The 72,089-nt window shown below is 44.4% G+C and overlaps 1 non-coding gene across 1 annotated transcript; it reads right to left on the bottom strand.

Annotated features, from left to right (window-relative positions):
- Positions 1-38,106: 38,106 nt before the first annotated feature.
- Positions 38,107-38,198, bottom strand: trnan-guu (transfer RNA asparagine (anticodon GUU)). Its single transcript is given in 2 exon segments — positions 38,107-38,142; positions 38,162-38,198. It is a non-coding gene; the product is annotated as a tRNA-Asn (tRNA).
- Between the last annotated feature and the right edge of the window lie 33,891 nt (positions 38,199-72,089).

Genomic DNA, 72,089 nt, shown 5'->3' with positions numbered 1-72,089 from the left:
CAAATTGGACAAGGGTGAGGTGATGCATTTGGGAGGTCAAAAAAGGCAAAGGAATACACAATTAATGGGAGAACACTGAACGGTGCAGAGGAAGTGAGAGACATTGAAGTGAATGTCCACAGATCCCTGAAGGTAGCAGGACAGGTCAATAAGGTGGTTCAGCAGGTATATGGAATCCTTTCCTTTATTAACTTAGGTATAGAATATAAGGGTGATCTGGGTGTCCATGTCAATAAGTCACTGACAGCTAACATGCAGGTGCAGCAAGCAATTAGGAAGGCTAATAGTATTTTAGCCTTTATCACAAGAGGATTTGAGTACAGGAGTAGTGAATTCTTGCTTCAATTGTATAGAACCTTGGTTCGACCGCACTTGGAGTACTGTGTACAGTTTTGGTCTCCTTACCTTCGGAAGGATATTATTGCCATGGAGGGAGTTCAACGAAGGTTCATCAGACTTGTTCCTGGGATGGTGGGACTGTTCTGTGAAGAGAGATTGGGAAACTGGGGCTGTATTCCCTAGAGTTTCAAAGAATGAGAGGTGATCTCATTGAAACCTACAAAATATTTAAAGGACAGTCAGGGTAGATGCAGCTAAGATGTTTCATCTGGATGGGGAGTCGAGAACCAGGGGCTCAATTTCAAAATAAGGGGGAAGCTCCTTAGGACAGAGATGAGGAGAAGTTTCTTTACTCGGAGGGTTGTGAATCTTTGGAATTCTGGACCCCAGAGGGCTGTGGAAGCTCAGTCGTTGAGTATGTTTAAAGCAGAGATTGACAGATTTCTAAATACAAATGACATAAGGGAATATGAGGAAAGTGTGGGGAAAAGGGCATTGAAGTGGATGATCAGCCATGATCATATTGAATGGCGGGGCAGTCTCGATGGGCTGAATAGCCGACTCCTGCTCCTATGTTCCTATGTTCCTAACTCCACATGATCGGCGAGACACAGCCTCAGTCCGACTTGGTGTGAGTCACCTTAAATCTATAACCTTCGGTTATTGAACTTTCAGCAGTTAGAAACAGTTCCTCAGTATTTACTCTACCTCAAACCTTCAAGGAAGCTCTGCAAAGTAACTGAAAATCAAGTTGTCAGAAGTGGGATTTAAACACATGCCTCCAGTGAAAGCTGCAACCTGAACACAGAAGCTGAAACCGCTCAGTCACCTCAACTGTTCAGTCCTTTTTGACCTCGTCCTCACTTCTGTACTTGGAAAGGTTCACTCAGTTCAGGAACTTGTTCAATGTTGCTGGAATGCTCAGTGACTGGGATATTAACTCCCCCGGGTTTTCCTGAGCTTGTTCTCGGTGTATGGGGATGTTTGTCCTGGGCCGTGGAATCTTGCATCCCTGTAATGGACATTAACCCACTGATTGAATCTGTATTCACTGCTTTCTGCTGGTGCTGGGTAATTGCAGAGCGTGGGGCTGGAATGTTGCTGCTTGTCCCGGCCTCACTCACTCTGGGAAAGAGTGAATAATTGATGCATCTGTTTCTGTATCTGAAATGTGACTTCGATCTGCTGTTATTAACCGAGGCAGCGCTGCAGCAGGATACGTTAATAATCTCTCACTAATCAACTGCAAACAGTCAGAATGTGTGACTTTGAGCAGCGCTTTCTGCACCGTCAGGGCTGGAAAGTTGAGGGAGGGAGAGACACTGTCAGTATCTGAGTGTGTACAGCACTGTACAGAGAAAGAGCCAATATACCGGGGCTGAGACACAGTGCATCTTTTCACATTTAATCACAATAATATCCACAGTCAGGAGCTGAAAATGATGAAAAACCGAATAGCAAGAGCAAAATTAAGAAATGTAAGTAATTATAGATTAGCTGATCAGCTTTCACTGTGTTACCTGGTGGTCTACTGTTTTATATTCAATGCTGTCTCCACTGTGGCCAGGGAATGATTTCTTCTCAAAGGCTGAACATTAACAAAACTGCTTGTAATTTAAAATCTTTTAAAAGTATTTCCATGGAGCGAATGGGTCAAAGTCAAATAACGGCATCAATTATAGGAGAGCTGGTTGGTGATGACGTGGATGTGTCTGCAGTGTGCAGGACCAGACTGTTTCTATCGATTCACAATGAATGTTCCATCTTTATTTATAACAGTAAAACTGATCGTGGACAATGGCTATTCTGGTTGCAGCAACCTGAAGCTTTAACTCATTAACATCCTACTTTAGGGTAATTTAGAAAGCACAACATGCAGCTCTGTCAGTTAGTGTGCTTGTTTGTTCACCCACAATTTGATGGTTCAAGCACATAAATGGATGAGGCTTTATTAACTTAAACTCTTCTACATCTGCTATATTACTCTTGCTGTTGATTTTTCAAAGATAAGGTTCATCAAGTCTTTCTTTATGAAATCCATGCTGACTGTGTTTTATTATTTTTCATTTCCATCTGTATTTTCTACTTTGGAGGATTACAGGATATTATCATTTTTTTTATTCATTCATGGGAGGTGGGTGTCGCTGGCTCGGGCAGCATTTATTATCCATCCCTAATTGCCTTGAGAAGGTGGTGCTGAGCTGCTTTCTTGAACCACTGCAGTCCATGTGCTGCTGTTATGAAGAGAGTTCCAGGATTTTGACCCAGCAACAGTGAAGGAACGGTGATACAGTTACAATTCAGGATGGTGTGTGGCTTGGAGGGGAACTTGCAGGTTGTGGTGTTCCCATGCATCTGCTGCCCTTGTCCTTCTAGGTGATAAAGGTCGCGGGTTTGGAAGGTGCTGTCTCAGGAGCCTTGGCACATTGCTGCAGTGCATCTTGTGGATGGTACACACTGCTGCCACTGTGTGCCAGTGATGGAGGGCATGAATGTTGTAAATGGGGTGCCAATCAAGCGGGCTGCTTTGTCCTGTTGAGTTTCTTGAGTATTGTTGGAGCTGCACCCAGCCAGACAAGTGGAGAGTATTCCATCATACCCCTGACTAATGTACAGGCTTTGGGGAGTCAGGAGGTGAGTTACTTGCCGCAGGATTCCTAGTCTCTGACCTGCTCTTGTAGCCATAATATTTATATGGTTACTGCATTTCAGTTTCTGTTCAATGGTAACCCCCAGGTTGTTGAGAGTGGGGGATTCAGCGATGGTAATGCCATTGAATGTCAAAGGGAGATGGTTAGATTCTCTCTTGTTTGGGATGGTCATTGTCTGGCAGTTGTGTGGTGAGAATCTTATACATCTTTATTGTAGGGAACTCTATTGTACTGTTGAGTGACTACACTTTAAAGTCCTTCCTTCATTGGCTGTAAAAGGGTTTGCAATGTCCTGTGGTCGTGAAATGCAAGTCTTGCTTTTTCCATTGTTATCAGTGTCATTGTGATCAAAAGATAGGATTCATGAGCACAAAGTTTAAATCAATTTTGATTAAAATAATGGAAAAGTATCTATATTTTTGCACTGTACTTAATAATCTCCATCTTCCTATCCTTACCATGTACAAAGTCTTTGACCCTGAAATTGATTCCACAATCGCAGTCCCTCAGACAATTTCAGCTCAGTTCTGATGAAAGGTCACAGATCTGAAATGTTAACTCTGTCTCTCTCTCCACAGATGCTGCCAGACCTGCTGAGTATTTCCAGCATTTTCTGTTTTTATTTCAGATTTCCAGTATCAGCAGTATTTTGCTTCTGTGTTACTTTGAAAGTTAAAACTGACCCACCTGTCTACAATTCACAGTGGGGTCTCCCATGAAATGATTCTGTATAATGTTGATGTAATGAATACAGACTCCGAGCACAGAACTTCCTGTGGGGAATTGGGGATATGAAAACCAGCAGACTTTGCAGGAATTTCCACTGGGAGCACAAATTCACAAAATCTACCTTTTATATATCGATTCATTTTGATTGTCCTTCTGGAAAATTATTTTGAAGCAATTTAAACATCAACCCACAGCTCCATGACTGGGTCAATTATGAGGTCATCCTCTGACAGGTCATGTGACAGCTGGAGCCACAAGACATCAGAACCAGATTTGTGACTGGATTAAAACCCGGAATCCTGTCATAATGGCTTTTCAAATAAAACTGTTGCTGTTTGAAAACACAGCAGTTAAACTTTCTGCCTGACCATGAGGGGAGCTGGGGAGAAATTTACAAAACTAAATCCTTTTACAAAATAGTTCAAAAACCATTCACTGAAAAATCATGTGAGGATTCATATGCAGTAGAGAAACAAGCAGAATACAGAAAGTACAGAGGAGAGCTGAAAAAGGAAATGAGATCAGCAAGAGAATGTATGAGAAAGGATTAGCAGGTCACATAACTGGGAACACTGAAGTCTTTTACCAACATATGGACCGTCAATGAAAGGGTGGGTCAATTAGGAGATCCTGTGGAGGCAGAGGGTGTGGCTGAGGTACCAATTAAGTACATTTCATCTGTCATCACAAAACAAACGTGTGCTGCAAATGTCACAGTAAAGGAGGAGGAAGTGGAGAATTTGGAGGGGATGAAAATAGATAAAGAGGAGACTATTACAAGGTTAGCAGTACTCACACCTGTCTACAGGTCACCCGGTCTGGATGGGCTGCATCCTGGGTTGCTGAGGGAATTCAGGGTGGAAATAGCAGAGACTCGAACCACAATCTTTCAATCCTCCTTGAATATGGGAATGATGCCAGAGGACTGGAGGATGGAGGTAAGCTTGGGTAGTTCGATCTCAGTTTAACTTGACCATTTTTATCATGTATCCATTGTCATAACTAACAACGTTAAGAAAGCCATTTTATAATGAACACATGACCAAAGGAACCATTTTGTGTTCAGTACTAACGTTTATATCCTGTATAATTAATGAGTAGCTACCCATCCTGAAACAGATGATTGTAAAAGTAACTAACCTTGATTGAGTTATAATTAAAGAATCAATAAACATTTTAGAGAGAATGGGTTTTCATTTAAAGTTAGTTCAATCTATTTACTGTGAGTTTCTGTGTCTGTGTGGGAAAGGACAGTTTCAGCTAAATGTATTTAAACAATGGACCTTTCTCGGACCCCTGATAAAACCCATGGTATGGTACATCGTGACCTTCAAGAGTCTGGATTTAATGAACAGGAAACTTGTTTCAGATCAGATTGGGAGACAGTGTGAAACCACTCCATTGTACTCATGTCTGAGATTCTGAGCACAGGTGGCTGTTAGTGGAAGACATTATTAAGAACAAATTAAATGTACCAAGCAACAGCTAGGACCAATTATTATTTTACATGGTGGTGTGATGGCCATCCAGGGGTTAAAAGTAGGGATCTTGCAAGGTTTCAGTGTGCAGGAACACGAGAAGGCCTCAGGGGTAAATGCTCAGATCATCGACCAATTTCTCCACCTGATGAGGGATCTAGACTGGACAAAGAGGACCGTGACACTCTGAGACCAAGCTCGACCAGTCCCCAGAGCTGTAAAGTTATCTTCCCCAAGTTTGTTAAGTATAATTTTACTTTCAATTATTAAGTACTATTTTACTCTCAATAAAAGTTCTGGACTTATTAATGAAGTATCCTGTTGCTTTAATTGGTTAAAGTCATTCCCAAAGTGATTGTCTGCAATAGACTTTCCAGAATTAAAGGATAAGTCTGCAAGGGTTGTGAATATTACAGCCCTGTTTAAAAAGAGAGATAAACCCAGGAACTACAGACCAATTAGTCTAATGTCGGTGGTGGGGAAACTTTTAGACACAATTATCCAATAGAAAATTAACTGTCACTTGGTGGAACATGGGCCTAATAAACGACAGCCAGTACAGATTGGTTAACAGAAGATTGTGTCTGAAATAATTAATGCATTAATTTCTTTGATGAGGTTTCAGAGAGAGTTGACGAGGGTGGTGAGGTTAATGGTGCGTGTCTGGACATCAGAATTGTGTTTGAAAAGATCCCATAAACTAGACTTGGGGCAGCACAATGGCACAGTGGTTGGCACTGCAACCTCACAGCTCTCGCAACCCAGGTTCAGTTCTGGGTAGTGCCTGTGCAGAGTTTGCAAGTTCTCCCTGTGACTGTGTGTGTTTCTGCTGGGTGCTCCGGTTTCCTCCCACACGCAAAGACTGCAGGTTGATAGGTAAATTGGCTGTTGCAAATTGCTCCTAGTGTAGGTAAGAGAATGGTGGGAATGTGGTAGGGAATATGGGATTATGGTGTAGGATTACTATAAATGGGTGGTGATTGGTCAGCACAGACTCAGTGGGCCGGATGGCCTGTTTCAGTTTTCCATCTCTCTCCGACTTGCTAACAAAATTCAAGCAGATGGGATTAAAGGGGCAGTGGCAGTGTGGATCCAAAATTGGCTGCAGGGTAAAAAGTAGGGTGAATGCTTGTTTTTCAGAATGGAGGGAGTAATACAGTAATGTCCTTGTTGCTGCAATATGTTCAATGTCAGACCCCGAGCTGTCCGAGGGATGGGGCAATTTGTGATGTTCCTGTGGTTGCAATCTTTGCAGTGTCTGACCTTGATCTGTCACAGGGACGTGGCATTTATGAGGTCCCTGTGGGGTGCTGTTTGTTTGGTGTATCACACTGACCTGTCCCAGAGAGCGGGAAGGTTGTGATGTCCTTGTGGGTTGCAATCTGTTCAGTGTCTGTCTCTGATCTGTACCAGAGATGGGGCAGTGTGTGATATCCTTGTGCATGTCATACAGGCCCACTGGTGTGTGGTTCCATCCTGATGCCAAGAAACAGAGCCCCATCTCTGGGCAAAAAGTCTCACTTCTCAAGGGGTGTCTCGAGAAGACACAGTGGCGCAGTGGTTAGCACTGCAGCCTCACACCTCGAGTGACCCGCGTTCGATTCTGGGTACTGCCTGTGTAGAGTTTACAAGTTCTCCATGTGACTGCGTGGGTTTCTGCCGGGTGCTCTGGTTTCCTCCCACAGCCAAAGACTTGCAGGTTGATAGGTAAATTGGCCATTGTAAATTGCCCCTAGTGTAGGTAGGTGGTAGGGGAATTGAGGGGATGTGGTAGGAATATGGGATTAATGTAGGATTAGTATAAATGGGTGGTTGATGGTCGGTACAGATTCGGTGGGCTGGAAGGACCTGTTTCTGTACTGTATCTCTAAATAAATAAATAAGAAGGCTGAGGCAGTAAACCTGGACAGTAAATCCGGAGTGGAGTCCTGGAGGCCGTTACCTGTAACTTATCAGGCAGTTTTCCAGCAACTCCTACAGCAGAACTGGTAACAAACAGTACTGGTTTTTCCTTTCCTTTGGACAAAACGAGCAATGCTGAGAGGGGGTCCTGATGCTCAGGGTCTCCATACTGCTTGCCCAGGCCTGTGCCCCAGAGAGGACACTCCAGCTTCGTGGTTAAACATGAGCACAACCCGGGAATAAACAGTTACTGATTATAAGCTCTCATTTAATTGGTGTAGAGTATGAGCGCCAGGGGTTACTTCGGACAGTGGGAGAGCTCTTAGTGTCTCATTGGATAGCTGCCAGTCACTCCAAGCTGGGCAGCCCCCAGTCAGTTAGGTGCTGTGAAGCCACGACCTGCTTGCTTCAATGGGTGCTTGGAGCTTAGAGAGTCATCTCTCAACAGGCGGATTGATAATCTATGCACCAAGAAAAACAAACTCAACAAAGAAGACACCAGTCCTTCGCATCACAAGCTGGAATGTGAGGAACATGTGTCCTGGCCTTACCGACAACCTTCTGCAGGTTGATGACACACACAAGATAGCTGTGATCGACAAGGAACTCACAATGCTCAATGTGGACATTGCTGTGCTGCAAGAAACTAGACTCGTTCAAAGTGGATCCCTCAAAGAGAAACACTATACCTTCTTCTGGCAGGGGAAAGCCCAAGAGGTAACTCGTGAGCATGGAGTGGGTTTCACAGTAAAATACACGCCACTTGAGATGAGTGAACCACCCACAGTAGGCTCAGACAGACTTCTTACTCTTCACTTGTCAACACGTGTGGGCCCAGTTAATCTCATGTGCATCTATGTCCCGACACTCACCTCCACCCCAGATGTCAAGGATCAATTCTATGTGACACTTGACACTGCCATCAGTAGAATTCCCAGCACTGAGGGACTGTACCTTCTAGGAGACTTCAACACAAGCTTGGGTACTGACTACACAGCTTTGCCAATGTGCATAGGGCACCAGGGGATTGGCAAGATGAATGAAAATGTACAGAGGTTGCTGGAGCTATGCTGTCACCATGGATTCTGTGTGATGAACAGCTACTTCCAGGTCAAGCTGTGCTACAAGGTGTCCTGGAGACATCCGAAATCATGCCATTGGCACCAGCTAGACCTTATCTGCACCAGACATAACACCCTCAGCAGTGTCCTCATCACTCGCAGCTATCACAGCGCTGACTGTGACACTGATCACTCCCTGGTGTGTAACAAGGTCAGGCTTCAGCCAAGGAAGCTTCATCCATCCATGATGAAAGCTCGTCTTCTGATCAACACTTGCCGAACCACTGATCCAGAAAGGACCCAGGAGTTCCTCAACATACTCGATCAGGCTCTTTCAGACAACAATGCTCAAGGCCTCAGTGCAGTGTCAAAGTGGAATCATCTGCACACCACCATCTATAACTCTGCACTCACTGTGTATAGGAAAAGAGATGGGAGGAATGCTGACTGGTTTGAGGCTTATTGGACTGAAATGGAGTCAGTTACTGTAACTAAGAGGAGAGCCCTCATGAACTACAAACAAGTCCCCAGCAAACAACATCTAAATGCTCTCAGAGCTGCCAGAAACAAGTCTCTGCAGACTGCTCGGCACTGCACCAATCAATACTGGTTAAAACTCTGCTGCTGAATCCGGGGATGCTGGAGGGATGTATGAAGGAATTAAGAAAGCAATGGGCCCAGTAGTAACTAAATCAGCACCTTTTGAAGACAAAGAGAGGGGTGATCATCACTGAACCTAACAAGCAGATGGAAAGGTGAGTGGAGCATTATCTTGAACTCTACATAACGGAGAACATTGTCATTGAAGTCGCTCTCAGTGCCATTCCAGACTTCCCTGTCATGGAGGAACTGGACAGTGAGCCCTCCATAGTCGAGCTCAACAAGGGCTCAAAACATGCGCGATGCAAACATTGTCACCTTGTACAAAATTAAGGGGGATCGCAGTGACTGCAGCAATTATCGGAGCCAGCTACTCAGTTCCACTCACCTGCTCGATCCCTTTCCTCCTGCAAGTTCCTTTGCTTCAAGAATCCATCCAATTTCCTTTTCAAATCATTGATTGTCTCTACTTCCACCACACTCGTGGGTCAGGACATTACTACTCACAGCATAAAAAAATTCCACCTCACCCAAGGATGGGAAATATTTATATCTTCTATATTTAGCTTATTCCCTATCTCTACGAGAATAGAATGGCAGTCAACATGAAAGGGAACCCAAAAATCTTCGAGCAGTATATAAATAATAAGCAGGTAGTCAGCGGTCAAGTGGGCCCCATTAGGGACAAAGAGGGTAATATATACTTAGAGCTGCAGGGCAATGTTAATCTAGTTAATAAGTACCTTCTATCAATGATCACTAAGGAAATGGAATTTCACAAAATATCAGTAGAAGTGGAGAGTGTAGAGGCAATGGAGAGGGTACAAATTGAGAGAGGGAGGTACTGAAAAGGCTGGTTATGCTTCAGGAAGATAAATTACCTGGTCCGGATGGCTTTCATCCCAGATTGCGAAAGGAAATGTGGATGCAGATAACAGAAAGGCTTTCTATAATCTTCCAATCTTCCCTGGATATGGGGGAGGTGTCAGAGGATTAAACAGTGGCAAATGTGACACCCTTATTCAAGAAAGGGTGTAAGGACAGTCCGGCTAACTACAGGCCAGTTAGATTAACAGCAGTGGTGGGTAAGGTTTCAGAAAGAACAATCAGGGAAAAAATCAACAGTCACTTGTAGAGGTTTGAGTTAATTCAGGAGCGTGAGCATGGATTTATAAATGGGAGTTCATGCTTGACTAATCTAACTGCATTTTTTGATGAACTAACAGAGAAGGTTTATGAAGGGCATGCAGTGGATGTTGTTTATGTGGATTTTAAGAAACGACACATAAAAGGGTGATTAACAACATTGAGGTTCATGGAATAGGAGGGTCAGTGTCCAATTGGATAGAAAATTGGCTTAAGGACAGAAAACAGCAAGTCGTAATAAATGATTCATTCTCAGACTGGAAGGTTGTCGACAGTGCTGTTCCCCAAGGGTCACTGCTGGAACCACTGCTTTTTACTTGCGACAGATAAATGACTTGGATCTTGGAATATAGAGTAGAATCTCAAAATATGCCGATAACACCAAACTTGGAGAAGTGGCAAACAGTGAGGATGAAATGAACCACCTGCAACAAGACAGTGATCGGCTAGCAGAATGGGCAGACAGGTGCAGATGGATTTTAATAGTGACTAGTGTGAGGTGATGCATTTTAGCAGAAGGAATAGGGAGAGGCAATATATACTTAATGGCACAGTTCGAAAGAGTGTGCAGGAATAGAGGGACCTGTTCACTGAACAATGAACAACGTGAACAATTACTTCTTGTTGTGTGCTCTCAGATTTGTCACCTTCACTGGACTGGAGTGAGGTGACATCTACTGGCAGGAAGCAAGAACTGCAATCAAGCAGCAGAAATTCCATCGTCTGTCAGGGTGAAAGAAACATTGCAATGTGAGGAAATAGTGAATGGGTTTGATTGGGTTGATGGAGACATGATTCCACTTGTGGTGGAGTCCAAAGCAAAGGCCAGAAATATAAAATTGTCATTATTAAAAGATATGAGGAATTCATGATAAATGTATTTAGGTAGTGTGTGGGTGGAATCTAGATAAAATAGAAAGTGAGATTGGGTGGACAGAAGCAGTGTGAAAGGATGGCTCAAACAAAAGGTAAACGCCCTGAAAGGTGAACTCTGTTTCTCTCTCCACAGATGCTGCCAGAGTTTCTGAACATTTCCAACACTTGCTGTTTTTATTTCAGAATTTGCAAGATGTTGCTTTGCTCTGAAAAAAAATTGGATGATCGGCTTTGACTGCCAGTGAAATTCCACAGGAGCTAAAAGGAAGTTCTGATATCAGTGGCATGTTGATCTAGGGGTTTGATTCTTGCTTAGGGTGAGTGATTAATTAATGTGTGAGAGATCCTGGGTTCAAATCCTGGACAAGCCCTTCTTCTTTGGCATTTTTAGTTTAAGGTCATTGATTGGTTTCAGCCTTGCAGAAGGCGGAATTGATTTCCATATGGAGCCTGCTTGAGGACCAGAGAGCTGGATTCAAAGAGCTTGATTAACTAAATGTACAGATAGCCAAGTGGGAATATAGAATTGTTGCAGTAATTGTGACCTGACTCCAAAAACAACAGGACTGGGTTCTGGACTGGAATGGAATGGAATTCTTCAGTGTTTCTGATGTTTGGCTTGCATTGACTCATCGATTTTCTTGTTTTTCACTTTGTCGATGCCTTTGAATAATTGTGGATCCTTCTTCAGATTGTCTTCTTTCACCAGGTAGTTCTGACCTCTGATGATGATGATCGTAATGAGCTTCAACTCACTGATAGTTTTGGAACTGAACAGATTTCCTTTGCTTGAGTCTACAACATGGAACTCAGTCTGACATGTGGACCCATGGGAGGATTTGAATGCCACCCCTGCGTTGAAGAATACAGTTGCATCCATCCAATAAGAGACCGAGTAGAAGTGACAGTTCAGTCAGTCAAACATTAAACTTTTAATTTCAGGGTGGTGAGTTTGAGTGCCATTTTGTTTTTCCCTTTTTTAAGGCTTCATTAGCAGAGAGTACAAGGAGTGTTTGAAATGAAATTCAGCAAAAGTATGAGAAAGTCTCACTTTGATTCGGGACTCATCTCTCTGCAGCATCTCGCTGTGAAAGATTGAACTTCATCTCATTTCATTCCCAGCTCGGGATCAGTGCGGCTCAGTGGGACTTCTGGCTGTCTCCTGCTTCACAATCCATCAGTGCTGAGAAAGCAATGGGGAATATTATTCATGGCTCAGTAACCTGAGGCCACCGTCTTAAGGTGAATGGCAAAAGAACCAAAGGCAACATGAGGAAAAACTTCTTTTGCACAGCGAGTGGTTAAGATCTGATATGCACTGCTTGAGAGTGTGATGGAGGCTGATTCAACCATGGCTTTCAAAATGGTATAAGATAATTATCTGAAGTGGAAAAATTGCATGTTTTCATGGAATACATGATTCTGTGGCGTGAGCTGAGTTGCTCGTGCATAGAAGCAGCACAAGCACAATGAGCTGAATGGCTTCCTTTTGTTCTGTAACTATTCTATGATCTATGATTCTTTTCAGAGTGAAATCAACACTCACATACAAGAAACTGACAGGTACAATGTAAACCCCACACTAACATACCAGCGAATGCTAGGGACAGAGTAAAACCAATCAGTCCTGGACTAGAAACTGACAGGTACACTGTGAACTTCGCATTACCAGGCAAGAAATTGACAGATACAGTGTGAAACCCACAGTCACGTAGCAGCAGTTGGCAGGTAACGTGTAAAAATCTTTCTTTCATATCCCAACTGCAAGGTACAAAGGAAATTAGGTACAAACCCAGGCTCACACTTCAAAGACTGAGAGATACAAAGCAAAACACATATTCACCTACAAGTACAGAGACGAAGAAACACTCAGAGGAGGTGCAGATTAAAGACACATGCATGTAACAGAAACTGATAGGGATAGAATCAAACCCTTTCTCACTTCTCAGAAACTGATAGATATAGACAAAAGCTGATGCTCACATACAAGTTGTTGAAAGATATGTGGTGAAACTCACAGAGCAATAGCAGAAACAAACAGGTACTGAATAATACCCACAGTCACAGACCAAAAACTGAAATATACTGAGTTAAACATCACTTTCTCACACCAGAAACTCATGGCTACAAAGTGAAGCTTACTCTATCCTCCCAGGCATTGACAGGTGCAAAAGAAAACACTCACGAAGATACCAGGTCATGAAATGTGCGTAATAAAACCTTTGAGCTGAAAGAATAGCATTCATGACAGGTGTGGTACCCAGAATGCTCAGCGGCCGAGAATCCGCCCAATCTGTGACAGGAGCGGGGCGCGCAGGCGCAGTAGAGACAGCTTTGTCAGCAGCTGGAGCTGCGGGTTCGGAGTTGGAGCGGGATATTCACAAAGTGCGAGAAGACTTTGCGGGCTCACACAGCTGGAGCAGGGCCTCAGGGCCACAATAACATGGAACAATCCCATCTGTGTCCCTGCGGATGGCGGTGGTGAAGCTTTTCCCGGTGAAGCTTCCCGAAACCGCGTCTATAAATGGATAAGAATTGGGGACTGGGCAGGGAGCGTCTCTAAATGAATAAAATTTGGGTACTGGTCAGGGAGCGTCTGTAAATGGATAAGAATTGGGGACTGGGCAGGGAGCGTCTATAATTGAATAAGAGTTGGAGACTGGGCAGGAAGTGTTTCTAAATGAATAAGATTTGGGGACTGGGCAGGGAGCGTCGATAAATGCTTAAGAATTGGGGACTGGTTCGGGAGCGTTTTTTTATTCGTTCGTGGGATGTGGGCGTCGCTGGCTCGATCTCAGCTCGAGTAATGTGTCCAGTTCTGGGCACCAGGCTTTAGAAAGGACATCAAAGCTTCTGATACAGTTCAGAGGAGATTTACTAGAATGATCCCAGAGATGCGGGGTGTCAGTTCTCTGGACAGGCTGGTGAAGCTGGGATTGTTCTCCTCAGAGTAGAGAATGTTAAGGGAAGATTTAATAGAGATGTTCAGAATCATGAAGGATTTTCATAGGGTAGAGAGGGAGAAACTGTTTCCACTGTCCTGGGGGTCAGGAACCAGAGGACACAGATTTAAAATAATTGGCCAAAAATGTCAAGGGGAGGTGAGGAGAGATCTTTTTACCCAGTAACTGATTCGGATTTGGAATGAATTGTCTGACAGGGTGGTGGAAACAGATTCAATTATAACTTTAAAAGGAATTGGACAAATATTTCAAAGTGAAATTCTCCAGGATTATGGGGAAATAGGCAGGGGGTTGGACTAATTGCATCTTTTTGTCAGAGAGTCAGCAGAGGCACAATGGGGCCGAATGGCCTCCTTCTGTGCTGTATGATTCTATGAACATAAGAACGAGGAGCCGGAGTCGGCAAGTCAGCCACTCGAGCCTGCTCTGCCATTCAATACAATCATGGCTGATCTCATCACGGCAGTTCTTGTTTCTTGCCAGTAGATGTCACTTCACTCCAATGCAGTGAAGTTTACAAATCTGAGAGAGAAACAACAGGAAAGAATTGTTCCCATGATAGTGAATGTGTTGGATTTAGAAATACTAGGAGTGGAGACGAGTTATTACTTGTCTGCTCGATCCCCATAGCCCAGTAAAATTATTTCCTTCAAGTGCCCATTCAAATTCCTTTTGTAATTCTCGATTGTCTCCATTTCCACCGCCCTCGTGGGCAGCGAGTTACAGATCATCACCAATCAGTGTAAAAAATGTTCTTGCGCACATTCCCCCTGTACTTCCTGTCCAAAACCTTCAATCTGTGTCCCCTAGTCCTTGTACCAATAGTTAACGGGAACAATGTTTCCTTGCCAACTTATTTAAAACTGTCATAGCCGAAAACATACCTATCAATTCTCCCCTCACTCTTCTTTGATACAGGCAGAACAACCCTAGCTTTTCCAACCTAACCTTGTAACTAAAATCCCCCATCCCTGGATCCATTCTGGTAAATCACCTCTGCATCCTCTCAAGGACGCTCACATTCTTTCTTAAGTGTGGTAAGCAAAACTGGAAGCAACACTCCAACTGGGGCCGAACCAGAGCTTTATAATGGTTCAGCATAACTTCCCTGCTTTGTACTCAATTCCTCTATTTATAAAGCCCAAGATCCCATATGTTTTGCTAACCACTCTCGCAATATGTCTTGCCACCTTCAAAGATTGATGCACATGAACCCCAAGTCCCTCTATTCCAGCACACACTTTAGAACTGTGCCATGAAGTAAATATTGCCTCTCCCTATTCCTTATGCCAAAATACATCACCTCACACTTGTCACTATTAAATTCCATCTGCCACCTGTCTGCCCATTCTGCTAGCCTATCATTGTCCTGTTGCAGGCAGTTCATATCATCCTCACTGTTTGCCACTCCTCCAAGTTTGTTGTCATCGGGATATTTTGAGATTCTACTCAATATTCCAAGATCCAAGTCATTTATCTTTAGCAAAAAAAGCAGTGGTTCTAGCACTGACTCTTGGGAAACACCACGGTCGACTATCCTCCAGTCTGACAAAGAATCATTTCATAAGACTCGCTGTTTTCTGTCCTTAAACCAATTTTCTATCCAATTGGACACTGACCCTCCTATACCACGAACCTCAAGTTTGTAAAGCCCCCTTTTATGTGGTACCTTGTCAAACGCTTCCTGAAAATCCATAGAAACAACATCCACTGCATTCCCTTCATCAACCTGCTCTGTTAGTTCATCAAAAAATGCAGTTAGATTAGTCAAGCATGAACTCCCATTTATAAATCCATGCTCACTCTACTTAATTAACTCAAACCTCTCCAAGTGACTGTTGATTTTTTCCCCTGATTATTCTTTCTAAAACCTTACCCACCGCTGCTGTTAATCTAACTAGCCTGTAGTTAGCCGGACTGTCCTTACACCCTTTCTTTAATGAGGGCGTCGCATTTGCCACTGTTTACTCCTGGCACCTCCCCCATATCCAGGGAAAATTGGAAGATTATGGCAAACTCTTCCATTATCTGCATCCGCATTTCCTTTCGCAACCTGGGATGCCAGCCATCCAGACCAGGTGATTTATCTACCCGAAGCACAGCCAGCCTTTTTAGTACCTCCCTCTCTCAATTTGTACCCTCTCCATTGACTCTACTCTCTTCACTTCGACTGATATTTTGTCAAATTCCACTTCCTTAGTGATCACTGAGACAAAGTACTCATTAAGTAGATTAACATTGCCCTGCACCTCGAAGCTTATATTATCCTTTTTGTCCCTAATAGGCCCGACTCAACCTCTTACTACCCACTTATCATTTACATGCTGCTCGAAGATTTTTGGGTTTCCTTTCATGTTGACTGCCAGTCTATTCTCATAGAAATAGAGAGTAAGCAAATATAGAAGATATAAGTATTTCCCATCCATGATGAGGTGGAATTTTTTATGTTGTGGGTAGTAATGTCTTGGCCCACGAGTGTGGTGGAAGCAGAGACAATCAATGATTTGAAAAGGAAATTAGATGAATACTTGAAGGAAAGAAACTTGCAGGAGGAAAGGGATCGAGCTGGTGAGTGGAACTGACTAGATTGCTCCGGGTAGAGCCAGCATGGACATGATAGGCCAAATGACCACCTTCTATGCTGTAAATGACTCTGTGTTGTTTCTCAAATTCAATCCACTGGTGCTTGGCAAATAATTTCAAAGTAAATTGTGCAACCGGAAAATCAGAACCAAGGCAAGGGACGCATAAGGAAGCAAAATTGCTGAAACCCAGGATTGAACCAAGGACCGTTAGATTTTCAGTCTAATGCTCTCCCAACTGAGATATTTCAGCCCTACATTAACAGTGGTTTGGTGTCCTTGTTTTGGAAGAAAATACATACATTCAAGTTTTCCAAAAAGTTAAAGAACACAACATTTGAGTAATATTCCCCATTGCTTTCTCAGTGCTGATGGATTGTGAAGCGGGAGACAGCCAGAAGTGCCACTGAGCCACACAGACCCCGAGCTGAGAATGAAATGAGATCAAATTCAATCTTTCATAGTGAGATGCTGCTGAGAGGTAAGAGTCCTGAATCAAAGCGAGACTTGCTCATTTTAAACACTCCCTGTACTCTCTGCTCATGAAGCCTTAAAAAAGGGAAAAACAGAATGGCACTCAAACTCACAACCCTGCCATTAAAAGTCTCATATTCGACTGACAGAACTGTCACTTCTACTCGGTCTCTTATTGGATGGATGCAACTCCAACGCAGGGGTGGCATTTCACTCCTCCCATGGGTCCACATGTCAGACTGAGTTCCATGTTGTAGACTCAAGCAAAGGAAATCTGCTCAGTTCCAAAACTATCAGCGAATTGAAGCTGATTACGATCAACATCATCAGAGGTCAGAACTACCTGGTGAACGAAGACACTCTGAAGAAGGATCCACAATTATTCAAAGGCATCGACAAAGTGAAAAACAAGAAAAACAAGAAAATCAGTAAGCAAGATGCTGGAGAGAGTTAAGAATCACAGAATCATAGAAAGTTGAGCGCACAGAAAGAGGCCACTTGGCCCATCATGTCTGTGGCGTCTGAAAAATTATCCACCTGTTCTAATCCCACCTTCCAGCATTTGGTCCGTTGACCTGCAGATTACGGCACTTGAGATGATTATCCAGACTCCTTTTGGATGAGTTGAGGGTTTCTGTCTCAACCACCCTTTCAGGCAGTGAGTTCCACACCCACACCATCCTCTGGGTGAAAAGGTTTTTCCTCGTCTCCCCTCTAATTTTTCTACCAATCACTTTAAATCTATGCCCCCTCGTCACTGACCTCTCTGCTAAGGTGAATAGACCTTGCACTTCCACTCTATTTAGACCGCTCAAAATTTTGTACATTTCAATCAGATCTCCTCTCAGCCTTCTCTGTTCCAAGGAGAACAGCCCCAGCCTATCCAGTCTTTCCTCAGAGCTGCATTTTTCCAGTCCTGGCAACATCCTTGTAAATCTCCTCTGTACCTTCTCTCGTGCAATTGCATCCTTTCTGTAATGAGGTGTCCAGAACTGCACACAGAACTCAAGTTGTAGCCGAACCAATGAGTTATACAGTTGCAGTATAAGCTCGCTGCTCTTGTATTCTATACCTCGGCTAACAAAGGAAAGGATTCCATCTGCCTTCTTAACCACCTTATCGACCTGTCCTGCCATCTTCAGGGATCTGTGGACATTCAATCCAAGGTCTCTCACTTCCTCTATACTTCTCAGTATCGTGTATTCTGTTGCCTTGTTTGACCTCCCCAAATGCATCGCCTCACACTTCTCCAGGTTGAATTCCATTTGCCACTTTTCTGCCCACTTGACCAAACCATCAATATCTTCCTGCAGCATACAGCTATCCTCCTCATTATCTACCTCATGGCCAATCATTGTGTCATCTGCAAAGCTCTTGATCATGCCCCCTACTTCCAAATCGCTAATATGTACCACAAAAAGCAGGGGACCTGGTACTGAGCCCTGCAGAACACCACTGGAATCAGCCCTTCGTTCGCTAAAACACCCGTCAACAATTACCCTTTGTTTCCTGCCACTGAGCTAATTTTGTATCCACCTTACTGCATTTCCCTGTATCCCATAGGTTTTTATTTTTTTTAACCAGTCTGCCATGTGGGACCTTGTCAAATGCCTTGCTAACATCCATGTGGGACACGTCAGTTGCACTACCCTCATTTATCTTCCTTGTTAATTCTTCAAAAAATTCCATCAAGTTGGTCAAACAAGATCTTCGCTTAAAAATCCATGCTGACTATCCTTGATTAACCTGTGCTTTTCGAACTGACAGTTTATTCTGTCTCTCACAATAGGTTCCAGTTATTGGGCCATGACTGAGGTTAGTCTGACTGGCCTGTAATTACTCGGTCTTTCCTTCGCTCCCTTTTTCAACAGAGGTTCAACCTCTTTTGTAGCAGACTATTGTAAATTTCACAATTCGCATGGGAAAAAGTATTAAATACTTCACTTACAAGTTCTAATGTTACTGGCGAAATGAGGGCTTATGTATGATTTGAACCCAGGACCTCACACAAATACACAGCAGGAATTCTGCTCCTTTACCAAAAAGCCATCTCCTTTGTAGAGATGTAAATATGCAGTATTGGAAGAGTGGAGGACTTGGGACCAAAACAGTGACTTTGACTTTTCTGCCTGTCTTCCAAATTCTGCAAGGTTCCATGCAGACAATTAATGAACTGTCAGGGTGTTACTTTATTCCATTCTTCTTCTTCTTATTCTTCTTCTTAGGCAGTCCCTCGGGAACTAGAATGATTTTCTTCCACTTCAGGGTTCTGGGTCCAGTGACTAGATGTCTACTTAAATCGCAGAGAAATTAAACACTTTTCAATTTGTCTCACGACATAAATAGCAACATTTGCAGATATTTCACAGCTGTATGATTGGATGCTGCTAACGTTGTTACACTCAGTACACATGGTACTTTCATGTTGCAATAAATATTATAATATCTATTCAGGTAACTGTCATCCCACAGCTCCAAAATTTCACTGGTTCAACATTCTCATCAAATACTAAAGCATTCCACAAAGCAAGCCTCACAAATTCAACACCAGTTTCTCTTTTGGAGTCTCCCTGGTGTAATCTGATCTCTGATAGATTACTGGTGATCACCCTCCACATGAGCAGTCGTCCTAATCCCATGAACCTGTCCTGTTCCCACCTCCCTTTCCTGTATACACAACAGAATTCCATACTGCTGATATATGCTGGTAAACACTTTCCTTGTTGTATGAAACTGTGATTACAGTGGAAATCCGCAAGAGAGGAAGCTATTGTAGGCACCTTTAACTCTGCAGCCAGTGACCAGAAGAATTTTCACTCCTGAACGAGGACTGTTTCAATTTCCTTTTGGAAGATCACATCATCACATGAAGGAAGTGAAGTGCTTTTGTATCACAGTGACCACAGAGGAGTTTTAAAACAAACTATTAAATTATGAATTCATATTTTATTTTGAATGCTACATTGGAGGTTAATTTCACAGACAGTCCTGCAGTTTATGATTTGTGTGAAATCAGTGAGATTGTGAGTTGGGTCGACCCCTCCCGATCAGAGTCACCAGGACAAAGGGAGTGTTTAGTCATCGACATCTTGCTCAGTTCAGCATTTTGGTGGCTGGCTCTTGAACTCACACCGTCTCCTGACAGTGACAGGAGTAAACAAGTTATCGCTGAGGATTTCAAGTGCTATTTAAAGATTATTCACCTTTTACTGTTCACGTACTGCTGGAGGTTTGAAGAGGACATTTGAAACACGTTGGGAGACTTTCTGGGAAACTTTGTCAAGACTTCACCAACACTCTGTCAGCATTTACTCGGGAAATACTCTGAGGATTTCACCTATAAAGAGTAAGTGCTGTGTTACTCCACCTTATTGGAAACTTTACAGGAATCAGCAGGAGAAAGGGAGCGTTTGGTCATTGACATCTTGCTCGGTCCGCGGGAGAAATGGGAGGAGGACACGAGGCCAGGCTGAGCAGCACCAGCCGCGGCAGGAGAGAAGGACAGGAGAGACAGGAGAGGGAGGTGGACTCCTTCTCCTCTGTAAGTACAGGACATTCCTCCTCCTTTGGACCTCCTCCATCAGGACCTCCAGTACTGTACCTGTGAACCTGTGCCTTCGTTCCCTCAGTCCTTGAGTGATCCTGAAACATGCTGCTGTGTGTCAGACAGCACACTTCACACCTTCAGTGGAAATGTGTGTGTGGAATCCACTTATACTGCACCAAGAACATTGCTTCGAGTGATGAACTGCAGCTTTCTGTTTTCATGCCTCCAGGCAATTTCAAATTATGGTCATCAGAATGTTGTGTGAAAACCAGATTTCAAACAGGCGAGTCTTATTATCACAGCACCCGTATCCCAAAATCACCAGCTGGAATTTCCTTCCAAAAACCACCCACTTCTGGGAGCTGGTCTGGCAAGTGAAGTGGGACACGGCCCCACAGCAAAACTCCACACCAGAAGTGACCACTGGGATTTCTGCCATGATTTCCCTCTCTGAGCCTCTGTAACTCTGATCATTTTGTGACAGTGCACCCACCAGAATCAAATGACTGGGGCGACGGGGGAGAAATGGCTAAATGTGAACACACAGTGGGCTAATTCTGGATTACGGATTTACCAGGAGTTATGGCAATGATGATGAAACTGCAGTTTCTGAGCAGTCAAGGCTACGTTGTCAGAATGCCAGCTGTGGAAGCAGTAACTGTTGTCACTGTAGAAGTGACCAGAGCTCTTCTACCCTCATCCTAATGTCTGGTTGGCAGCTACATTGATCTCCCGGACGGCCAGTGCCCAGGGTCTTCCTCACTTCATGTGTTGCCTCCCTCATTGTGTTGTCGGTGTGAGTTCTGGACTCCTCCAATTGTCCCGTCATCTGCACCAGGAGAGAAGAGACTGTCTCCACAGCCTGTGTGTGAGACCAATGCTCATCAATCATTGATCTTTACCAGCCGAGGCCTCAGAGATCTTGCTCTTGGAATCCTCAGCTGAGACCTCCTGCTTCTGTCACCCCCGGGGTGGGAGACAGATTTCTCCTCAATGTTATCCCCATTTCCTCCTGCTCACTGCTGCTCTGTGTCAGGAATACTGCCTCCCTGAATGGGTTTGAAGATTCACCAATAGTTAAAATAACACAACAGAATATTTATTTAATTACAATCCATACATTTACAAATGTGTAGGTCATGTTGAAAGAATGATCAGTTTGTTGTTCTGAAGAGGAGGAGGTGGAGGAGGATCGGGGTCTGTGTCTTTAGGTTTCATTCTGGTGGGGGACAGCAGCAGTTCATTACACAGCTCGTCCACCAGGTAACCCACCGGGCGGGTCGGACACGTTCCAGCTGCTGCAGGAGTAAAGTTGAAAAGGTCACTGCGTGTTCTCGGAGCTGCTCCTGCTCATTATTGAAGAATAACTCACAATCCATGGTATAGGAATTGATCTTTCACTGATCAATGGTTTTGTTTCTGAGAGTGAATCACAGCAGAGAGAATTCACAGCTAAATTTCAAACATCTATAAGTAGGGATTTGTGTGCCAATAGTGTGGAGACACTAAAGATCCCTTTGAATCAGACAATTATAGAGACGGAGCTGAATACATGGAAAGAAATGGAGGATGGGAACAGATGATGAACCTCTGCAAATTCAACAAGGAGGTTGTTCTGCTGCCAGAGCAATGGTGGAATATGCTGGTCCCAGTCTGCCTGGTATTGTGGAGCAGCTGGCTTCTCTCATCCTTAAGATCCAACACTGTCAGGCAGTCACTGTGACTGTCTTCCTTGGAGAACTGATAAAAGCTCCACAGGTTTCGAAGCATCTTAAACTAACTGCTGTGATAGGTATCTGAGGAAGTCCATGTAACTCCCATTGGGCTCCTCTAGATATCAATGAGGAAGCCTCGGCAGATCCAGTAAGTGGCAAGATCATCCACAGTGTTGACCTACAAGATCTGATGATCTCCTCACTCTTTCCATCCAAGTGCAACAATAAGTGAACCAGTTTGGAATGGACCTGTTGGTAGAAGAAAGATCTTCACCCTCAGATTCCACTTGGTCAAGTTTCCCAACACATTGGAACATTTCCACCAGTACTTTCTCACACCTTCCCTCAAAGAGTGACTGAATTCTGCTGAGGATTGTATCGACAAAGGGTGGATTAGTGTTTGCTCTCAACTGAATCATGTTCTTCGACAGGTATGACAGCACCTCAAGCGTTAGCATCTCTTTGTTGTGCTTATTCCTCAACAGGATAATGATTGAGTCCAGCACCCTCCAAAACCATCCAGCATCTCCAAAGGTCATGTTCTCCAGGCCCCTGACACACTGCAATGAGAGAAGCAAACAGCAAATACCTCAACAATCTGCTCACCAGAGTGATTGTGAGTGGTTGCGAAGAGGATGGAAGGACAGCAAGTGACAATATTAGCTTGCCCAGCGGAGACAGAAATTGATGAAACCTGGTGGTGTTTGGAGGATCCCCCAGCTCCAAAACTTGAACAGAGACAGGGAATGAGGCCACCGTTCCCTTTCTCACCTGCTTTATCATCTCCGACTTCGGAGCACCAAACCTACATGGTTCAAGTGGTGACTGAGGTAACTGCAGCAGCCCGACAGCGTCTCTAGTTTAAATTAGCTAACTCAGCCAAGAGTGGGAATCAAACCTGAGATCCTCTGGTTCATATGGTTGAATGCCAGGTGAACGGCAGTGCCTTTACCACGAGACCATTGGGGAACTCGAGAAACTGCGTTTCTAAATTAAAAAGTGCAATTTGTTTTCAGCAGCTTAAAAAACACAGATTTAGTATATTTTCACAATTCCCTGTCTGGTTTTTACACAAATGCACTGAGTTCCCATTGAGCCTTGAGGATAGAGTGTAATTAGTCTACAAAAGCAGACAGGTCAAATGGCTCCTGATTGGGACAATCTGATTAATGTCATTTAAGAATTATAATAACTTAAATCTCTGGGAAGGAGAGGAACTTATTACACTTGGTTTTTAAAAATCTACAATATATGTGATTATGTTTGTAAACGGTTTCAAAGCAGATGTTTACAGAAGTTAAAGGAACTCGGTTATGAATTATAGTCATCTTTTTGATGAGGCATTATTAGAGGTCATGCTAGATTAACGCTGGTGTTTTGTAGAACCACCGTTTCTCTGGCCTCAAAATTCCTCGCGTTCTGCCACAATGTTGCTCATCAACACACTTAGCCTTTAGATCCTTAACTATTTACAAACATCTCCCACCCCCCAAAAAATTATATTCCCTGTGCTTGAATGGATCAGATTGTCAGACGGCTCTAATCTTGATTACCTCATGTTTTTTCATGCTTGTAGAGAAAGGGAACACATCTACAAAAGGTCAGGGATGAGTTTTGTTTGACCTGTAGGTTCTGGATTTCTTCGGTAAGTTGTATGGTCTGTTTAGTAGTGCAGTCTTCGGAAGGCAAGCCTGCTTTTGCTGCAGAGCCTCTGCTGGAAGCACAGCAGCTCAGTGAAGTGCTTGAAGACTCAATATCATCTGTCAAGCTGCTGTCTTCTAGATCTGGGGAGTAAAAAACACAATCACATGAATAAAAAGTTACTGTGCTGAGAATGTTTCAGGTTATTGAAGTGTTGTGGCTCAGTCTGGGTTCAACAAACTCCATAAGAGAAACAAGCAGTTTGCAAGAACCGGTTTCTCAATTGTATAAAAACCGTCATTCTTCAACTCAACCGAAAGCGAAACAAATGTTACATTCTGTAGAAAAAAATTATTCCCTTATTGCTCGGGCTGTCAACACAGGCCAAACCCATGCATACGAGGGAGTCAGTGTGACTGCATGGTGTCACAAGTGTTTCCACCCGGACCATTGAGGCCAGACTCCTTTTCTTAAAGATGGTCTTTTTGCATCTTCCCCATGCCCTGCACCATAATTCACTCCTCGCCAAGTGTACAAGTGACCTTACACACTACAAATTAGCAGCACTAGAACAGAACCATGTGGGGCACTGCTACCCACTTCCATCCCCTCGGAGAAACTGCCCTTAACTCCTACTCTCCCCTCCCTCAGAACCAGTTTTTAATCCCATTTCATCCCATTCCCCTAATACCAAAAGTGTTAATCTTCTCCAATGGTCTCCTCTCTACTAACTTTTCCAAGGCATTCCGAATGTCCCTGTACACACGGCCACCATTATCTGTCACTTCAAAAGAACTCTATTGGGTTTTGTCGAGCACGATTTTCCTTTATGAAACCAGTGTTTCTGCTTCTAATAATTTTCTCACTTGGATATTTAGTAATTTTATCTTTAAAGATTCTAAACATTGACCTAGAAAATAAGAAATAGGAGCGGGTGTAGATAGTACGGCCCCTCGAGCCTCTCCACCATCCAATAAGATCATGGTTGATCTTCTACCTCAATCCATTTCCCACCCTATCCCCATTTCCCTTGTTTCCATTCGTGTCCAACACTCTCCCAATCTCAGTCTTGAACATACTCACTCAACTAACATAGATGTTAAATTAACTGGGCTGCAATTATTCGGCTTAGTTCTGTCACCCTTTTCGAAGATGGATATTACATTACCTTTGAATGAACATAATAAAAGTGTCAGTGCAAAGTTGAAACCACTTCACACTGATCGAAAATGCAGTCTAAATACACCCAAAATGCAAGAGGGAACTTCAGGATTTTGACCACAAAGACTTAATAATGGATCCAGTTGATGTGAGGATTAGTGAAATAGATTCAGAAACACATTTGTGAATAAGATCTTGGGTTTTACAAAGAGGAGATGTAAAATACATACAGGTTTTCCAAATCTATTTTGAAGATCTGTTAGCTGAACCTTGAGCTCGCAGTTCTGTGTCCTCACCATGCTTATCATAACCTTGTCACTGCATGAGAGGGAGTCTCATGTAGGTGAGTTACCTCTTTTCCATTGGTTGTTTTGCCCATGCGAGACACTTCACTCAGACTACGAAGCAAACAGATAACCTATCCCCAGACATATAGCAATTCAGCCTTACAGGTTATAAACATTGGGATTCTGAGGAATGCCATCTGGCCTATTCAAGCTCATTGATTCAGAAAGAACTGCATCCCTCACTCCCACACTCTCCAACTGTTTCTTCAGTGTTGACAAGCTTTTTTATCTTCACTGCCCTATCTGGAAGTCTTTTCCACACGGCGATCACTATTTGTGTCCAGAAATTCCTGACATCAGTCCTAATTTTGCTTTCTACCAGTTGAACCTGTGTGTCTTAGTTGGCTAAAATAACTGGCACTAGCTTTCATGTCCTAGGCTGACACTCCAATTTCACTTTCACTGAGGAGCCTCCTAGTCTGTAGATGGAGAATATTACTGCTGGGCACTTACGGGTTCAAACCCACATCATGTTGTTTTGTTGCAGCATGAACTGTTGCATTATATATAACTTTACAAACAGCATTTCAATTATTTTATCCAATCATTGTTTTTCTCCTCCTCTGGTTGTTGTGTCCTCACTGGGATTATGATCCATGGGTTCGGTCAGCCTTCTAGAACATTCTTCATGTGTGAGCTGAGAGAGCCATTGTTGACAGGCTGCTTGGAGCACATCACAAGTTCAGCTTAATCTCTCCCTTGCCTCAGGTCCATCCCTGTGTAATTGACATCAAGTCACTAAATTGCTATTAGGAGGAGGAATCCTGGCTACGTTTTCCCATTCTTAAACTAAGGACACTGAGACTAAATGTGGTACGTCAGCTCAGCACAAATCTGGGCAAATCTACCTTGGGGTTTCCGAGTTTCCATCATTCCATTGCCACGCCACATACACCCATTAAACCTTTAGGGGAGGTGGAACAACAAACAGCGGAAAATAATTTTGATCCCGTTTCTCCAGTTGAATGTGTCCAGTGCATTTCTTTCTTTGTTTTAAAGAACATTTTTTCCTCAAGCCCCAAGAGAGTGGGAAAAGGAACTGGATTGCTCTCTCACATCATTCTGTGCAGTTCAGTTCAGTCAAAACTCTGAATGGATGTGTTCTTTGAGATTTATGTCTTCTGGGAAAGCCATTCCTCCTCCCCCTGCCCTAAATGAAGAGGGAGCCCCTCTTATCTGTGCAGGGATAGGCACTGACATGTTGATGTTGCACCATGGACATTTGACAAAATTATTGACTCAGCCATGGACATGGGGGCAATTAATCTGTATATAAATTGTATAGCCAATCTGATGCCTTCAAAACACAGTCTGATTTAAAACATATTTTCTCCCTATAAATAAAGTAGCATACAAACATCAATGGAGAGCAGCAAAATGCATTAGCTGGCAAGCAAGCAATATAGTATGTAATGCCAATGCGAATTACTTTCATTGATAGAATAAAGCTAGCTACACCATGTCACGGGGCAGTAGATGGACCTTATCGATGACTTCTGTGGATTCACACTTTGTCAGGACTGCAAATTCATTCAATAAACCAAGAAACCCAAGGAGATGATTGTTATTGTGGTTATTGAGGTGAGGCAATAGAAAAATCAGCAGGAAAATGGACCATTTCTCATACTACTGATGTTCTTGTGTTCTTGTGTCTGGACAGAGTAGATAGGGAGAAACTGTTCCCATTGCTGGAAGGATCTACAACCAGAGGACACCAATTTAAGATGATTGGCTAAAGAATCAATGGCACCATGAGGAAAAACTATTTTAAGCATCGAGTGGTTAGGATCTGGAATGCACTGCCTGAGAGTGCGGCGGAGGCAGGTTCAATCGAGGCCTTCAAAAGAGAATTGGATAATTATCTGAGGAGAAATATTTGCAGGGCAATGGAGAAAAGGCAGGGGAGTGGGACTGGGTGAGTTGCTGTTGCAGAGAGCTAGCATTGACACGATAGGCTGAATGGCCTCCTTCTGTGCTGTAACCAGTCACTGATTCTATGAGTTTATCACCTGAAAGCCCTGTTACATTTGCTCTTCCTTTCATCCATGTTAAACTCGAACATTTTTGATTTCTTGTGTTAAATACTGCTTACATGCTTATTTGCACGACTCTATTATTTATTCAGGTTGAATTGTCTTATTCAAAAAAAATTATCTGTTTATTTATTTCTGTTTTATTTATTAATAACACCTAAGTACATTTATACACAAAGATACACACAAATATATTCCAAAACCACACACACAGACATACACATTTATTCATAATGAGCCCATTGATGCACCCCTGGCTACAGTAAAATAGTGGTAATATTTACTGCACTAGTAATCCAGAGGTCTGGACTAATAATCTGGTGACAGTGATTTCAAATCCCAGCAATAATCTGGTGACTGTGATTTCAAATCCCATCGCTAAACTGGTGACAGTGATTTCAAATCCCAGCAATAATCTGCTGACAGTGATTTCAAATCCCAGCAATAATCTGGTGACAGTGATTTCAAATCCCATCAGTAATCTGGTGACAGTGATTTCAAATCCCAGCAATAACCTGGTGACAGTGATTTCAAATCCCATCAGTAATCTGGTGACAGTGATTTCAAATCCCAGCAATAATCTGTTGACAGTGATTTCAAATCCCATCAGTACTCTGGTGACAGTGATTTCAAATCCCAGCAATAATCTGGTGACAGTGATTTCAAATCCCATCAGTAATCTGGTGACAGTGATTTCAAATCCCATCAATAATCTGGTGACAGTGATTTCAAATCCCATCAGTAATCTGGTGACAGTGATTTCAAATCCCATCAATAATCTGGTGACAGTGATTTCAAATCCCATCAGTAATCTGGTGACAGTGATTTCAAATCCCATCAATAATCTGGTGACAGTGATTTCAAATCCCATCACCACAGTTGCAGAATTTAAGTTCAGTTAATGAAATAAATCAACAATAAATAGCTTGTATCAGTAATGGTGACAATGAAACAACTGGAGTATTGATTCACTAATGTTCTTAGGACAGGAAATCTGTTTTCCTCACCTGGTCTGGCCCATGTGTGACTTCAAACTCACAGCAATGTAGTTAACTCTTTACTGCTCTCTGAAATGCCCAAGCATACCGTTCATCTGTTTCAAATGAACAACTACAAGAAAAACTGCAAATCCACACGGGCTGCAGCTGTTCAGGAAGCCGGATTAGCACCAGCATCTCAAGGGCAAGTCAGGATGGGCAGTAAATGTTGGCCTTGTAAACGATGTCCACATCCAATGAATGATTAATAAAACTCACCATTTACAGGAGCACAGTTTCAATCATAGATATGTATAACATATTACAGATTAGAAACATAATGAAAATACATTTACAACTGACACTGTCATAACTTCAGCACTCATTTTGTATAGAAATGTGACACCCACATTCACACACTGACAGTTTATATTGTCACAAGGTACTATTTGCAGCTCTGGGAAAAGTCTACACACCAGACCTTTACAAAGCCAAATGCTGCAGTTGTAGAAAATGTGAAATTAGGATGGGAAATGTTCATCGAGTCATAGAATAGTGAACAAAGACCATTTGGCCCATCATGCCAGTGCTGTATCTTTGGCTGTGTTCTCCAATTAGTCCAACTGCTCTGCTTCTTCCTAAAAGCATCTCAAGGTGATCCTCCCCTGTCCTGGCAATATATCCACGTTACATTCATTTTACAAAAACTTTGCATGTATGTCAGCCAATGACCAGAAGAGGGCAGCATGAACCGCCATTGCAGCTGAACATACCGGGCTGAATTTTACCAGCCTCTCGATGTCATGGGTCCCGGCAGGAGGGGGCCATAAAATTCCGCGGGAAGAGACCCGCCGCGACCCCCGACTTCGGGAAAGGCCCGCCGCTCCCCCACCCCCCACCCTCACCTCCCCACCGGCCGCTGGGCAGTGGGACCAAGTGTGAGATTCTGAAACCAGTTTTCAGTCTTCAAAATATGTTCAATGGGGAAGAAGAACAGTCAGAAGTCGTGGTCTATTTTGGAACCAATGACATGGGTATGAAAAGGGTTGAGATCCTACAATCAGAGTTTTAGGAGCTGGGAAGGAAGTTAAAGAGCAAGACCACAAAGGTTATAATATTTGGATTACTCCCATGTGCATTAGTGAGTATAGGAATAGTAGGATAATACAGGTTAATGCATGGCTGGAGAAATGGTGGATGAGGCAGGGCTACAGCTTCCAGGAACATTGTCACCACTTCTGGTGTTGATGTGACCTGCACAAGATGGACAGGACAAATGTCCTCGCTGTCACTTTAACTAATGCTTTGTGAAAGGATTTATACTAATTTGGCTGGGGGAGGGGCACAAGGATGAAGCATTAGAGAATAGATACAAGGTGCACCGAGGACTGAGAGAAACAAACAGCATTAGAATAAAGAATAGTTCAGAAACACAAAACTCAAACAGGAGACAAATGCAAGGCAGACTGAGATAGGTTTAGAGTGCATGTTTGTAAATACTTGAAGCATGGTAAATAGGATTGGTGAGCTGCAGGCACAAGTAGCCACATGGGATTGTGATCCAGTGGCAATAACGGAGACATGGATCAAACAAGGGGAGGAATGGGAACTTAATATTCCTCACTGCGATGTATTCAAGAAAGATAGAGAAGAAAAATAGGCAGAAGATTGTGTGGGTGCAGCTGTATTGATCAAAGATACTGTTACAGCACTAGGAAGAGAAAATGTACTTGAGGGTTGAAAGGTAGAATCTATTTGTTTAGAATAATGCATCAACAGAGGAGTTAGTCCACTGCTCAGTGTATATCCAGGCCACTAAATAGTAGGAAGTGGACAAAGGAGCAAATTTGCAGGCAAATTGTCGAAAGATGCAAGAACCTCTGAGTAATGCTAATGGGGATTTCAATTATCCGAATACAGGCTGGGAAAATAACTGTGTGAAGGGCAAAGAGGGAGAAGAATTCCTGGAATGTGTGTAAGAGAACTTTCCGAATCAGTATATTTCCATCCAATGGGGAAGGAGATGGTACTGGATCTAGATTTGGAGAATGAAGTCAGGTGAATGAAGTATGTTTCAGTCGGAAAGGATTGTGTGAAAGAGTCATTAAAATATCATTCGTTTTAGATTAGCTGTGAAAAAGGACTATCTGTGTAGGTATAAGAGCATAAGAAGTAGGAACAGCAGTAGGCCATTCAGCCCCTTGAGCCTGCTCCGCCATTCAATAAAATCATAGCTGATCTTATCGTTGTCTTTACTCCACTTTCCTGCCCCCCAATAACCCTTGGTTCTCTTGTCAATCAAAAATCTGTCCAACTCAGCCTTGAATATATTCATTGACCCAGCCTCCACTGCTCGCTGGGAAAGAGAATTCCAAACGCTAATGACCTTCTGAGAGAAGAAATTCCTCCTCATCACCATCTTCAATTGGAATCACCTTAATGTGAAACTGTGTCCCCTATTTCTACATTCCCCCATGAGAGGAAACATCCTCTCAGCATCTAGCCTGTCAAGCCCCCTCAGGATCTGATATGTTTCAATAAGATCACCTCTCATTCTTCTAAACTCCAATGAGTACAGGCCCAACCTGCTCAACCTTTCCTCACAAGACAAACCCCTCATCCTAGGAATCAGCCTTCTCTGAAGTGAACCTTCTCTGAACTTTTTTTTTATTTCCAAAATATACTTTATTCATAAAAATCTGTAAAAAATACATCACCAGTTTCAAACAGCACCAAGTCAAAAATTACAAACAGTGGAAAGGAGGTCCGTTTGCTTCAATACAATCATGGGTTGCCTCACAACCCTTCCGTTTCACATTTGTCGTGCCAGATACATTTTTACATTTTACAGGAAAAAACATTTTCCCGATGCAGTTCAAGGGGTTTCCCATGGATCTAGCCCCTCGGTTCAACTTGGTCGGGGGACCTTACACTGTGGTCTTTCCCCATTGAGCCTTTGCTGCGGCTGCCCCAAGCTTTAGTGCGTCCCTCAGCACGTAGTCCTGGACCTTGGAATGTGCCATTCTGCAACATTCAGTCGTGGACAACTCTTTGCGCTGGAAGACCAGCAAGTTTCGGGCAGACCAAAGGGCGTCTTTCACCGAATTGATAGTCTTCTAGCAGCAGTTGATGTTTATCTCGGTGTGCGGCCCTGGGCACAGTCTGTAGAGCACAGACTCCTGTGTTACAGAGCTGCTTGGGATGAACCTCGACAAAAACCACTGCATCTCTTTCCACACCTGCTTTGCAAAGACACATTCCAGGAGGAGGTGGGCAACTGTCTCTTCCCCAGAACATCCACCGTGAGGGCATTGTGCAGAGTGGGTGAGACTTCGGGCGTGCAGTAAGGATCTGACGGGGAGGGCTCTTCTCACCACCAGCCAAGCTACATCTTGGTGCTTGTTGGAAAGTTCTGGTGATGAGGCATTCCGCCAAATGACTTTGGCAGTCTGCTCGAGGAACCATCCGACAGGATCCACCGTCTCATTTTCCCGGAGTGCCTTGAGGACCACTGCCTGATGGATCGGTGGTCCAAGGTGTTATCCCGCAGAAACTGCTCCACGAAGGATAGGTGGTTGGGCACAGTCCAACTGGATGGAGCGTTCTGCGGCAGTGTGACCAGGCCCATCCTTCGCAACACCGGGGACAGATAGAATCTAAGCACGTAGTGACACTTGGAGTTTGCGTACTGGAGGTCTACACACAGCTTGATGCAGCCGCACACGAAGGTGGTCATCAGGATGAGGGCCACGTTGGGTACATTTTTCCCACCCTGATCCAGAGGTTTGAACATCGTGTCCCTCCGGACACGGTCCATTTTAGATCCCCAGATGAAGCGGAAAATGGCTTGGTGACTGCCACAGCGCAGGAGTGGGGTATGGGCCAGACCTGCGCCACGTACAACAACAACGTGAGTGCCTCACACCTGATGACCAGGTTCTTACCCAAAATGGAGAGAGTTGCTGCCCCCACATTCTCAGCTTGTGTTGTACCCTGGCTACTCGCTCCTTCCAGGTTTTGGTGCATGCCCTGGCCCTTCCGAACCATATCCCCAGCACCTTCAGGTAGTCTGGCCTAACGGTGAAGGGGATAAAGGATCGGTTAGCCCAGTTCCCAAAGAACGTGGCCTCGCTCTTGCCGTGGTTAACTTTGGCTCCCGAGGCCAGTTCGAACTGGTCGCAGATGCTCATCAGTCTGCGCACGGACAGCGAATCTGAGCAGAAGACGGCGACGTCATCCATGTACAGGGAGGTTTTCACCTGAGTGCATCCACTGCCTGGGATAGTCACCCCTCTTATGCTCGCATCCATCCTAATAGACTCAGCAAAGGGTTCAATACAGCAAACAAACAAGACCGGGGAGAGAGGACAGCCCTGTCTGACTCCAGATTGGATCGGGAAACTTTCCAATTCCCACCCATTGATTGAAACTGCGCTACTGATGTTTGTGGAGAGCAGTTTGATCCAATTGCAGATTCCCTCCCCAAACCCCATTTTGGAAAGCACGTCCATCATGTATGTGTGCAATATCCTGTCAAATGCCTTCTCCTGGTCCAGGCTGATGAGGCAGGTGTCCACCCTCCTGTCCCGTACATAGGCGATCGTATCCCTGAGTAGCACGATACTATCAGAGATCTTCCTGCCTGGTACAGTACAGGTCTGATCAGGGTGGATCACCAACTCCAGAGCAGACTTGAATCGACTGGCTATGACTTTGTGCAGAATCTTGTAGTCAACATTAAGCAGTGAGATGGGCCGCCAATTTTTCATTTCTGCCCTCTCCCCCTTCCGCTTGTAGATGAGAGTGATGATGTCTTTCCTCATGGAGTCTGACATGCTGCAGGCCAGGAGCATACTCTCGTATACTTCCAGCAGGTCCGGGCTGACCCAGTCCCACAGGGCCGAATACAACTCAACCGGTAAGCCGTCGCTTCTGGGAGCTTTACTTGTCTCGAAGGATCCGACGGCCTTTGTCAGCTCGTCCAGAGTTTGCGGCTTGTCTAGTCTCTCCCTCCTGCTGTTATCTAAGACCTCTGTGATAGATGACAGGAAGGACTGGGAGGCTCTGCTGTCTGTGGGCTTCGCGTCATACAGCCCAGCATAAAAGGATTTGCTGATCCTTAGTATGTCGTACTGCGACGCCGTCACCGAGCCACCTTCTTCCTTCAGGCTGCTGATCACAGAGCTCTCTCTGTGTACCTTTTGGAAGAAGTAACACGGGCACATCTCATCCTGCTCAATGGAGCGGACTCTGGACTGGAAGATGATCTTGGAGGCCTCCTTGGCAAAGAGCGAGGCCTGCTGGCTCTTCACCTCTTGGAGGTCCTCCTCGACCTCGCCCCCCATTGACTGCAGCCGGAGCAGATTTTGCATACTTTTCTGGAGTCGGGACATTTTCCTCTCTCTCTCTCTCTCACCCTCTGAACACCTTTGTGGATGAAGAACCTCTTGATGTTCTCCTTGATCGCTTCCCACCAGTGAACTGGAGACTCAGGAGGGGTTTCACGGTCCTCCAACCTTTGTAATCCCTTTTGAGTTCCTCAACGTTCTCTGGGGTTAACAGTGTAGCATTGAGCTTCCAAGTCCCTCTGCCAACCCACTGGTCATCCTGTAAGTGAAAGTCAGCCAGTAAGAGGCAATGCTTGGAGAAGAACACCGGCTTGACGTCGGTGGATCCGACCATGACAGTGCGGGACACAAACAGGAAGTCAATGCTGGAACGGGCAGACCGGTCCGATCTTGACCAGGTGTATCTGTGCTGCGCTCCGTCTGCAGGTTTGCTGAAGACGTCGTGCAGTTTGGCATCTTTAACTGTTTCTATTAGGAATCTGGACGTAGCGTCCAGTTTGCTGTCGTCTCTGCCGGATCGTCCAGCTGCATCAATGCTGCAGTTGAAGTCACCGCCTAGGATGACCGGCCTGGATGTCGCCAGCAGTAGTGGGCGCTGCTGGAAGACGGTCAGCTGCTCGTTGCATTGTACCGGGGCGTACACGTTGATCAACCGGAGCGGAGCGTTGTTGTAGATTACATCTGCTACGAGGAGGCGGCCGCCCACCACCTCCTTAACTTCGGAGATGGTGAAGTTACCTCCCCGCAGCAGAATACCCAGGCTGGAGGAACGGCAGTCATTACCCCCCGACCAGATCGATGGCCCGTGGGACCACCATCGCGACCACTGCCTGTAGGTGCTGAGGTGTGGTATTCCACACTCGTGCAGAAACAGTCGGTCGGCTTTGACCTTGGCAAGGTAATCCAAGGTTGAAACACATCGCGCAGTGGATTTAATGCTGTGCATGTTACTGGAAGCAATTCTTATACCCATTTTTTAAACGTTGGTTGTTGCTTCCCATACCATTTGTCCTAGCTAGTCCCAGTCCTTCGGGATGTTCCTGCATACCCATAGTGTACGCAAGCTGTTTCACATTTGTTCCGCTGGGGTGACAACGGGGTGGGGGGGGGGCGGTTTTGCAGGTAGCAAGTATTGGTTTGTTCTCTGCTGTTCCCCTTTGTTCCTCCTCGAAAACATCACTGCTCCCGGCTTCCCGGAGCTGAGGTGCGCCAGCCGTGTCTTTGCTCCCGGTATCCCGGAGCTGAGGTGCGCCAGACGTGTCTTTGCTCCCGGTGTCCCGGAGCTGGGATGCGCTGGCCATGTCGTTAGGTTTGGCGCTTTGGGGTTGGGGCTCGCCAGGCCCATCACAGCCTCCTGTGTCCGGGGGCTGGGGGGCTTTATCTTCCAGCTCCTTGGAGTTCTGCCGCTTCCTTTGAAGGGGCCGTCGTTCCAGCACTTCCTCATCCAGTGAAGAGGAGCTGTTGTAGTCTGTCTCAGATGGTAGTCTCCTCTTGCCACTGGTTTGGGTGGTGGCCTATTCCGCTTTTGGAGGTCTTTTCTTTGTGGTTTTCCTTTGTACCACTTGCCACTGACCGGTTTGTCCATCTGCTGCCTCCTCCTCCATTGATTCTGTCTGTGGAGGAGGGGTTTACGGGTGCAAGGTAGGTGCTGGGTCGCTGGTTTCAGCTGCCTCCCCTTTCTTCTCCTTCTCAGGTAGAAGTTCCTCAATGCAGAGAAGGTTGCTTGTCTCCTTTCCAGCACCGGACGCCTTCGTTGAATCTTCTCCCGGCTTTTCCTTGGACCTTGCCGCCTGAGCATAACTGAGGCAGCGTTTGGGGCAGGTTTTGTAGAGATGGCCTGCCGCACCGCACAAATTGCAACACTTAGTCTGCTTACAGTCCTTGGTCTGATGGCCTTCCTCCTTGCAGTTCTTACAAACAACCGTGCTGCAGTTAGCTGCCACGTGACCAGATTTGCCACAGGTGCAGCAAAATCTGGGCTGCCCACCGTAGACCAAGAAGCCTCGACTTCCCCCGATAGCGACGCTGGAGGGAGGATGGATGATGGCTCCACTGGCATCGACCTTCAAGGTCACCTTGACCTGCCGCTTGCTGGTCCAAATCCCAAAGGGGTCCTTGACATCAGTGCTGCTGCCGGCCACCTCGACGTACCTGGCGAGAAAGGTGAGTACATCCACCACCGGAACATGGGGGTTGTAGAGGTGAATCGTCACCACCCGGTCACGTTGTGAAGAGTGCCTCCACTGTGAGGATCGACAACGGCGCCCGGTCCCCTTTCTCCTTGAACGCCTTCAGGAACTTGATGCATCCCGCCACATTCTTGAACGTCACGTCGAAATACCCACTGCTGGGGAAATCCTGCAGGCAGAAGATGTCCGAAGCTTGAGTTCCACAGCAATCGATGAGAATTTTCTTGATGAAGAAGGTGCGATCGACCAGTGCATCTCCTTCCTTGTCCTTCACCACCACCCGAACGGTGTTCCGCACTCCCTGGCCTGAAGCGCAAAGATTGGTTATAGCCATTTTACTCAAAACCTACCCAGGATCAAAAGCCACTGATCATGGTTACTTCTCTTCCAAATAAGCACTGATAAGAACAGATACTACACTTGATCTTAGCCAAAAGGCCCTTATTTATGTTTAAATACTGGTCTGGGACCCACTCTTCTCTCCCTCAAACTGAATGTAAAATTCAATTATATTATGATTGCTACTACCTAGAGGCACCTTAACTATGAGATCATTAATTAACCCTATCTCGTTGCACAATGCCAGGTCTAGTATAGCCTGCTCTCTGGTTGGCTCCAGAATGTATTGTTCCAAGAAATTATCCCAAAAACATTCTATGTACTCCTCATCTAGGCTACCTCTGCCCATCTGAATTTTCCAGTCTATATGTCGATTAAAACCCCCCATAATTATCACTGTACCTTTCTGAAAAGCTGCCATTATTTCTTCCTTTCTACCCCATCCGACAGTGTGGTTAATGTTAGGTGGCCTGTACACCGCTCCCACAAGTGACTTCTTGCCTTTATGATTTCTCATCTCTGCCCAAACTGCTTCGACATCGTGATCTCCAGAACTCAGGTCATCCCTCTCTATTGCGCTAATACCATCATTAATTAACAGAGCTACCCCGCCACCTTTTCCTAGCTTCCTGTCCTTCCAAAATGCCATGTAACCTCCAATATTCACATCCCAATCTATGTCGCCCTGCAGCCATGTCTCTGTAATGACGATCAGATAGTACTTATTTATTCTATTTGTGCTGTCAGTTCATTTGTTTTGTTTTGAATGCTCCATGCATTCAGATACAGAGCATTTAGTTTTGTCCTTTTATTATTTTTGTCACCTCTCGCCTTATTTGTTGATTTACTCTTTGATTTGTACATTCTGTCCCTTCCTGTCACAGTCTCTTTATCATTTCCCATATTTATACCTTTCTCTCTTGCCTTGTCTCTACTCCTTGATTCACCATATCTTCCCAAATTTGATTCCTTGCCCCCACTATTCACTTTAAAACTGTCTCTACTTCCCTCGTTATGTGGTTCGCTAGAACACGGGTCCCAGCACGGTTCAGGTGCAGACCGTCCCAACGGTACAGCCACCTCTTTCCCCAGTACTGGTGCCAATGCCCCACGAACCAGAACCCACTACTACCACACCAGTCTTTGAGCTGTGCATAAATTTATCTAATCTTATTTGTCCTCTGCCAATTTGCACATGGCTCAGGTAATAATCCAGAGATGATTACCTTTGAGGTTCTGCTTCTTAATTTGCTGCCTAGTTCCTCATACTGACTTTGCAGAACCTCTATCCTTGTCCTGCCTATGTCGTTGGTCCCGACATGGACCACGATGACTGGATCCTCCCCTCCCATTGTATGTTTCACTCCAGCCCTGAGCAGATGTCCTGAATCCTAACACCGGCAGGCAACACAGCCGTCTGGACGCTTGCTCTTTGCTGCAGAGAACAGAGTCAATCCACCTTCCTATACTGTCCCCTACTACCACTACATTCCTTTTTTCTCCCTCTTTGAGCCGCAAACACTTACTGCAGCCGTGTTTGCCCTGGATCACACTGGCATCCAGGAACTCCCACATGCTGCAGCTGTGACACATCACCTGTCCTGTCATCCTTAACGTGTTTCAATAAACTACTTAAATATTTGATTCAATTATTTATTTTACTGTCTATTTTATTAAGCTTACTACTAGTTTGTTTACTATTTTAAACGTTAGGACTAAAATGGATCTTAATCACTTACCAGATACTCATCAAACAGGTAGCTTCTTCCAAACCAATCAACTACCTGCCTGCCTGTGATGTCACAGCTTACCAGATCCTCACCAAACAGCTCCTTCCACTGCACCGAAGCAAGAACTAAATCCTGCAAACTCACCCCAGCAGCTCTCTGTTTCCCTGCTCTCACTCTCCATTGTGATGTCACTCTTGCTGTGCTTTTCTCTCTCTTGTTCTGTCTCAGAGTCTGTGCTTTTGACGCATTTCTGAACTCTCTGTTCCGTCGTGTTCCTCTGTCTCTGGTGGGATTTAAACCCACAACCTTTGAATATTTTTTTAAATCATTATTTAACAGTCCAACACGCTATCCATTGCACCACAGAGGCATACATGTATTGGAAGACATCACCAATGCCTTTGATCTTGTTAGCAGAGACGGACTCTTCAAACTGCGATGGAACATTGCCTGCCCTCCTGAACACTTGGGCGTCATTTCTTCTTTCCACGAGAACATGCACAGTTCCATCAGTTACAATGGAGCAACATCAGACACTTTCAAGATCAGCAGTGGGGTAAAGCAGGGCTGCGCGCTGGCGCCAACTCTCTTAGGAACAGAGGAACATCGGAGGAGGCCATTCAGCCCGTTGAGCCTGCTCTACCATTCAATTAGATCATGGCTGATTATCTACCTCAATGCCCCTTTCCCCTGCTATCCCCATATCCCTTGATGTCATGAGTATCAAGATTTCTATCAATTTCTGTCTTGAACATGCTCAATGATTGAGCTGCCACAGCTCTCTGGGGGACAGAACTCTAATGACTCACCACCGTCTGAGTGTAGAAATTCAACCCTATCTCAGTTTTAAATGGCCTACTCCTTATTCTGAGACTATGTCCCCTGGTCTTAGACTCACCAACCAGGGCAAACATCCTGTCGACACCCACACTATCACGCCCTGTTAGGATTTTGTCAGTTTCAATGAGATCACCTCTCATTCTTCGAAAGTTTAAGGAATACAGGCCCAGTTTCCTCATGAGACAATCCCACCATCCCAGGGATTAGTCTGGTGACCCTCTGTTTCACTCCCTCTATGGCAAGTATATCCTTCCTGAGATGAGGAAACCAAACTATTCACAATACTCCAGCGCGGTTTCACCAAGGCTCTATACAATTGCAACAAGACATCTTTACTCCTGTACTCATGACCCCTCGTGTGAAAGCCAACATACTATTTGCCTTCCTAATTGATTGCTGCACCTGCACAAGAGCTTTTAGTGTCTCAGGAACAAGGACACCCAGGTCCCTTTGGACATCAACACTTCCCGACCTCTCACCATTTAAGAAATACTCTGTCTTTCTGTTTATTCTACCAAAGTGGATAACTTCACACTTATTCACATTATATTCCATGTTCTTGCCCATTCACTGAACTGCTCCAGGTCCCCTGGAAGCCTCTCTACATCCTCCTCACAACTCACACTTCACCGAGCTTTGTGTCATCTGCAAACTTGGAAATATTACATTTAACCCCCACGTCCAAATCATTTATATAGGTTGTTAACAGCTGTGGCTCCAACACTGATCCTTGCAGTACCCCAATAGTAACAGCCTGCCATCCTGAGAAGGACCCGTTATTCCTGCTCTCTGTTTTCGGTCTGTTAACCAATTCTCAATCCATACCAGTATATTATCCCCAATCCTACATGCTCTAACTTTGTTTACTGACCTCCTGTGTGGGACCTTACCAAAGGAAAATGCAAATACCACACATCCACAGGTTCTCCTTTATCTGTTCTGCAGGTAACATCCTCAAAAAACTCAACAGGTTTTTCAAACCTGTTTTTCTTTTCATAAATCTATGTTGACTCTGCCCAATCAAATCATTATTTTCTAACTGTCTACTTATCACATCCTTTATAATTGGTGTATTCTTCTCCATGCTGCTATTGTACGCTTTCTGTACTCAGATGGGCGAGTGCACCTGCACATCAGAGCTGACGACAAGCTGTTCAACTTGGCAAGACTGTGCCCAAGACCAAAGTGGGTAAAGTCCTAGTCTGTGAGTTGCTGTTTGCTGATGACGCTGTGCTGACATCCCATAATGAAGTTCACTTACAGCAGCTTGTATATCGGTTCTCCCTGGCCTGCAAGGAGTTTGGACTGACGATCAGCCTCAGGAAGATGAAAATTATGCGCCAGGATGTCGAGACTCCACCTTCCATCAACATCGACAACATCACTTTGGAGGTTGTCAACAGCTTCACATACCTTGGATCAACAATCACCAGCAATCTGTCCCTTGATACTGAAATCAGCACCAGGATTGCCAATGCTGCAGCTGTCATGTCAAAGTTCAGAAGACAAGTGTAAACCGACAGCAAACTGACCATAAATACAAAGCTCCACGTGTACTCGGCTTGTGTTCTCAGCACCCTCCTTTATCGCAGAGAAGCATCAACAACTTATGCAAGCCAAGAAAAGCAGCTGAGCAGCTTCCACCTCCACTGCCTCAGATGGATATTGGGCATCTCCTGGCAGGACAGAGTGCCGAATGCGGAAGTACACCAGCGTGCAGGGATCCGCAGCATGTTTGCCCTCTTGAGTCAGTGGTGGCTCTGTTGACTGGGTCAAATGAATGACGGTCACATTGCCAAATACATGCTCTATGGTGAGCTTGCTGTCAGCACGAGACCAACAGGTCAGGGAAAAAAATCAAGTCATTTGGAGAGGTTTGAGTTAATTAAGGAGAGTGGGCATGGATTTATAAATGGAAGTTCATGCTTGACAAATCTAACTGCATTTTTTGATAAACTATCTGAGAAAGTTGATGAAGGGAATGCAGTGGGTGTTGTTTATTTGATAAAGTACCACTTGCAAACTCCACACAAGCAGTACTCAGAACTAAACCTGGGTCATTGGAGTTGTGAGATTGCAGTGCTCACCACTGCACCACCTTTTGAATGTGGATAGAATAAAAAGTGAGATTGGATGGACAGAAGCAGTCTGAAAAGATGGCTCAAACAAAAGGTGAAAACCCTGAAATGTTAACTCTGTTTCTCTCTCCACAGATGCTGCCCGAGGTGCTGAGCATTTCCTGCACTTTCTGTTTTTATTTCAGCTTTGCAGGATGTTGCTTTGATCAGAAAAAAATGGATGATCGGCTGTGGGTGCCAGTGAAATTCCACAGGAGGGAAAATAAACTTCATCGACAGCGGCTCATTGGTTTAGGGGTATGATTCTTGCTTTGGGTGTATAAATGATTAACGTGTGCGAGGTCCTGAGTTCGAATCCTAACTGACCCTTTCTCTGTTGCTATTTTTAGTTGAAAGTCATCGATTGGTTTCAGCCTTCCAGAAAGCGGAATCGATTTCCATACTGAGCCTGCTTGAGGGCCGGGGAACTGGGTTCAAAGAGCTTGTCGACAACATTGAAATGAACAAAATATGCAAATCGTCAAGTGGGAAAATAAAGTTGCAGCAGTAACTAAAGGCCTGCTCAGGTCTGCAAATGAAACCTGACCCAAACTTGACAGCGCCACATCCCACCTGGTCCGAGTCCTTTCATTTTTTTCCCGTGCCCGAACCGACCACCAGAATGTTCAGTTAAACTTGCTTCCCTTTTTCACTTTTTCACTTGTGCAGATAAGCAACAAAAACTGTAACTGGACTTGAAAGGTTGTTTCAATGTACATTAAGGTTCGAGCTACGTACCGGAGGTGATGAGTTGAAGATTGTAACCATAGAAGTTAGTGTTTGTTAGGTCACTAGTTAAAGAGAAACTCATGGAGTTGTGCCCAGACAGGTTGTCCCACACTGTATTGATTAAAATATTGCCCGAAGGCTAGAAAATATCATTATACATTCCCTAGACTCCTGCTTTACAGGCTGAAATACTTGCTGCAAGTTTATCAAGAGAGCAGCTGAGATGCAGAGACCAGTAAGGTCTTGAGTGATTAATTATTATAAAATATACATTCTTATATTAAAGAGATTGTGCTCTACCTTCGATGGAATCGCTCACTGCAGACTAGTGCAGAGTGTTTCCCACCTTGACGTCCTGGCTGTCACTGGATCTTGAGTCCAGGCCTCTGGATTACTGGTTCAGTAATCTTTCAAATGTCTCCCTTGATTTAATATTTTAATCTGGTAAGTCAGATTTTACAAAAAAAAATTAACTTATTTAAGACTGCTTCGTATTTAGCAGTGTCAAATGAATAAAGAAATTAAAATATATTCAAAATTATATATCAACTATTAAGTACTAATGCCGAGCTTTGTATATAAAAAATGCCTCTTAATTTCATTAATTATCCATAAACACTGAGGCCACATTAAACTAAAAGCAGCGATTTATCAAGTCTGACACTTAATTGATTAAATATATTCCAAATTCAGAGCATAATTCATTGTCTTTCCCCTTTAAATCTCTTAATTTGCATTACAAGCCTCCTTTGCTTTACAATCTTTATTCAATACAATATGTTTTGAGGCAGGCACAAGACGTCTTGCCAACCCCTAACGGGATGCAGTCAATTCATTTGCAAACTGTGCAATTAAAGAAAAGGGTGAAGTTGCTATTAATGCAGATTGAAGCTGTTCAAATGCTTTTGTCACCAAGAATACAAAGCACGAAGGAAAACCAAGAAATAAACCAAAACATAAAAAGGTTAAATTTGTGTCAATGAAAAATAGAACTCATTAAAAACATCTTATTACACAACAGTGCAGCAACTGATTACATTGTAAATATTTCATTAAGATTAAAATGGCAAAGGCCTTCAACACCACTAGAATCAGGAAAGGGCAAGAAAGGGCTAACTGGATAATTCTGTCCCTGGGGCTGAGGTCTGCTACAATGTACACAAAAACTGTTTATTGAATAGTACACAGGAAGTTGAAATACCAAGCAGAGTAGGAAGTACACTTCAAAAGATCTGTGGTTTCCGGTGTTTCACTAACACAATTATAACACAAGGCATTTAGAGTGTTCGAGTGTGTCTGACCCAGCCCGGCCTGACCCGAGCCCGAATGCTGAACCCAAATGCTGAACCCGGAGGAGCGACCCAAACCCGACACATGTCATCGGGACCCTTCGGGTTAGGGTCAGGCAGGGAGCCATGTTCTAGCATTAACTGAGACCTATCTCCAAAAGCAACAGTACTGTGTTCTGGTCTGGAATGGAATTCTTCTGTGTTTCTGTTTGGCTTGGATTGGAATTCTTCTGTGTTTCTGTTTGACTTGGATTTTCTTGTTTTTCACTTTGTAGATGCCTTTGAATAATTGTGGATCCTTCTTCAGGGTGTCTTCTTTCACCAGGTAGTTCTGACCTCTGATGATGTCGATCGTAATCAGCTTCAATTCGCTGATAGTTTTGGAACTGAGCAGATTTCCTTTGCTTGAGTCTATAACATGTAACTCAGTCTGACATGTGGACCCATGGGAGGATTTGAAAGCTGCCCTTGCATTGGAGCATACAGTTGCATCCATCCAAACAGAGGTAGAGTAGAAGTGACAGTTCAGTCTGTCGATCATGGGACGTTTAATCTCAGGGTTGTGAGTTTGAGTGCTATTTAGTTTTTCCCTTTTTTTCGGCTTCATTAGCAGAGATTACAAGGAGTGTTTGAAATGAAAGTCAACAACAGTATGAGCAAGTCTCACTTTCATTCGGGACTCTTAACTCTCTGCTGTGAATGATTGAACTTTATCTCATTTCATTTTCAGCTCGGGGCAGTGCAGCTCGGTGGCACTTCTGGCTGTCTCCCACTTCACAATCCATCAGTACTGAGAAAGCAATGGGGAATATTACTCACATGTTGTGTTCTGTAACCTTTCGGAAACAATTGAATGTATGTATTTTCTTCCAAAACAAGGACACAAAGACATTAACAATGTGGGGCTGAAATAGCTCAGTTGGGGGAGTGTTAGATTGAAGATCTAAAGGCAATTTCAATTCTTTATGCGTCCCATGCTTTGGTTCTGATTTTCCAGTTGCACAATTTACTTTGAAATTATTTAACAAGCACCAGTGGATTGGATTTGAGAAACAACACAGAGTCATTTACAGCATAGAAGGTGGTCGTTTGGCCTATCACGTCCATGCTGGCTCTCCCCGGAGCAATCTAGTCAGTTCCACTCACCAGCTCGATCCCTTTCCTCCTGCAAGTTTCTTTCCTTCAAGTATCCATCCAATTTCCTTTTCAAATCATTGATTGTCTCTGCTTCCACCACCCACGGCATAAAAAGTTCCACCTCACCCAAGGATGTGAAATATTTATATCTTCTACATTTAGCTTATCCTCTATTTCAATGAGAAGAGACTGGCAGTCAACATGAAAGGCAACCCAAAAGTCCTTGAGCGGTATATAAGTAATAAGTGGGTAGTAAGAGGTGGAGTGGGACCTTATTAAGGACAAAGACGATAGTGTTTGCTGAGAGGTGCTGGGCAATGTTAATATACTTAATGAGTACTTTGTATCAGTGATCACTAAGGAAGTGGAATCTGACAAACTATCAGTCGAAGCGGAGAGAGTAGAGGCAATGGATAGGATACAGATTGAGAGAGGGAGGTACTAAAAAGACTGGCTATGTTTAGGGTATGTAAATCACCAGGTCCGGATGTCTTACATCCCAGGTTGCAAAAGGAAATGCTGATGCAGATAACGGAAGGGCTTGCTATAATCTTCCCTGGAAACAGGGGAGGGGCCAGAGGATTTAACAGTGGTAAATATGGCACCCTTATTCAAGAAAGGGTGTAAGGACTGTCCGGGTAACTACAGGCCAGTTAGATTAACAGTAGTGGTGGGTAAGGTTTTAGAAACAATAAACAGGGAAAAAATCAACAGTCACTTGGAGAGGTTTGAGTTAATTAAGGAGAGCGAGCATGAATTGAGAAATGGAAGTTTCATGCTTGACTAATCTAACTGCATTTTTTGATGAACTAACAGAGCAGGTTGATGAAGGGAATGCAGTGGATGTTGTTTATATGGATTTTATGAAAGTATTTGATAAGGTATCACATAAAAGGGTGGTTAACAAAATTGAGGTTCATGGAATAGGAGGATCAGTGTCCAATTTGATAGAAAATTGGTTTATGGATAGAAAACAGTGAGTCGTCGTAAATGGTTCTTTGTCAGACTGGAGGATAGTCGACAGTGGTGCTCCCCAGGGGTAAGTGCTAGAACCACTGCTTTTTTTGCTCCAGATAAATGACTTGGATCTTGAAATATAGAGTAGAATCTCAAAATATGCCGATAACATCAAACCTGGATGAGTGGCAAACAGTGAGGATGATATGAACTGCTCGCAATAGGACAGTGATCGGCTAGCAGAATGGGCAGACAGGTGGCAGATGGAATTTAATAGTGACTGATGTGAGGTGATGTATTTTAGCAGAAGGAATAGGGAGAGGCAATAGATACGCAATGTTACAGTTGTGAAGAATGTGCAGGGGTAGAGGGACTTGGGTGCATGTCCATCAATCTTTGAAGTTGGCAGGACATATTGCGAGAGTGGTGAGCAAAGTAGATGGGATCTTGGGCTTTATATATAGAGGCATTGAGTACAAAAGCAGGGGAATTATGATGAAACTCATAAAGCTCTGGTTTGGCCCCAATTGGAGTGTTGCGTTCAGTTCTGCTCACCACACTTTAGAAAGAATGTGCGGATCTTTGAGAGGATGCAGAGGAGATTTACCAGAATGGTTCCAGGAATAGAGGATTATAGTTTCAAGGTTAGGCTGGAAAAGCTAGGGTTGTTCTGCCTGTATCAAAGGAGATTGAGGGGAGAATTGATAGAGGTGTATAAGGCTATGACAGTTTTAGATAAGTTGGCAAGGAAAAATTGTTCCCATTAACTATTGGTACAAGGACTAGGGGACACAGATTGAAGGTTTTGGACAAGAGATGCAGGGGGAATGTGCGGAAGAACCTTTTTACACAGTGATTGGTGATGATCTGTAACTCACTGCCCATGAGGGTGGAGGAAGTGGAAACAATCGATGATTACAAAAGGAATTTGGATGGGCACTTGAAGGAAATAAATTTACAGGGCTACGGGAATCGAGCAGACGAGTGGGACTGACTGGATCGCTCCCTGGAGAGCCGGTCAGGACTCGACGGGGCGAATGGCCTCCTTCTATACCACAAATGACTCAATGACTCGATGACTCTAAGTCACTCGCAGAGTCAAGACGGATTTAACACAACATTATAAGTTATGTTTGTTTTGACAAAATGCAATAATAACTCGTCTCCACTCCTCGTGTTACTAAATCCCACACATTCACTATAATGTGAACAATTATTTCCTGTTGTGTCTCTCTCAGATTTGTAAACTTCACTGTATTGGAGTGAGGTGACATCTACTGGCAGGAAACAAGAACGGCAATTAAGCAGCAGAAACTCCACAGTCTGTCAGGGTTAAAGAAACATTGCAATGTGAGGAAATAGTGAAGGTATTTGATTGGGTAGATGGAGACATGATTCCACTTGTGGTGGTGTCTGAAGCAAGGGTTGGAAATATGAAATTGTCATTCATAAAAGAAATGAGGAATTCATGAAAAATGTATTTACATCGTGAATGGTTCGAATGTGGATAGAATAGAAAGTGAGATTGGATGGACAGAAGCAGTCTGAAAGGATGCCTCAAACAAAAGGTGAACACCCTGAAACGTTAGCTGTGTTTCTCTCTCCACAGATGCTGCCAGAGCTGCTGAACATTTCCAACACTTTCTGTTATGATTTCAGCATTTACAGGATGTTGCTTTGATCTGAAAAAAAAATGGAAGAACAGCTTTTCCGCAGGAGCTAAAAAAACACATACTGTAAGTGGCTTGTTGGTTTAGGGGCATGATTCTCGCTTTGGGTGTACAATTGACTAACATGCGAGGGGTCTCGGGTTCAACTGCCCGACGAGCCCATTTTCATTTGTGTTTTTAGTTGAAGGTCATTGATTGGTTGCAGCCTTACAGAAAGCGGAATTGACTTTCATACGAAGCCTGTTTGACGACCAGAGAACTGGATTCAAAGAGCCTGTCGACAAAATTGAAATGAACAAAATGTACAGATCACCAAGTGTGTGTCTGAAGGTGGAGCAGTAACTGAGAGCTGGATGCAAAACAACACGACTAGTATCTGGTATGGAATGGATTCTTCTGTGTTTCTGTTGTTTGGTTTGGATTAACTCATCGATTTTCTTGTTTTACACTTTTTTGATGTGTTTGAATAATTGTGGATCCATCTTCAGGGTATTTTCGTTCACCAGGTAGTTCTGACCTCTGATGATGTTGATCGTAATCAGCTTCAACTCACTGATAGTTTTGAAAGTGAGCAGATTTCCTTTGCTTGAGGCTACAACATGTCACTCAGACTGACATGTGGATCCATGGGAGGATTTGAAAGCCGCCCCTGCATTGGAGCATACAGTTGCATCCATCCAATAAGAGACTGAGTAGAAGTGACAGTTCAGTCAGTCGAACATGAGACTTTTAATCTCAGGGTTGTGAGTTTGAGTGCCATTCTGTTTTTCCCTTTTTTTAGGCTTCATTAGCAGAGAGTACAAGGAGTGTTTGACATGAAATTCAACAACAGTATGAGAAAGTCTCACTTTGATTCGGGAATCTTAACTCTCTGCAGCATCTCGCTGTGAAAGATTGAACTTTATCTCATTTCATTCTCAGCTCAGGGTCTGTGCGGCTCAGTGGGACTTCTGGCGGTCTCCCGCTTCACAATCCATCAGTGCTGAGAAAGCCATGGGGAATATTATTCACATGTTGTGTTCTGTAACCTTTCAGAAACAATTGAATGTATGTATTTTCTTCCAAAACATTCATTCTCAGTACTGGGAAAAATAGAGTATATGATTGACTGTTTCAGTAAGTGGGAAAAGTTAAAATATGTTGTGACCTGTGGAGAAATGGGATGAGAATAAATAGTGCCCTCCTCTGATTTCAATTGCACACACATCTGTGCTCTGGCTCTGTAGCTTAATTGGTTAAAACACCCACCTAACAAACAAGAAATCTTGAATTCAACTCCCAGCAGAGCCTTAATTCACAGTAGCAACATGCTTTAGAAGTTTCCTTACCTACATTTACATCTGTGTCTTGTGAACTTCAACTCAGAATTCAAATTACATGATGAATTTCAGTCACAGAAAAATACAGCCTTTGTGAAGGATGTGAATTTGGAATGGCTGTTCCTCCTTCAGTAAATTCAGTGCTGATACACCAAAGGCAACTCCTTTGACAGAAATTTGTTCACAGTTGCATTCAATCTGGAAAACAGCTAGACATTAATCTCACTGAAGGAAAGTGTGACCACGTTGTATGTTTCAGAGTGTTTGAGTCGATATGTGTTGCTTTTAACCGAGACTGGGACATGACGCAAGAGGGAGGGTTGATCTGAGGTTTGGAATATTTGTCAGTCAGGAACAATCCCATCTCTGATGGGATTGAGTTGATTTTCAACTGGCAGCTGTTACTGTTTCGATAAATCAAGTTCCCTCCACCCGTTTTCTTGGACAGACAGTGCAGTATAAGGATGTAATGGGTTAATGCTGAAGACAGTGGGATCAACCCCTCCCACTGTCAGAGTGATGATGTAACAGTCACATGAGATGAGGTTTGGGAGAAGAGAGAGCAGCAGCAAGGATGCTAGTTTAGGAGGCTTGATGACTGTGTATATAGTATTGTGTAAATTAGAAAAGAGTTCTTAGTTCTTTCAGCAGGAACTTTGTCCTGAAAATATCAAGAAACTCACAATTTTATTATTTAGGAGTTGGAACACAGGGATATTAACTCCAAGTGACAGTTCATTTAACAAAAGAAAAGTAGAAAATAATATTGCTCATTGATTGAAATCCCCAAGTGAGGAGACAGTTAAACAGGTGATCTGTTGGGGCATCCTTCGATCCAAGGTTTCAGAAGCATTTAATCTCCCTTTTTGGTGAAATTCTCTGTTATTTGCATCTTTTTTTAATCCAACTTTGATGGGCGAGTGAAAAAACTGAAAAAAACTGAACAGTTCCATTTTTTCTTTTCTTCTTTCTTCCATCAGTTTCTCTTTTCTGTCCCAGATCAATATAATGATGAGAATCCCAATTTAATCTGCTGTTTTAATCATTCCAATCAAAATTCAACATTCCAATCAAATCGATTTGTTATTCCACAGTGTCTCTCCATGTGTTTTATTCTGTGTATTCTCTCACAGTCTGTTTGATGATCAATGTGACATCTCATTCTCTGTTCTGGTGAAGATCAGAAGCAGTGATATCTGTTTGCACCGCCCACCAAGTCGGCCTGAGGCTGTGACTCACCGATCATGTGGAGTGAGGAACATAGGAGCAGGAGTCGGCCATTCAGCCCATCAAGTCTGTCCCGCCATTCAATATGATCATGGCTGATCATCCACTTCAATGCCCTTTTCCCCACACTTTCTTCATATTCCCTTATGTCATTTGCATTTAGAAATCTGTCAATCTCTGCTCCAAACATACTCAATGACTGAGCTTCCACAGCCCTCTGGGTAACAGAATTCCAAAGATTCACAACCCTCTGAGTAACAACATTTCTCCTCATCTCTGTCCTCAGTGGCTTCCCCCTTATTTTGAAATTGCGTCCCGTGGTTCTTGACTCCCCAACCAAGGAAAACATCTTAGCTGCATCTTATCACCTCTCATTCTTCAAAACTCTAGAGAATACAGTCCCAGTTTCCCCAATCTTTCTTCATAGGACAGTCCCACCATCCCAGGAACAAGTCTGTTGAACCTTCGTTGCACTCCCTCTGTGGCAATAATATCCTTCCTAAGGTAAGGGGACTGAAACTGCACACAGTACTCCAAGTGCAGTCTAACCAAGGTTCTTAACAATTGAAGCAAGAATTCACGACTCCTGTACTCAAATCCTCTTGTGATAAAGCCTAACATACTATTAGCCTTCCTAATTGCTTGCTGCACCCGCATGTGAGCTGTCAGTGACTTATTGACATGGACACCCAGATCACCCTTATATTCTATACCTCAGCTAATAAAGGAAAGGATTCCATATACCTGCTGAACCACCTTATTGACCTGTACTGTGACCTTCAGGGATCTGTGGACATTCACTTCAACGTCCCTCACTTCCTCTACACCGTTCAGTGTTCTCCCATTAATTGTGTATTCCTTTGCCTTTTTTGACGCCTGCTCTCGCTGTTCCCTGCTCTCCGAGGGAACTCTTGCTCCCTCTCCTGGGCTCTTTATGCTCCATTGTTCTCACTGTTTCCCGCTCTCTTGATGTATCAATATTTATTTGCCTTGTGTTTAATTTAAAATATGGATTAACTGTATTTTACAGTTGTAAGTTGTATTTGGTAGTCCTGTGTAAGTTGTGGATTGGTATTTAATATTTAGCTCTGTGAAAACGATTGTGAATGAAAATATAACTTTCAATCTTATACATGGGCTGGTCTGCAAGCTCCAAGTCCTTCAGTTTGTAGTAATGGAATTGATACTGTATCTTTCAGTCTTAATCTCTGTGGGATTTTTGAACTGGTATGTAATACATGACTTGGTCTAACGTCTGATGTACATTATTGGGATTCATAGGATCATAGGAAATAGGGGCATTAGGCCATTCAGCCCATCGAGCCTGTTCCAATATTCAAACAGATCGTGACTGATCATCTACCTCTACGCCATTTTTCCCTGCTATCTCCATATCCCTTGATCTTGTTAGTATTTAGAAATCTATCGATTTCTATCTTGAATATGTTCAATGATTAAGCCTCCACAGCCCTCGGGGATAAAGAATTCCACAGATTTCCCACCCTCTGAGTAAAGAAATTCCTGCTCATCTCAGTCTCAAATGGCCTGCCCTTACTCTGAGACTGTGTCCCCTTGTTCTAGACTCACTAGACAGAGGAAACATCCTTTCCATATCTACCCTGTCACACCCTGTAAGAATTTTGTCTGTTTCAATGAGATCACCTCTCATTCTTCAAAACTCTCAAGAATTTAGGCCCAGTTTCTGCAGTCTCTCATCTTTCAACAATCCCACCATCCCAGGGGATTAGTCTGGTGAATCTCTGTTGCTCTCCCTCTGTGACAAGTCTATCCTTCCTTAGATAAGGAAACCAAAGTTGCACAGAATACTCCAGGTGCGGTCTCAGCTAGACTTTATATAATTGAAGCAATACATCTTTACACATGTACTCAAATCCCTTTTCAATGAAGCCAACATACCATTTGCCTTCTTAATTGATTGCTGCACCTGCACACTAGCTTTTAGTGTCTCATGAACAAGGACACCCAGGTCCCTTCGGACATCAACACTTCCCAACCTCTCACCATTGAAGAAATACTCTGTCTTTCTGTTTATTCGACCAAAGTGGAGAACTTCACACTTATTCACATTATATTCCATCTGCCATGTTCTTGCCCATTCACTTACCCTGTCCAAATCCCCTTTGAATCCTCTTTGCATTCATTCTGTACCTTTCAATCATGTAAATTTTGTCTGTTCTATTTCAGATTTTATATTTAAAATGTGACCATGGTGACAGAGTTTATTCAGATCTGATAGTGGGTTTGTTTTTGGACTGCGATTGATGTATCCACCTTTCAGGTGAACTGAATTGGAGTGAAATGGAAACAAGTTCTGTCTCTCCTGCTGTTGTTTGACAGTTGGATTGAAAATGTGTCTCTCGATTTTGGGATCAGTGTATGTCGAGGAATCACCACATCCATTCAGGTTCCTTCTTGTATTTTCCTGCAGGAATGAAAGAACTGGTGAGGGAGAAGATGCAAAAGCGATCAATGTAATCGTCCCAATAATAATCATTATGAACAATCACAAAATGAAAACCAGGAACACAAACAGTGTCAGTGTCTGACTCCACTGCAGTACTGCAGCATTCAGCTTCTGTTTACCAGGTGTTTGCAGTGGTTTTACAAAAAGTTTGTGACATTCAGAAACAACACAAGCCCTGCACTGCTCAATGACTGGGACTGTCCGATAGAGCAGTGACCTTTGCACAGTCACATTTCTATTTCACCGGAAAACAAGCAGCCACTATTTAAAATATGCCTTTCACACTTCTCACCTGGTGTCTGCAATAAATGTTCTTTGTCTAACTGTCCACATCGTTATTTTGCGGCTATTTTCCCCCCACTGTTCACAATCCAACAAACAGTGAGAGACTGGAACTAAAGCAGGAAAATTCCCTCTCCTTTGGGTGGTGAAATTGTCAGTGATTTTCAATAGTGATTTCTTCCCATTGTGTCTCCCTGAGCCTGTACAGACACTGTCCGAGAATGAACTCTCCCTTCCCCGTGTCCCCGGCTTACTCCATGTTCCGGGAGCAGCTCCTGCTCCACAGTGTCTGTTACAAACACTCCCCGACTCCCCCTCAACTTTCCACCACTCAATGCTAATCTCTGAGCACATCTGCGGACACGCTCGCAAAGCAGTGGCTGCTGGAAGCAGATGCTGTTTGTTCCCTTCCCCCGGGCCCGGGAAGTCTCCATTAGCAGCTGATTTAAAGCATCTTCCCCTGATTGAGTGAATGGCCTCACAGACTGGGTTGGGGAAGGATGCGCATGCGCTCCACTCCTCATTGTGACGTCTCACTGGGGGCGGGGTTATGTGGCGCGTGCGCAGATCTTTGCAGCAATTCAGCATTCAAACATCAATGGGAACTTTCCCCATTTCACCCTCATCAATGTCCCAAAGAAAGTGAAGAGGGGCTTGGGCTGGAGCGAGGGAGGTGCGGGGTAGGGGGAACCTAGAACCCAGAAAGCTGCCCACTTGCCCCATTTAGATGCTCAATTTGCGGTCATTCCCTGCAGGGGGTTTGTTATTATTGAGCCCCTCCTGGTAAAACAATCCGATAGAAAGAGGGGAGAAAGGAGGGAGCCGGTGTGTTTGCTGGGACCTTGCAGAATTCATTTCAGCAGCAAAAGTCCCGGGTTATATTAACCCGAGTGAAACACGCTGTCAGTGAGAGGAAAACCGAACGGCCCTTTTCATCTTTTCATTGGAAACAAAGTAGAGCCGGAAGTGCGGCGAGCAGAGCAGACACACAAGCTCAATGACAGGAGAGCTCGGCCGTCGCTGAGTTTCAGCTCCCGGCTCTTACATTTCCTCATCCACACTGTCTTTACTGTGGATGTTCAGGGGTTCCTTGTCGGATCTGAGGACTGTATCCATTAAACATTCTGAGTCAGGAGATGCACACACTCTGTTATCAAGATTTATGGGCAGGAATGTTTCAAAACTTTGTCTATTAAATCATTGTATTATTCACAGAACTAATGAGGCAATCGGTTCATTATTCAGGCCTTGAACTTGGTTTGGGTAGACCGAAAACTGAGAGGTTCAGCACCTTTCCACTTCTTCACCAACATAACTAATTTTTTTGATGAAGTAACAGAAAAGGTTGATGAAGGGAAAGCAATGGATGTTGTCTATATGGATTTTAAGAAAGCGTTTGACAGACGACCACATAAAAGGCTGGGTAACAAAACTGAGGTTCCTGGAATAGGAGGGTCAGTATCTGCTTCGATTAAAAAATGGATGAAATATCAAGAAAAGCGAGTTGTGATATTTGGTTGTTTTTCAGAATGGAAGATGGTGAACAGTGATGTCCACAAGGGTCAGTGTCAGGACCACCATATATATAAATGACTTGAATATTGGAATCACAGAATCACAGAATTGTTACTGCACAGAAGGAGGCCATTTGTCCCATCGTGTCTGCACTGACTCTCCAAATGAGCAATTCACCTCATGTCACTTCCCCGTCTTCTCCCCATAATCCTGCACATTCTTCCTTTTCAGATAACAGTCTAATTCCCCTTTGAATTCTTCAATTGAACCTGCCTCCATCACATTCTCAGGCAGTTCATACTTTAACCACTCGCTGTGTGAAAAACTTTTTCCTCATGTCGCTTTTGCTTCTTTTACCAATGACTTTAAATCTGTGCCCTCTCATTCTCGATCCTTTCACAAGTGGGAACAGTTTCTCCCTATCCACTCTGTCCACACCCCTCATCATTTTGAATATCACTATGAAATCTCCTCTTAGCCTTCTTTTCTCCAAGGGAAACAGTCCTAACTTCTCCAATCTATCTTCATAACTGAAATTCCTCATCCCTGGAACCATTCTCATGAATCTTTTCCATAATCTTTCCAATGCCTTCACATCTTTCATAAAGTGTGGCACCCAGAACTGGATGCAGTACTTCAGCTGAGTCTAGTGTCTCATACAAGTTCAACATGACCTCCTTGTTCTTGTACTCTATGCCTCTATTACTAAAGCCGAGGATACTGTATGCTTCATTAACCACTCTCTCAACCAATGACATATAACCCCAGTCCCACTGCTCCTGCACCCCATTTAGAATTGTACCCTTTATTCGATATTGTCACTCCATGTTCTTACTACCGAAATTAATCAATTCACATTTCTCTGCATTGAACTTCACCTGTCATCTGTCCTCCCATTCCACCAACTTGTTTCTGTCCTTTTGAAGTTCTACACTATCATCCTTACAGTTCACAATGCTTCCAATTTTCGTATCATCCATAAACTTTGAAATTCTGCCCTGTACACCAAGGTCTAGGTCATTAATGTATATCAGGAAAGGCAAGGGTCCCAACACTGACTCCTGGGGAACTCCACTACAAATCTTCCTCTCGCCCGAAGAACATCCATTGCTCACTACTCTTTGTTTCCTGTCACTCAGCCAATTCCATATCCATGTTACTACTGTCCCTTTTATTCCATGAGTTATAACTTTGCTCACAAGTCTGTTGTGTTGCATTGTATCAAACTTCTTTTGAAAGTCAATAAAAGCAAAATACTGCAGATGCTAGAAATCTGAAATATAAACAAAAAGTTCTGGAAATACTCAGCAGGTCTGGTAGCATCTGTGGAGAGAGAAACAGAGTTAATGTTTCAGGTCAGTGACCATTCAGATGCTGCCAGACCTTTTGAAAGTCCATGTACACGACATCAACAGCATTGCCCTCATCAACCCTTTCTGTTACCTCATCAAAAAACTCCAGCAGGACAGTAAAACATGACTTTCCCTTAAGAAATCCATGCTGTCTTTCCTGAATTAACCCACATTTGTCCATGGGACTATTAATTTTGTCCTGAATTATTCTTTTGAGAAGTTTTCCCACCACCGAAATTGAACTGACTGGGGAGTGAGACGAGGTGAGTTGCTTTAGCAGAGAGCCAGCATGGGTTCGTCAGGCCGAATGGCCTCCTTCTGTGCTTTAGCCATTCTATGATTGTATGGTTCTCGCAGCAACTGTTGGTGGAGAGGCAGTGATGCAGGAATGTGTTGACAGAAAGGGAAAAGTCTGGGCTGGTGTGTGTTTGCAGCATTTGCAGCTTGTGTTCGGGTTTGTGAATAAAGGTGATTTGGAAGCTGTGTTCCAAATTGAAGTTTTTATTGGAAGCAAGAAGTTGATGTCAATGAAGAATAAAATGTGTTAAGATGAAACGTGGTGTGATTGTGGATAGCAGTAAATATAGTGCTGGTAAATTACTTGTGTGAATAAACTTCCACTGCGCCCTCTGCTGCAGGCTGCTGTTTATATCCAGCTGTGTATAAGTGCTGTGTGTTAACGAGATAAATGTTTTTTTCAACGCTGTTTATAAAGCAATAGCATTGCACTCAAACAGTCCCAGACATAGCAACACACGTACAAAAGCAAAATACTGCAGATGCTGGAAATCTGAAACATAAACAGAAAATGCTTGAAATAGTCAGCAGGTCTGGCAGCATCTGTGGAGAGAGAACAAAGTTAATGTGAGCTAAGGAAACAGACCTGAACTGTTAACTGTTTCTCTCTGCACAGATGCTGCCAGACCTACTGAGCATTTCCAGCATTTTCTGTTTTTATTACAGCAACACCTTTGATCAGCAGTAGCGGTGATAGTGCGAGCCAGGGGGCAGCCGGGAAGGTACGTTTCACTATCAAGTACTTACCTGGCAATTCGGGGGACGCGGACACGGGGACTGCTGGATAAGTGAACTTATATATTCGCGTAGTGGCGAAACCCGAAACACTACACGTGTAGTGTTCCCAACCATCCTCCTCCTCCAACCAAAAAAAAGGACTCTTGTGTGGAGGGTTTGGTAAGGTAAGGTTTTCCTTTATATTTTTTTATTCTCTGTTGTCAATTTCGAGCAGAGGGGATGGAAGCTAGGGCAGTTGCATGCTCCTCTTGCAGGATGCGGGAGGTAAGGGTCACCACTTTTGTCCCTGCTGCCTTCACCTGTGAGAAGTGCACCCAACTCCAGCTCCTCACAGACTGCGTTAGGGAACTGGAGCTGGAGCTGGATGAACTTCGGATCATGCGGGAGGCAGAGGGGATGATAGAGAGCAGTTATAGGGAAGTACTGACACCTAAGTCACAGGATAAATGTAGCTGGGTGACCGTCAGGGGAGGGAAAGGGAATAGGCGCACAGTGCAGGGATCCCTTGTGGCCGTTCCCCTCAATAATAAGTATACCGTTTTGGATACAGTTGTGGGGGGGGGGGAACCTGCCAGGGGAAAGCCACAGCGGCCAGGTCTCTGGCACTGAGCCTGGCTCTGCAGCTCAGAAGGGAAGGGTGGAGAATAGGAGAGTGATAGTGAGAGGAGATTCAATGGTTAGAGGAACAGACAGGAGATTCTATGGTCGCGAGCGAGACTCCCGGATGGTATGTTGCCTCCCGGGTGCCAGGGTCATTGATGTCTCGGATCGAGTCTACAGGATTCTTAAAGGGGAGGGGGAGCAGCCAGAAGTCATGGTACATATCGGTACCAATGACATAGCTAGGAAAAGGGATGAGGACCTGAAAGGCGAATATAGGAGTTAGGTTGGAAGCTAAAAGGCAGGACGAGCAGAGTAGTAATGTCAGGATTGATACCGGTGCCACGTGCTAGTGAGGCTAGAAACAGAGAGCGAGTGCAGCTGAACACGTGGCTACAGAGCTGGTGTAGGAGGGAGGGCTTCAGTTACGTGGATCATTGGGATACCTTCTGGAGAAGGTAGGATCTGTACAAGAAGGACGGGTTGCATCTGAACTGGAGGGGCACCAATATCCTGGGTGGGAGGTTTGCTAGAGCTCTTTGGGAGGGTTTAAACTAGTTTGGCAGGGGGATGGGAACCGAAGCTATGGATAAGTGGATGGGGTAGCTGTTGATCAGGCAGATACAGAGTGCAGAGAGTCTGTGAGGAAGGTTAGACAGTTGACAGGGCAAAGTTGCAGCCAGTACGTTGGGTTGAAGTGTGTCTATTTAAATGCAAGCAGTGTCAGGAATAAGGGTGATGAACTTAGAGCATGGATCAGTACTTCGAGCTACGATGTTGTGGCCATTATGGAGACTTGGAGATCACAGAGGCAGGAATGGATGTTGGATGTTTCGGGGTTTAGATGTTTCAAAAGGAATAGGGAGGGAGGTAAAAGAGGTGGGGGAGTGGCATTGTTAATCAGGGATAGTATCACAGCTGCAGAAAGGGAGGTCATCGAGGAGGGTTTGTCTACTGAGTCATTATGGGTGGAAGTCAGAAACAGGAAAGGAGCAGTCACTTTATTGGGAGTTTTCTATAGACCCCCCAATAGCAACAGAGACACGGAGGAATAGATTGGGAGGCAGATTTTGGAAAGGTGCAGAAGTAACAGGGTTGTTGTCATGGGTGACTTCAACTTCCCTAATATTGATTGGAACCTCTTTAGTGCAAATAGTTTGGATGGAGCAGTTTTTGTCAGGTGTGTCCAGGAAGGTTTCCTGACTCAATATGTAGAGAAGCCGACTAGAGGGGAGGCTATGTTGGATTTGGTGATTGGCAACGAACCAGGCCAGGTGGCAGATCTCTCGGTGGGAGAGCATTTCGGTGATAGTGATCACAACGCCCTGACCTTTACTATAGTCATGGAGAGGGACAGGAGCGGACGGGATGGGAAAATATTTAATTGGGGGAGGGGGAATTACAATGCTATTAGGAAGGAACTGGGGTGCATAAATTGGGAACAGATGTTCTCAGGGAAATGCACAACAGAAATGTGGAGGTTGTTTAGGGAGCACTTGCTGCGACTGCTGGATAGGTTTGTCCTGATGAGGCAAGGAAGGGATGGTAGGGTGAAGGAACCTTGGATGACAAGAAATGTGGAACAGCGAGTCAAGAGGAAGAAGGAAGCTTACTTAAGGTTGAGGAAGCAAGGATCAGACAGGGCTCTAGAGGGTTACAAGGTAGCCAGGAAGGAACTGAAGAATGGACTTAGGAGACCTAGAAGGGGACATGAAAAAGTCTTAGCGGGTAGGATTAAGGAAAATCCCAATGCGTTCTACACTTATGTGAGGAACAAGAGGATGGCCAGAGTGAGAGTAGGGCCGATCAGGGATAGTGGAGGGAACTTGTGCCTGGAGTCGGAGGAGATAGGGGAGGTCCTAAATGAATACTTTGCTTCAGTATTCACTAGTGAGAGGGACCTGGTCGTTTGTGAGGACAGCGTGAAACAGGCTGATATGCTCGAACAGGTTGATGTTAAGAGGGAGGATGTGCTGGAAATTTTGAAAGACATGAGGACAGATAAGTCCCTGAGGCCAGACGGGATATACCCAAGGATATTAAGGGAAGCAAGGGAAGAGATTGCCGCGCCTTTGGCGATGACCTTTGCGTCCTCACTGTCCACTGGAGTAGTACCAGATGATTGGAGGGTGGAAAATGTTATTCCCTTGTTCAAGAAAGGGAATAGGGATAACCCTGGGAATTATAGACCAGTCAGTCTTACGTAGGTAGTGGGCAAATTATTGGAGAGGATTCTGAGAGACAGGATTTATGATTAGTTGGAAAAGCATAGTTTGATTAGAGACAGTCAGCATGGCTTTGTGAGGGGCAGGTCATGCCTCACAAGCCTTATTGAATTCTTTGAAGATGTAACAAAACACATTGATGAAGGAAGAGCAGTGGATGTGGTGTATATGGATTTTAGCAAGGTGTTTGATAAGGTTCCCCATGGTCGGCTCATTCAGAAAGTAAGGAGGCATGGGATGCAGGGAAAGTTGGCTGTCTGGATACAGAATTGGCTGGCCCATAGAAGACAGAGGGTGGTAGTAGATGGAAAGTATTCAGCCTGGAGCTCGGTGACCAGTGGTGTTCCGCAGGGATCTGTTCTGGGACCTCTGCTCTTTGTGATTTTTCTAAATGACTTGGATGAGCAAGTGGAAGTCTGGGTTAGCAAGTTTGCCGATGACACGAAGGTTGCTGGAGTTGTGGATAGTGTGGAAGGCTGTTGTAGGTTGCAACGGGACATTGACAGGATGCAGAGCTGGGCTGAGAAAAGGCAGATGCAGTTCAACCTGGAAAAGTGTGAAGTGATTCATTTTGGAAGGTCGAATTTGAATGCAGAATACAGGCTAAAAGACAGGATTCTTGGTAGTGTGGAGGAACGGAGGGATCTTGGGGCCCATGTCCATAGATCGCTCAAAGTTGCCACCCAAGTTGATAGGGTTGTTCCGAAGGCGCAAGGTGTGTTGGCTTTCATTAACAGGGGGATTGAGTTTAAGAGCCGCGAGGTTATGCTGCAGCTCTAAAAAGCCCTGGTTAGACCACACTTGGAATATTGTGTTCAGTTCTGGTCGTCTCATTATAGGAAGGATGTGGAAGCTTTAGAGAGGGTGCAGAGGAGATTTATCAGGATGCTGCCTGGACTGGAGGGCATGTCTTACGAAGAAAGATTGAGGGAGCTGGGGCTTTTCTCATTGGAATGAAGAAGGATGAGAGGTGACTTGATAGAGGGGTACAAGATGATGAGAGGCATAGATCGAGTGGATAGCCAGAGACTTTTTCCCAGGGTGGAAAGGGCTATCACCAGGGGGCATAATTTTAAGGTGATGGAGGAAGGTTTCGAGGAGATGTCAGAGGTAGGTTCTTTGCACAGAGAGTGGTGGGTGCGTGGAATGCACTGCCAGCGGTGGTGGTCGAAGCAGATACATTAGGGACATTTAAGCGTCTCTTGGATAGGTACATGGATGATAGTAGAATGAAGGGTATGTAGGTAGTTTTGATCTTAGAGTAGGTTAAAGGTTCGGCACAACATCGTGGGCCGAAGGGACTGTACTGTGCTGTACTGTTCTATGTTCTATGTTCCATAACACAGGTGTTGGGAGGCTCAGCCTGGCTACGCAATGTTACAAGGACGCTGAGTGACACCATCGACAACGGGACAGAGAGAAAAACACACAGAAAAGTAATAGACTGTGAGGAAATAAAAGTGAGGAACGGAGAGAGACAGACAACGAAACTGAGATGGAGAAACAAGGCATTTGCATGAATGTGTTCTCCCTGTTGTGTAACGGTATTTCCTGTTGTGTAAATATGTTTTCTGTTGTGTAAAGATGTACCCTGTTGTTGTGTAAAGGTTTTCCCTGTCATTGTTTTATTTTCTGTTACTGACCGTCTCCTCACTGTGACCATTTGTCCTGGTTTTATTGTGGCCAACATCACCATCTGGTGCTGGAGACGAGGCTCTGCAGGAAGGGGTTGACAAAGTGGGAGAGACTCGGCTGGTCCGTGTTTGCAGTTTGTGTTCGTGTGAGTAAAAGTGATTTGTTACTGATTGATGTGTTCACTCGAAGGAAAAAGCTGATTTCAATCGAGCGCATCTTGTTATTATGGAGAAACACTTGAAGTTTTGAAAGTAAGCTGTATGTGTTATCACCAAACATAAATGGCAGAGAATGGTTTCGATCCATCGACCTCTGGGTTATGGGCCCAGCACGCTTCCGCTGCACCACTCTGCTAACTACTATTTTCAATTTTAGCTGCCCGTTAGTGAAATATGTTCATTTCCCCAATTTTTTATAAAAATAGGATTGCAGTCGGATTTCTCAAGAATCCCGGACTCAGCAACACACGTGCTGACTGACTCACCCTCACTGCACAATGACACAAGGACACTGAGTAACAGCACTGACAATGAGGCACGCAGAGAAAGACACACAGAAAACCAGGAAGAGATTATCAGGACCCAGAAAGGAACAGACAGAGAAAGGTACTGAGCAAACCAGAAAGTAACAGCGAAAGACTGATTAACACCACTTGGAGGGAGCACTGAGGGTGGCAAGGGTGCAGAATGTAGTCTGGCTGGGGGATTTCAATGTCCATCACCATGAGTGGCTCGGTAGCACCACTACTGACCATGCTGGCCGAGTCCTAAAGGACATAGCTGCTCGATTGGGTCTGCAGTCGGTGGTGAGGGAACGAACAAGAGGGAAAAATATACTTGACCTCATCCTCACCAATCTGCCTGCCGCAGATGCATCTGTCCATGACAGTATTGGTAGAAGTGACCACTGCACAGTCCTTGTGGAGATGATGTCCCGTCTTCACATTGAGGATACCCTCTATCGTGTTGTGTGCCACTACCACTGTGCTAAATGGGATAGATTTTGAACAGATCTAGCAATGTATAACTGGGCATCCATGCGGTGCTGTGGACCATTACCAGCAGCAGAATTGTAGTCAACCACATTCTATAACCTCATGGCCCGGCATATTCCCCCACTCTAACATTACCAACAAGCTGGGGACCAACCCTAATTCAATGAAGAGTGCAGGAGGGCATGCCAGGAGCAGCACCAGGCATACCTTGAAATGAGGCGTCAGCCTGATGAAGCTACAGCCCAGGACTACTTTCATGCCAAACAGCAGAAGCAGCATATAATAGACAGGGCTAAGTGATCCCACAACCAAAGGATTAGATCTACACCCTGCCACATCCAATGATGAATGGTGGTGGACAATTAAACAACCAACAGGAGGAGGTGGCTCCACTATTATCCCCAACCTCAATGATGGGGGAGCCCAGCACATCAGTGCAAAAGACAAGGATGAAGAATTTGAAACAATCTTCAGCCAGAAGTGCCGGGTTGATGATCCATCTCGGCCTCCTTCTGAAGTCCCCAGCATCACAGATGCCAGTCTTCAGCCAATTCGATTCACTCAACTTGATATCAAGAAACGACTGAAGGCACTGGATACAGCAAAGGCTACGTGCCCTGACAATATTCCAGCAATGGTACTGAAGACCTGTGCTCCAGAACTTGCCGCGCCCCTAGCCAAGCTGTTCAAGTACAGCTACAACACTGGCATCCACCCGGCAATGTGGAAAATTGCCCAGGTATGTCCTGTACACAAATAGCAGGACAAATCCAACCCAGCCAATTGCTGCTGCATCAGTCTACTCTCAATCATCAGTATAGTGATGGAAGATGTCATCGACTGTGCTATCAAGTGGCACTTGCTTTGCAATAACCTGTTCAATGACGCTCAATTGGGTTCCGCAAGGGCCATTCAGATCCTGACGTCATTACAGCCTTTGTTCAAACAAGGACAAAAGAGCTGAACTCAAGAGGTGAGGTGAGAGTGTCTGCCCTTGACATCAAGGTAGCATTTGACTGAGTATGGCATCAAGGAGCCAGAGCAAAACTGGAGTCAATGGGAATCAAGAGGAAAACTCTGCACTGGTTGGAATCGTACCTAGCACAAAGGAAAATGGTTGTGATTGTTGGAGGTCAATCATCTCAGCTTCAGGACATTTCTGCTGGAGTTCCTCAGGGTAGTATCCTCGGCTCAACCTTCTTCACTACTTCATCAGTGACCTTCCTTCAATCATAAGGTCAGAAGTGGGGATGTTCACCATTCGCGACTCCTCAGATACTGAAGCAGTCCATGTAGAAATGCAGCAAGACCTGGACAATATCCAGGCTTGGGCTGATAAGTGGCAAGTAACATTCGCGCCACACAAGTGCCAGGCAATGACCATCTCGAACAAGAGAGAATCTAACGATCTCCCATTGACATTCAACGGCAATACGATCGCTGAATCCCCCACTATCAACTTCCTGGGGGTTCCCATTGACCAGAAACTGAACTGGAGTAGCCTTATAAATAGTGTGACTACATGAGCTGGTCAGAAGGTACGAAGCATGCGGTGAGTAACTCACCTCCTGACTCCCCAAAGCCTGTCCACCATTTACAAGGCACAAGTCTGGAGTGTGATGGAATACTATCCACTTGCCCGGATGGGTGCAGCTCCAACAACATTCAAGAAGCTCGACACCATCCAGGACAAAGCAACATGCTTGATTGGCACCCCGTCCACAACATTCACTCCCTTCACCACTGACGTACAGTGGCAGCAGTGTGTACCATCTACAAGATGCACTGCAACAATGCACCAAGGCTACTCAGGCAGCACCTTCAAAACCTGCATCCTCTACTGCCTAGAAGGACAAGGGCAGCAGATGCATGGGAATACCACCACCTGAAAGTTCTCCTCCAAGCTACACATCATCCTGACTTGGAACTATATCGCCATTCCTTCACTGTAGCTGGGTCAAAATCCTGGAACTCCCTTCCTAATAGCACTGTGGGTGTACCTACCCCACATGGACTGCAGTGGTTCAAGAAGGAAGCTCACCACCACCTTCTCATGGGCAATTAGGGATGGACAATAAATGCTGGCCTGGCTGGCGACGTCCACATCCCATGAAACAAATAATTAAATACAATAACAGCTCATCTCAATTCCTAGTATTTCTAAATCCCACCAGTCCAACAGAAGTGGAACAATTATTGCATGTTGTGATTGACGGTCTGGTCTGTAAACTGCACTGTATCACAGATTGCTGACATTTGCTAACTGGAAATGAGAACTGCAAAATCGGGACAGTAGTTCACATAGTCTGTCAGTGTGAAAGAATCAGGCAATGTGAGGTAATAGAATTTGTCTGTAAATGTTACACTCATATTGCTTTATATTTTTATATTGAAAATAAAAGTAATCATTTCGTGAAAATAGTGACATGTTGTCCAAACTTTGGTAGCCAGTTGTTTTCGTCTTGCACTCAGCAGGGCAATCCACAAGAATACCAATTAAAAGGAAACCAACAACTTTCTTCTGTATGAGAAGAGAGTGCTGATTGGTGGGCAAGTGAACTCTGATTGGTCAAGGCATTGCCCTGTGGAATGAGCCAGTCAATGGCTGTCACTTATTTTGTTTAGCTGAAACTGGCACAATGTGTGTGCATGTTCTTTCTGTCTGCAAAGAACAGGGCCCTATGTATTAATATATGTAGCTTACAGTACACACCAGTGCACCACACTGCGAGCCCGACTGACAGTCTTAAATTGGTTGTCAGTGTAATTCTTAGCACACTGAGAATTATTCAGCAAATGTTGTCCTATTGTGGAATCACATCTCATGTTGGATACTGTGTTTTGGGTTTTGCAAGCACAGGTTGGTTGGGTAGGGCCCATTGCGAACAGCGGAAGGGACATGTTATTTGATACAATCCGCCAGTTTTGGGATGTACGGTCTAGAAACCTAGCATCACACTGGTATTGAAATTCATATATCACGTTACTTATTTGTGTGATAGGCAGGACATCTCTTTTGCTTGACAGCAGCATCCTGTTAGTGGTGAACACCACACTTGTTGCTCCTGCATAGTAACAGCAGGAAACAGCGAGCTTCACCTGTTACTCAAATACTGGGGATATATTACCCTTCCAGGGTAATTTGAGGGAGACTGGGCACTTTTCAGGGCTCAAAATGACGTTCTTCAGCCCGTTTATAAGTTTGTGTGATATACAGATAGAAATGATCTGATCAGTGTAGCCATTGTAATGCAGGATGTCTTTGATTCGCCCTATTTCAGCATCAAGCTTGCATGGTGAGCAAATGGCTCAGCCCTATTTATGAGGTTGCCGAAAAGACCAATCTTCTAGCGCGTGGAACTGTAATAATCCCAACGCGTGTATTGACCAGTGAAAGTAGGTTTGCGGTAGACCGTGGTAGAAAACCCCTTAGCAGATTTCTCAACTAGTACATCAAGGAAAGGGAGCTCATTTGACTGCTCCATTCCAAAGGTGAATTTGAGTGTAGGATGGAGCCCATGAAGACGTGCAAGGAAATTACTTCATGCAGCTGCGGATTCAAATATAGCAAATGTATCATCGACATATTGGAAATATGCAAGAGGTCGGAGGTTAGGTGTCATTCCCTTAAAAACAGGTTTGTCATGGAATCCAACAAAGATGTTTGTGAGAGCTGGGCCTAGAGGGGATCCCATGGCAACACCAGCGATACATGGTGTCAATAAAACTGAACTCAACTGTGCAAGTTGCCGAGTTCATAAGTTCAATGAATACTGATTCACACAATGGTGACGGGTCTAGATCGCCATGATATAGCACTGCAGTGCAAATATCTATGGCTTCCTGAAGTGGTACATTGGTGAATAGGCTAGCAATGTCAAATGACACATGGACACGGCATTGCTATCGATATGCAAGTCCTGGATGGTCTTCGCAAATGTGAAGGAATCCTTCACTGTGTATGTGGAGAACTTGCCCAAAAGCTGGTTGTAACAATTTGCCCAACCATTTGGCAAATTCATTTCAGGATACTATTTACATTTCTTCAAATAAAGAAAACACAGCGACACAAAGAACTGAGCACAACGCTGAAAGTTTCACAGCAAATAGTCAAATGGGAAAAGGATGAAATACAGAAAGAAAAAGCCTAAAATACTGAAAACACTCAGCCAGTCCAGAAACAACTGTGGAGAAGAGAAGCTCGGGTTAGTGGTCCAGTTCTGTGACCCTTCTATAGACCTGAAACATTGCTCCTCCCTTCCTATCTCCACAGATACTGCTGGAACTGCTGAGTGTTTCCAGAATCTTCTGTTATTATTCAGGTTTCCAGTGTGTGCAGTAATTCTCTTTTTGAAAATAAAATATTCCCTGAGAGGAATGGAACTTTACATAAAAAATAGGAGTGGGCCATTCGGCCCATCGAAATAGCTCTGCCATTCAATAAGATTACAGCTGATCTCCTACATCAACTCCATCTTACCACACGAGCACAGATCCCTTCATTCCCTTCGTATCCAAAAACCTATCGATCTCTCTCTTGGATATACCCAATGATTGAGCATCCACATCTCTAGAGTCACAGAGAGATACAGCACTGAAAAAGGCCCTTCGGACCACCGAGCCTGTGCCGACCAACAACCACCCATTTATACTAATCCTACATTCATCCCATATTCCCTACCACGTTCCCACCATTCTCCTACCACCTGTCTACACTAGGGGCAATTTACAATGGTCAATTTACCTATCAACCTGCAAGTCTTTGGCTGTGGGAGGAAACTGGAGCACCCGGCGGAAACCCACGTGGTCACAGAGAGAACTTGCAAACTCTGCACAGGCAGTACCCTGAACGGAACCGAGGTCACAGGAGCTGTGAGGCTGCGGTGCTAACCACTGTGCGTCGAGAATTCCAAAGATTCACAATACTTTGAGTGAAAATAAATTCTCCTCTTCTCAGTCCTAAATGATTGAGCCATTTATACTGAGACTGTGATCCCTAGTTCGAGATTCCCCAGCCAGAGGAAACATCCTCCCAGCATTTACCCTGTTAAATCCCTTAAGATTTTTAGGTGCCAGTAAGATTACCTCTCACTCTTCTAAATTCTGAGGAATATCGGCCTCGTCTACTCAATCTCTTCTCATAGGTCAATCCCCTCATCCCAGGAAGCAAACGAGTGACACTTTGCTACACTTCCTTTAAGGCAAGTATATCCTTCCTTAGATAAGGGGACCAAAACTGTACACAGTGCTCCAGGTGTGATCTCACCGAGGCTCTGTCTAATTGCAGTCAAACTTCTTTATTCTTATAAAAACTCTTCACAATGTTGAACACAACTTTCAAATGCCCCATTAACACCTCTGCTCTAAGAAGAAGGACCCCAGCTTCACACACCCCAGACCCCTATCTTTCCACATTAGCTGAATTCCTGCATCTCTGATACATTCTAGTAAATCTCCTCTGCACCCTCTCTAAGGCCTTGACATTCCTGCTAAAGTGTGGAGCATGGAATTAGACACAATGCTCTAGCTGAGGCCGATAACCAGTGAGATTTAGAAAGGTTCAGCCTCAATTCCTTGTCTGTGTCCCGTACTCCCATTTCTGGTTTCTGACTCAATGTCGGCTCTGAGCTGTTGTAACTGCCTGAATAAATATTTCCACCCAACAAAGCGCTCGGAATGTGAGAAGGGACAAAGTGAGTGACCAAGTACATCAACTCCAAGTAAAACTCCACCATGTAGTGAAAACACCCGAAACACAACGGCTCTTTTCAGAGCCACCTACAATCTCTCTGAAAAATCTGCACCAACATCTCTCTAGAATTGGTTTATTTCATTGGTTTTAATGCTCAGTAACTCTCTGGAACTTTCTCACTGTCTTTGTGTTTTCTGTTTCAATCTGGTATGGAGATTCTGGGAAGATGAGTTTCACTGCCTGGGAGGATCTTTGTGGTTTTCCTGCAGAAACACAAAACAAAGTCTCTTTTCAGAGTCACCCACCGCCTCATAGGGACAGCAGTGACATGGGAACGGGAGCTGGGGTGTGTTTTATGCCGGAAATATCAGTTAATGATTTATGTTGTGCTCTCCTTATATTCCAATCTCTGAATTGAGCCTTTCCACCACACCAGGGTTATGGGGAGAGTTTTCATCGTTTCTTTTCCAAACGTACAGACGATGTTATAAAGTTGCTGATTTATGCAGATGGCAGATTCTCCCCTCACAGTGAAAAGTAACATCACACCTTCACATCTGCCCATTGTTTTATAATTGAATAATTAGTCAAATGGAATTATTTGTGATGTTATTTCCCCCGAGACGGTGTTTCCTGCAGTGAAATTGATCAGTTTCAGCTCAGTCATTCAGGGACCTGGAATTCCTGCAGTTTGAGCCCGCTGTCTCCCCAGCCCACTTCTGATTGGTCACCCTCTTCTCATAAAGTCAACGACAGAACATGAGGAGGCCGTTCACCCCATTCAGTCCATGTCGGGTTTCCAATCTGTTTAGTCCCCGACTCGATCCCCAAAGCCCTGCATAATCCCTTTGGGTCAAAATAACAATGGCAGGACACGAACCTGCAATCTTCTGATAACATCACGGAATATACCGAAGTCAGACGCCTTATCCATTAGGCCACACGGCCATTAGCGCACATGAATGATTCAATTAGAGAACCTCGATGCACAAAATACAAAAAATCATTGGTTGAACCTGTCAACCTGGCAGAATATTTGAATTTGTGAAAGCCGCCATTTTCACTTTGGAAAAGAAGTGATCGACTGGAAAAGGACATAAAAATCTATTTTCCCGTAGCGGTTTAAATAAACTTTTAAAACACAATTTTGCTTTTACCGACTCAAATTGCTGGTGCTATTTTATGAACAGCTTTATTTTGCCAATTGTTGTCAACTTCTCATCCGTAACTGACAGTAAAAGACTCCGTTCAGCAATCTTTCACACGACAAATAACTCAAACTCGGTGTGGAAGTAATAAATTACAGACTATTGGTAATTCCCCTTCACACAGGCTTCAGGGGAACAGTGAGGAGACACTGAAATAGTTGCTTCATCCTTTTAAAAGGTTCCCATTCTGTCCTGTTACTGACGTGTTGGAATCAGATTTGTATTTAACAAGATATTTCTGTGAAAACAAAATCCTCAACGGACCAGCTGGGAATCTGGGAATCACTGCAGTAAAATAAAAGGCTTTTGATTGAGAAGACGGGACCTTCTCACCAGCAGCCTGGTTACATTCCCCTCACATCCTTGCACAGTGAGCAGCTCTTTCCCTCGAGAAATAGACAGCAGCAGTTGGAAGTTCAGTAAAAGGATCGGTTCATTGAAACAAGTTTCTGAGTGACAGGTGGTGCTGAATATTAATACAAGAAGATCCTGGAATGGGAAACAAGTGTCCAGAGTGGGGTCTGAAATCAGGACAGGGAAATGGCCAGCACTGATACAGATCATTTCATTATTACATTGATATCTGACTGTCTATAAGGAGAAGCGAGTTAAACACATGATCGTGAAAGGAATGGAAGATGACGCTGGTTGTTTTAGATGAAGAGGGATAGACAGAGGTGTGGGTACAGCAGACTTCAGACAGTAATCAGCCCTTTCAGATACTGTGGGTGGATCTGAAAAGAGCCTTTGGGATAGGGAAAAAAGCTCTTTGTTTAAAAACCCTCAAATAGCTACCTTGTAATTGGTCAGGTTACTAATGTTTTAGTTAGTGTAATTTATGAATAATTACTAATTAGAAAGTGCTGTTTGGACAGAGTGTAAAGCTGAGAGTTGATGTGTGAGGGACTTCACTGACTAGGGGAAGGAGGTGCTCTTTGGTCTCTTCTCTTCTGCCTTTTCAGCCTCCATGGTACAGGGGAAGATGCTGATCGGTGAGTAACTGGTAAATTATTCTACTTATTACACTTATTACACGAGCAATAATGAGTTTGTAAAGCTAAGTAATGGCAGGGCAGCTCGAAAAGTAAAAGTTCTAAATTGGGGGAAGGCAAATTTTACAAAACTGAGAGGTGATTTGGTGGATGTGGACTGGATACAACTACTTGAAGGAAACCCCAAGGATGTTTTATCGGTCCATTAAGAGCAAGAGGATAACTAAGGAAAGGGTATGGCCTATCAGAGATGTACAAGGGAACTTCTGTGTGGATCCAGAAGATGTGGGCGGGGTTCTTAATGAGTTTTTTGTCTCTGCCTTCACAAAGGAGAGGGATGATGCAGACATTGTCGGAAAAGAAGAGGAGTGCGAAATATTAGATACGATAAGCATAATGAGAGTGGAAGTACGAGAGGGTCTGACATCCTTGAAAATGAATAAATCACCAGGGCCAGATGGTTTGCATCTGAGGTTGTTAAATGAAGCCAAGGAGTAAATAGTGGATGCGCTGAGGATCATCTTCAAATCCTCACTGGATATGGGGGAGGTGCCGGAGGATTGGAGGTCTGCGAACGTTGTACTATTATTTTAAAAGGATGTGGTAAGTCTGACCTCAGTGGTGGGTTCAATTCTGGGTACTGCCTGTGTGGAGTATGCAAGTTCTCCCTGTGTCTGTGTGGGTTTCCTCTGGGTGCTCCAGTTTCCTCCCACATGCCAAAGACTTGCTGGTTGATAGGTTAATTGGCCATTATAAATTGTCCCGAGGTAGGTGGTAGGGAAATATAGGGACAGGTGGGGATGTGGTAGGAATATGGAATTAGTGTAGGATTAGTATAACATGGATGGTTGATGGTCGGCACACACTCGGTGGGCCGAAGGGCCTGTTTCAGTGCTGTATCTCTTTAAAAAAAAAATAATTCTTTGGAATTAAATGTGGGAGCTATGATTGGGAAATTTGCTGATGACACAAAAATTGGCCGTGCAATTGATAGTGAGGAGGATAGCTGTGGACTGAAGAATGATTTGAATGGATTAATTGAGTGGGCGGAAAAGTGGCAAATGGAATTCAATCTGGAGAAGTGTGAGGTAATGCATTTGGGGAGGGCAAACAAAGCAAGGGAATACACAATACACGGGAAGATATTGAGAGGGGTAGAAGAAGTGAGAGACTCTGGAGTGCATGTCCACAGGTCCCTGAAAGTGACAGGATAGGGAGATAGAGTGGTGAAGAAGGCATATGGTATGCTTTCCTTTCTTGTCGACAAAAGCAGGGATGTAATGCGAGAACTGTTTAAAACGGTGGTTTGGCCACAGCTGGAGTATTGCTTACAGTTCTGGTCATCACATTGCAGAAAGGACATAATTGCTGTGGAGAGAGTACAGAGGAGATTTACAAGAATGATACTGTGGGTGGCTCTGAAAAGAACCTTTGGGTATTTGATAAAATCCTGGCAGATTGCCTTGGTTTTGGTGCCCGGAGCGCTGGTTTTCTTGGGCAGCAGCATGGCCTAGATATTCGGCAGCACCCAGCCCTGAGTGATGGCCACCCCTACCAGCAGCTTGGTGAGCTCCTCGTCATTGAGGACGGCCATCTGTAGGTGTCTGAGGATGTTGCGGGTCTTCTTGTTGTCCTGGGCCGCGTTACTGGCCAACTCGAGGATTTCAGCGGTCAGATACTCGAGCACAGCAGCCAGATAGACCGGGGCTCCGGCACCCACACGCTCAGCATAGTTGCCCTTTCTCAGGAGCCTGTGTACACGGCCCACCGGGAACTGCAGACCAGCCCGGGAGGAGCGAGACTTGGCCTTGGACCAAGCTTTTCCGCCGGTCTTTCCTCTTCCAGACTTTTCTTTTCCAAAAATATACTTGAGGACATTCCGTGCAGACCACTGCCTGATGGATTGGTGGTCAAAGGTGTTTTTCCACACAAACATTTCCACAAACGCACAGTCCAACTGGATGGAGCGTTCCGTGGCAATGTGACCAGATCCATCCTTCGCAACACCGGGGTCAGATAGAACCTCAGCACGTAGTGACACTTGGTGTTTGCATACTGGGGCTCTACGCACAGCTTGATGCAGCCACATACTAAGGTGGCCATCAGGTTGAGGGCGACGTTGAGTACATTTTTTCGCCTTTATCCAGAGGTTTGAACATCGTGTCCCTCTCGACCCTGTCCATTTTACGTCTTCAGATAAAGCGGGAATTGGCTCGGGTGATCGCCACAGCACAGGAGTGGGGTATGGGCCAGACCTGTGCCACTTCCAGCAACAACGTGAGCACCTTGCACCTGATGACCAGGTTCTTCCCCATAATAGAGAGAGATCGCTGCTCCCACTTGCTCAGTTTATGTTGTACCCTGGCTACTCGCTCCTCCCAGGTTTTGGTGCACGTCCCGGCCCTTACAAACCATATCCCCAGCACCTTCAGGTAGTCTGACCTGACGGTGAAGGGGACAAAGGATCGGTCAGCCCAGTTTCCAAGGAACATGGCCTTGCTTTTGCCATGGTTAACATTGGCTCCCGAATCCAGTTCGAACTGGTCGCAGATGCTCATCAGTTTGTGAATGGACAGCGGATCCGATCAGAATACTGCAACATCATCCATGGACAGGGAGGCTTTGACCTGAGTGACTCCACTGCCTGGGATTGTCACCCCTCTTATGCCCGCATCCTTCCAAATAGACTCAGCAAAGGGTTCGATACAGCAAACACACAAGGCAGGGGAAAGAGGAAAGCCCTGTCTGACTCCAGATTTGATTGGAAACTTTCTGATTCCCACCCAATTTTTTGGACTGTGCTACTGATGTTTGTGTAGAGCAGTTTGATCCAATTGCAGATTCCCTCCCCAAACCCCATTTTGGAGAGCATATCCATCATGTATGTGTGCGATATCCTGTCAAAAGCCTTCTCCTGGTCCAGGCTGATGAGGCAGGTGTCCACCCTCCTGACCCGTACAT

This window comes from Heterodontus francisci, unplaced genomic scaffold (assembly GCF_036365525.1).
Source record: "Heterodontus francisci isolate sHetFra1 unplaced genomic scaffold, sHetFra1.hap1 HAP1_SCAFFOLD_51_2, whole genome shotgun sequence".
NCBI lineage: Eukaryota > Metazoa > Chordata > Chondrichthyes > Heterodontiformes > Heterodontidae > Heterodontus > Heterodontus francisci.
This window is presented reverse-complemented; position numbering and strand designations above follow the sequence as displayed.